The sequence below is a fragment of the Cottoperca gobio genome, chromosome 2 (genome assembly GCF_900634415.1).
Source record: "Cottoperca gobio chromosome 2, fCotGob3.1, whole genome shotgun sequence".
NCBI classification, from domain to species: domain Eukaryota; kingdom Metazoa; phylum Chordata; class Actinopteri; order Perciformes; family Bovichtidae; genus Cottoperca; species Cottoperca gobio.
The window spans coordinates 4,009,848-4,070,795 of record NC_041356.1 but is presented as its reverse complement, the minus strand read 5'-3'; the positions used below and the strand labels follow the sequence as shown (position 1 = coordinate 4,070,795).

At 40.9% G+C, this 60,948-nt stretch overlaps 6 protein-coding genes across 7 annotated transcripts in view; 4 read left to right on the top strand and 2 right to left on the bottom strand.

Moving 5' to 3' along the window:
* Positions 1 to 452: 452 nt before the first annotated feature.
* Positions 453 to 28,798, bottom strand: LOC115017866 (multidrug resistance-associated protein 4-like). Of its 2 annotated transcripts, XM_029446579.1 has the most exons (31): positions 28,530 to 28,798; positions 27,761 to 27,871; positions 23,642 to 23,762; positions 23,103 to 23,327; positions 22,820 to 22,909; positions 20,475 to 20,638; positions 19,786 to 19,911; positions 18,085 to 18,334; positions 17,406 to 17,513; positions 16,748 to 16,837; positions 16,421 to 16,612; positions 13,699 to 13,793; positions 13,443 to 13,529; positions 12,377 to 12,473; positions 11,794 to 11,976; positions 10,842 to 10,979; positions 10,691 to 10,728; positions 10,454 to 10,593; positions 10,210 to 10,356; positions 9,751 to 9,830; positions 6,095 to 6,245; positions 5,877 to 5,996; positions 5,688 to 5,798; positions 5,489 to 5,589; positions 5,018 to 5,209; positions 4,778 to 4,933; positions 1,968 to 2,057; positions 1,705 to 1,877; positions 1,510 to 1,615; positions 1,289 to 1,423; positions 453 to 1,208 (listed from the first exon to the last, which is right to left on the bottom strand). In XM_029446579.1, the coding sequence occupies exons 1-31, from the start codon at positions 28,601 to 28,603 to the stop codon at positions 1,119 to 1,121; spliced, it is 3,981 nt and encodes a 1,326-aa protein (XP_029302439.1). In that variant the 5' UTR covers positions 28,604 to 28,798; the 3' UTR covers positions 453 to 1,118. The 2 variants fall into 2 exon arrangements, with proteins under 2 accessions (XP_029302439.1, XP_029302444.1); XM_029446584.1 differs by lacking the exon at positions 28,530 to 28,798 and having other exon boundaries at positions 27,729 to 27,850.
* A 4,638-nt stretch (positions 28,799 to 33,436) lies between these two features.
* Positions 33,437 to 37,363, top strand: cldn10a (claudin 10a). The gene is made up of 5 exons (XM_029452693.1): positions 33,437 to 33,656; positions 35,368 to 35,529; positions 35,699 to 35,780; positions 35,885 to 35,983; positions 37,234 to 37,363. The coding sequence occupies exons 1-5, from the start codon at positions 33,437 to 33,439 to the stop codon at positions 37,361 to 37,363; spliced, it is 693 nt and encodes a 230-aa protein (XP_029308553.1).
* Positions 37,364 to 42,484: 5,121 nt separating this feature from the next.
* cldn10e (claudin 10e) lies at positions 42,485 to 46,507 on the top strand. Its single transcript, XM_029452682.1, has 6 exons — positions 42,485 to 42,716; positions 42,806 to 42,967; positions 44,152 to 44,233; positions 44,338 to 44,451; positions 46,093 to 46,342; positions 46,382 to 46,507. Exons 1-6 carry the CDS (start codon positions 42,485 to 42,487, stop codon positions 46,505 to 46,507), a joined length of 966 nt encoding a protein of 321 aa, XP_029308542.1.
* Positions 46,508 to 48,650: 2,143 nt separating this feature from the next.
* Positions 48,651 to 51,068, top strand: LOC115021935 (claudin-10-like). Its single transcript, XM_029452673.1, has 6 exons — positions 48,651 to 48,733; positions 49,912 to 50,060; positions 50,230 to 50,391; positions 50,507 to 50,594; positions 50,668 to 50,775; positions 50,948 to 51,068. The coding sequence occupies exons 1-6, from the start codon at positions 48,651 to 48,653 to the stop codon at positions 51,066 to 51,068; spliced, it is 711 nt and encodes a 236-aa protein (XP_029308533.1).
* An 833-nt stretch (positions 51,069 to 51,901) lies between these two features.
* On the top strand, positions 51,902 to 53,456 carry cldn10d (claudin 10d). The gene is made up of 5 exons (XM_029450627.1): positions 51,902 to 52,133; positions 52,579 to 52,740; positions 52,833 to 52,914; positions 53,040 to 53,144; positions 53,270 to 53,456. Exons 1-5 carry the CDS (start codon positions 51,902 to 51,904, stop codon positions 53,454 to 53,456), a joined length of 768 nt encoding a protein of 255 aa, XP_029306487.1.
* A 1,883-nt stretch (positions 53,457 to 55,339) lies between these two features.
* dzip1 (DAZ interacting zinc finger protein 1) overlaps positions 55,340 to 60,948 on the bottom strand; it is an 11,699-nt gene continuing 6,090 nt past the window's right edge. Inside the window, 6 exon segments of the mRNA XM_029450783.1 lie at positions 55,340 to 55,940; positions 56,543 to 56,702; positions 56,798 to 56,919; positions 57,837 to 58,195; positions 59,976 to 60,150; positions 60,441 to 60,645. Coding sequence (XP_029306643.1) covers positions 55,831 to 55,940; positions 56,543 to 56,702; positions 56,798 to 56,919; positions 57,837 to 58,195; positions 59,976 to 60,150; positions 60,441 to 60,645 — 1,131 coding nt within the window. The 3' untranslated portion in view covers positions 55,340 to 55,830.

The following is a 60,948-nucleotide window of genomic DNA, read 5'->3' as shown; positions in this document are numbered from 1 at the left end:
AGAGATACAGAGATAGAGAGAGACAGAGAGAGAGAGAGACAGAAGGAAGAGAGAGAGAGAGGGAGATAGATGAGATAGAGAGAGAGAGAGAGAGAGGAGAGAGAGAGAGAGAGATAGACAGAGAGAGAGACCGAGAGAGACAGTAGAGGAGGATAGACAGAGACATGAGACAGACAGCGACAGAGAGAGACAGAGAGCAGACAGGAGACAGAGAGAGAGAGAGAGAGAGACATACATATAACACACAATATACTAACTACATATACCCACATACCATACATATCACAATATATATATATATATATATACTATACACACACACACACACACTCTATTCAATTTTTAACTGTCTGAGTTCACGGTTACTGAGCCCGTCGGGGGTAATAGATCTGGCTTCATAATCCCTTTGTGTAAATACAGAATTGCATATTTTGATCCAAACGACACCCAGAAACATTTGATGTTTTTATTCCAGCATCAGGACAACAATGAAATTACAAAAGGATTCACAAAGTCACGACACATTTGAAATGGCCAAAAAACTAAAACAATTTAAAATCATTTGAACAGAAATTAATTTGACACACTCGGCCGTGTTCAGATTGCTCGACCCTGTAAACACTTAAATCAGCGGAGTGAATAGGAACGGTATAAAAAGGAAATGTAATGCTAAAGACCTAAACATTTATAGACGAGCACATTTTACATTCACATACAAAAAGGATTTTTAGTGAGATTGCAGAAACGCCGCCGAGTAACCTGTTCCGTGTGGCAATCATCAATCGCGCGCAACAATGCTACCCGTACTCGCAAACGCAAGGCAACTTTGGATAGATCCTACACTGTCGTCGTTAAATTGACGTGAAATAAGGCACTTTGAGTTTCGTAAGGATTACGCGGCCATTTAAAAGCAATTTATCCAAGGCGTCGGTATACTGCGCGGCAATTTGTCGGCATACGATAAATACGAAGCGTGGAAAATAAATAAGATCTTTTTCAACATTTTGTACAGCGGTGATTTCTGAGCTCCGTCAGTGCTCACTCGGCTCTTTGGATCCCCTCTCCGTCGGGCCGGAGGGTGAGTCAGGGCACTTTGTCAAGTCAGAGCGCCCCCGAGCTCACAGAGCCGTCTCGAAGATGACCATGTTACCGTCTGCCGTTTCCGCGTGTCCGTTGGAGACGTCGGGGTGGCTTCTGCTGTCGTACGCCTGAAGAGACATTGTTTGCAAAGTCAGACGACAGCTTTTGACTTTTTTTAAAAACTGCTTCGTCAGAGGGTAAAACTCACCCGTTTGGCCGCCTCTAGCAGAGCTGCGGCCTCCTGCTTGCCGGTCTGCAGCACCATTTTATAAAAGATGCCTTCCGGGTCTTGGAGCAGGGCGTAAGGCGTATCGTAGGCGTGAATTTTCCCTGCGTCTAGAACCTGGAGAGAAAATTAGATTTCAGATAAAAAAAAATACGCTCTTTTGTTTCAGGTTATTTGCGCAGCACCACGACTACAGGACTCACCAGTATCCTGTCGCTGTCCACGATGGTGTTGAGACGATGAGCGATGGTGAACACGGTGCATTCTCTGAACTTGTCCCGGATGGTTTTCTGGATCAGTTCGTCCGTCCTGCGGAGACAAACGGGACAATCGAATCAAACGAGAGAAGCTTCTACGCCTACGCTCGAAAACCTACCGAATAGAGACGCCGGCGGTACCTGGGGTCCACGTTGGCCGTGGCCTCGTCGATGACGAGGATGCGATTCTTCCTCAGGACGGCTCTGGCCAGGCACACCAGCTGCCTCTGGCCCACGCTGAAGTTGGAGCCCGACTCGGCCAGGACCGTCTCCAGCTTCCCGGGCAGCTCCTCAACCGCCGACTTGAGCTGCACCTGCGGGAGCAAGGGGGGGAACGTTGGCCTGATGCCCCCCACGGCGCAAGCTAGGCACTCGCGGCCATAGAGGGCAGATCAGATACTGACCTCCTCCAGAGCATTCCACAGTTCCTCGTCAGAGTGCTGGCTGAAAGGGTCCAGGTTCTTCCTCATGGAGCCTGTAAACAGCACCGGGTCCTGTGGGTGAGTCATCAAATTAGTATCTTCAGCCAGAGCAGTGGCTCCCAAATATTTTTGAGCCCCATGTATACATCTTTAGCTTCCAAACTCCACTGGAATTTATTTTAAACATTGTAATTCATGAAACTGCGACATATTATTTAACAAAAATACCTTTACAGTGGAATTATTCAAAGTCTAACTGCGTAATACTGTGTAACAGCATTTGTGCTTTCAACATATTTTCGAAATGACCTCTCTGGCTTTTAAAACTTAACCAGCTCATTTTGAAGAGTTTGTATGCAGTGCCTATGCTAGTAAGTCGTTTGCAGAAAAACAAATAATCGCCGTCATACTATTTTATTGTCTTGACTTTTGCTTGGGAAGCCGGCACATTTGGTGAAGATTCATCCTCTGCTTTGCGTTTAGCTGGGAGCCCTGTCAAATTTGCATTCATTTGCCACTTTGGGAACCACCGAGCTAGACTGAGAGAATGTTGTGAGGGTGTGGTTTCCCACTGATTGATTGCAGAGTGGTAATTGCTGGCGGCGCAGCTGCGGCCGGCCCTAGGTGACGAGGCGCGCGTGGCTCAAGGCAAACGTTGGACGAAGGAGGAGGAGGAGTCTTGCTGGAGTCTGGCATGAGGAGGCTATTTCTGGCTCACCTGAAAGCACTCTTCCCCCGCTCATGCACAGCCACTGTCTTTCTACAGGTGGTAGGAATTGGACCTACTACTTCTCTGTGACTTCAACATACTCTTCTATGCTCACAAAGCAGGTACCCGAGCTACACGTTGATATCAGGTCAGCGGAAAGTCTTCAGCCGAAATGCAACATTGGTTGAAACCCTGCACGAAAACTTTGCGACCCGGTTCCATGATCTACAGCTGAAAAGGTCACAGATTACGTTCCTCGTCGACCCTTTTAATGCTGAGACGGACTGTTTGAAAGCCCCGCTAGTCCATACCTGTCAACATTGGAATTTCAAAATTAAGGGAATTATTTTGCCGGACTCCGCCCGGCTCTCTGACAGCTCTCAGCCACCAATGTAAACGTGAACACATAAGGGACATTCAGGAAATACATGTTTATTTAAAGTATGTATTACTTGTACAGACATGTTTATAAGATTTATGTATTTTATTTGATGAGTTATTATCATCAATTTATTTGACTATTGATGAATTGTGTGGCTTTTGTTTCCCCCACGAGGACTTCCTTGCGATGTCAGGGTCGGGAAACATGTCGCTACACTGCGACTGAAATCAACGCAGAAGCTTAAGGCTACATTAGTTTTGGCGCAAAGCATCGACATCTTTCCCTCAGCTTTGGTCACTTGGTTTACCTCCAACACAGTTCTTGTCACACATTCACAGTGTATGTTTTGTGCCTCGTGCTTGTGCTTGTGCTTGGACGATTGTTTATGCTGGTGAACATCGCTTATTCCGCCGTGTGCGATGCTAACATCTCATGGCACACTTTACAAAAAGCACGAGTTTGCCCGACTCTGCTTTAATAAATAAGTGAAGGTCTCCTCATTTGGTACTTACATAAAGTTTTAACTTGTTTGGCAGGTACAAATGCGTCTCCATCTATCTCCCGTTCACTGACTCTCATCATATGCTTTCGTCTTCTTCTGTGTTATTGTTCCTGTTTTCTTCTTCTGTGTGTTTACTGGCGGATAACGTTTCTCAGCTAAAGTTAAACATCATACTGCCACCTGCTGTACCGGAGGACACTTTACACTTTTTAATTAGGCCTATTTTTTTTTCTGAAAGGTTAAAAATACGGGATAAGTAACGGGAGAAACGGGAGGGTTGACAGGTATGCGCTAGTCACGGACGAGGCGGTGGCCGAGTTGGAGATGATTGAACTTTGACTTTCCAACGTTGAGGTGATCTATCAGCTTAAAGTTATCCGATGGTACGAACATTCTTTGCTGCAGGAATCTCACAGAACGGAGCATCAATAGTTACATCCGGGAGTTTTTTTAAATGTAAATTTTCCATTCACTGGGCCAAGTAACGTTTTCTCATCCGCTTCATCATGTTGACGAGGCTGCTGTGGCCGCGCCGCGTCGGTGACGTAAAGGGTCAAGGGGGGGGGGCATCAAAGAGCGTGATTAATCCGCGTTCATTTATTTGTTGCGTTATTTTTTCTGTGATTAATTAATCGAAATTAACGCGCTAATTCGACAGCCCTAGTTACGATAGTTGCAGGTTTTGACGGAACCCAAAATACTAAAATCATTGAGTTTTGGGATTTATTCCCACTAGAGCCGTCCCAAGCGATCAGTATCAGCTAAAACAAATTCCACCTTTAGCGAAACCTTTTAAACTCCTTAATGACAGCTGGGCTCTATACCGTGAGCACTGACAGAGTCCCCCCCCCCAATACAAAATGTGTTTGGGATGTCGTAAACTCACTATTGACGCATCCAGGAACACACCCTATTCTTTCCCCCGATGATGCTACACTTTGAAATCAGCAGGAGGAGTGCCGCTGAACGTTGGCCGCTAGCAGCCGGTGGAGCGAAAACCAAGCTCCATTCGGTAAAAGTTCATATAAGGCAAAGGTAAATTATAACAACATCGTTGTGATGTAGTTTTTGACTACAAACTTGAATAAATACAGTTTCCACAGCAATTGAAACACACTAGAGAGAATTACCCATTTAACCAGTACGTGAGATTTATTGTTTTCTTTTAGCACAATAAGCGAAAGTCGGCCGAGGATCACCTGAGGAATGATGGACATCTTCTGGCGCAGGTCGTGGAGGCCGATCTCAGAGCTCAGAATGCCATCGATGTAGATCTTACCTTGAGGCTCCGCAAGGCGGAAGAGAGCCGACACCAGAGAGCTTTTCCCTGCACCGGTCCTGCCTACGATCCCCACCTGCCGCACGGGAAACAAGAGTCCGGTTTAGCGCGGTGTCGAGCGAACACGACTTAAGTTGCACTGAAGATAAACAAATCTTGCCTTCTCTTTCGGTCTGAACGTTGCCGTCACATTCCGCAGCACCGGTGGCCCTTTGGGTCCGTAGGAAAAGTTGACCCGGTCGAAGGTCACCAGGCCTTTGCTGGGCCAATCGGGAGGAGGTCGCTTCTCAGTTTCCCAGGGGGCTTCGCTCTCCAGCTCTGTGTACTCCACCACCCTCTCCACCGACGTCATCTGCAGACGGTAGATGCGGGTCAAAGAAAAACTTGTCGACTAAAGGCGACCGCATTCATTTTGACTCGATGGCTAGGTAAACGCCGTTCCTATGTTATTTTAACTTTAATGGCTGCTTTTAAATTTCCCTGCTTTTCCCTCTAAACAATTTACTCTTGGTGAGTTTTGTTGTCAACATTGTCTAGTATAGTAAATAAATAAAAGAATATAAAGATGAACAATGTGAATAACATTCCATTTTAAGCAAAGTTGAAAATAAAGACAAGGAATATACGTTACCATGTTCTCCACCTCTGCGCTCTGCCTGACCCCCCACTGGAACATGCCCATCAATGTGACAGAGTATGTCAGAGCCAGACCGACGGAGCCGGCGTCCAGCTCTAAACGAGTCCGGGAGAAAAACATTTGGGGTTCTTTTCAGCGTTCTAGTATTTAAACATTTATTCGGTGAATGGAAAAGATAAAAAATCTTCCTTACGGTTTCTGAGCAGCAGGCAGCCAAAGGTGGTGATGGTAACAAAGATGGCGCATATGCCGTCCAGACGGACGGCGAACCAGCGAGAGGTGGTCAGGAACAGGAACCAGGCCTCTGTTCGGGACAAGGAAATACATCATCGACACTGGACCGACGTGGCTCACGGTCAACGTAAAAAGTGCAGAGGATAACCTGAGTGAAGGTCCTGGTGGGCGTCGAAGATTTTCCGGAACCTCTCCTCGGCTCCGAAGGCTCGGATCGTCCACAAGCCCTGGAGAGACGACGACAGGTGGGAGAACACTGGACTCCGAGCTGCGGGAGAGACGAGAAAAGTTTCACCAGTGACCGTCCCGCGTACCGTACGCGATGTAGATTGACGCAAACGCCGTTGCGTTGTGCGCGGCGCTCACTGGTGGACTCGAGGCGCTTGATGTTTCTGGAGGTCCGCAGGAAGTAGCGACGCAGGTAGAGGAAGAAGAGGAGGAGGGGAACAACAGGGATGAGGATCCAGGGGATCACCGACACCGCCACGGCAATCACTCCGAGGATCTGCAGGAACACCTGCAGACAAAAACACGATTACCGTTTGACCTACTGTCGAGGAGGAATTTAGCGGAATAAACTTAATTATCTCCAGCGTACGCCTCGGGGAGTGGGGGTGTGCAGATACGAAATGAATATGAAACATTGATGGCTTCAAAGACACGTGTCAGCATTATAAGCAAATATTATTCAGACAAGACGTGACATGGAAAGAACCAGAATATGAGAGACAGTCAGTCACCGCAGCTGTGAGATCAAAAGTATGATAGAGGCTGCAGCAGTGATTGATGACTCGCCTGCTTCCAACTAGTGAATCCTCTAATAAATGTTCACATCACTTTTACCATTTATTAAAGTTTTATATTTTTATCAAAGTTCTGCTACCGGTTCTATAAAGTCAGACGGTGCACGAGCATAGGACGATAAGATGCGAATTTCGGAGCCGTTTAATTCAATACCAGGACTCAATATCAATATAATGGAGGACTCCAATGCTAACTTTAGTCCCTCCCAAATGAATTATCTTGTTGATAGCGCTGCAGCCTCACTGCGAATAACACTCGACTCTGTCGCTCCTCTAAAGAAGATCATAAAACAGAAAAAGAAAGCTCCATGGCTTAATTTACAAATTCGCAAACTAAAACAAAAGTCGAGAAATCTTGAAAGTAAATGGCGTTCCACTAAATTGGAAGAATCTCGTTTAGTCTGGTTAGATCATCTTAAAACGTATAAGAAGGCTCTCCGTAATGCCAGAGCATCTTATTACTCTTCCTTAATAGAAGAAAATAAGAACAACCCCAGGTTTCTTTTCAGCACTGTAGCCAGGCTGACAGAGAGCCACAGCTCTACAGAGCCTTCTGTTCCTATATCTCTCAGTAGTGACGACTTCATGAGCTTCTTTAACGATAAAATTATAATTATTAGAGACAAAATTAATCTCCTCCTGACCTCAATTGGTAATGACTTAACTTCAACTGTTGGAATTTTAAAAACATCTGTAACTCCTGAAATATATCTAGACTGTTTTACTCCAATCAACCTTAACCAACTAACTTCAACAATCTCATCGTCTAAACCATCAACCTGTCTTTTAGACCCGATTCCAACTAAACTGTTTAAAGAAGTTTTACCCTTAATTAACACCTCGTTATTAAATATGATCAACTTGTCTCTATTATCTGGCTACGTACCAAAATCCTTTAAAGTAGCTGTAATAAAACCACTTCTTAAAAAGCCTAGTCTTGATCCAGAGGTTTTAGCCAACTATAGGCCAATATCTAACCTTCCCTTTCTCGCTAAAATCCTTGAGAAAGCAGTCGCAAAACAGTTGTGACTTTTTACATAATAGTTTATTTGAGGTTTTTCAATCTGGATTTAGAGTTCATCATAGCACAGAGACAGCACTGGTGAAAGTTACCAATGACCTTCTATTGGCATCAGACAAAGGACTTGTCTCTGTTCTTGTCTTGTTAGACCTCAGTGCTGCTTTCGACACTGTTGATCAGGACATTCTACTACAGAGACTGGAACATTGTGTTGGCATAAAAGGAACCGCACTAAGCTGGTTCAAGTCCTATTTATCTGAGCGATCTCAATTTGTACTTGTTAACGATAAATCCTCCATGACAGCAAAAGTCAGTCTTGGAGTTCCGCAGGGTTCTGTACTTGGACCGATTCTATTCACCTTATATATGCTTCCTTTGGGCAATTATATAAGGAACCACTCTATAAACTTTCATTGTTATGCGGATGATACCCAATTATATCTATCAATTAAACCAGATGAAACCAATCAATTGGCTAAACTTCAAGCATGCCTTAAGGACATAAAAACTTGGATGTCTAGCAACTTTTTGATGTTAAACACAGACAAAACTGAAGTTATTATACTTGGCCCTAAATGCCTCCGAAACGCATTTTCTAATGACATAGAAGCTCTGGATGGCATTAATTTGGCCTCCAGCACCACTGTAAGGAATCTTGGCGTCATCTTTGATCAAGATCTGTCGTTTAACTCCCACATAAAACAAATCTCAAGGACTGCCTTCTTTCATCTACGTAACATTGCAAAAATAAGACACATCCTGTCTCAAAATGATGCAGAACAACTAGTCCATGCATTTTTTACTTCAAGGCTGGATTACTGCAACTCATTGTTATCAGGTTGTCCCAAAAAGTCGCTTAAGACTCTTCAGTTGATCCAAAATGCAGCGGCACGTGTATTGACAAGAACAAGGAAACGGGATCATATTATTCCTGTATTAGCTGCTCTGCACTGGCTCCCGGTAAAATACAGAATAGAATTCAAAATCCTTCTCCTGACTTACAAAGCAATTAATGGTCAGGCTCCAGCATATCTTAAAGATCTCATAGTACCTTATAAACCAACTAGAGCATTACGCTCCCAGACTGCAGGGTTACTTGTGGTTCCTAAAGTCTCTAAGAGTACAATGGGAGCCAGAGCCTTCAGCTATCAAGCTCCTCTCCAGTGGAACCAGCTTCCAGTTTGTGTTCGGGAGGCAGACACACTCTCCACATTTAAGAGTAGGCTAAAGACTTTCCTTTTTGATAAAGCTTATAGTTAGGGCTGGCTCAGGTTTGCCCTGGATCAGCCCCTAGTTATGCTGCTATATGCTTAGACTGCCGGGGGACACCTCCCTGCTCTCTTCCTTCTCTTCCTCTCTCCTCCCCTCCCTCTCTTCTTCTCCCTCTCTATCTGTATGCATTTATGTAAATGTATGTTACTAACTCACCATCCGGGGTATCATCCCCGGAGTGTCTGTCTCTCATGTGGCAGGTTGCCACTGATAAAGTTTACGTCAGGATCATGAATCGTGACTGCGCCTGCTGCCCTCGTCCTGCTGGACACCGGGAAGCCTTTTTGACATTTTCCTGGATTCATCCATACTTTCTTTTTTTTTTTCAACACAACATAATTTCTGTCAAATGTTGTATTTGTACTATGTTGTTTATCCTGTACACACGACATCTATTGCACGTCTGTCCGTCCTGGGAGAGGGATCCCTCCTCAGTTGCTCTCCCTGAGGTTTCTTACATTTTTCCCCTTTTAATTTTGGGGTTTCTTTTAGAAAGTTTTTCCTTGTGCGATGCGAGGGTCTAAGGACAGAGGGTGTCGTATCCTGTACAGTCTGTAAAGCACACTGAGACAAATGTATAATTTGTGATATTGGGCTATACAAATAAATTTGATTTAATGCAAATGTCTTTGAATAGACCGACTCGCAAGTTACTGATTATTACTGATGGGGTCGCCGATAATATCTGGTTTCTCTCTTTCTTAACATTTCTCCACTTATTTCTGAGGCAATCTGAGCTGTATTAAAACTAAGAAATGGTTAATAAAGTAAATATCTAATTTCATGATGTTTAGTGCCATAAACAGGTTTTTGTAAATCCAACTGGATGCACTTATAGAGTGCTTACAATCAGACGTGACAGTATTGAAATATTGTAAAAACCTTTACACAATGTTCTTGAACTTAACCAGTCGTTGTCTCCTCACCTGAATGAAATCCACAAAGGTCCACGGCATGTTAGAATCCAGCTGGCCAATGTCCTTTGAAAACCGGTTTAAGACTCTTCCTGAGGGGACACGGGAGAGAATATAGAGAACATGTTATCGGGAAACCACCAGTCTGTAGTCGCTCCCGATGAGCAGGTGCCACCGTGCGTTTTATCATCATTTTTCATTTTTATCGTCATTTCCCCACAAGACATTTAGCAAGCTAATGCTAACTCTTCGGTGTTCTAAAAAAGTTGGGACAACTAAGAGCTACTTTTGGCAACATAAAACGAGCAGTCTTACTTTTCTTGGAAATTGAAAATTACAAAACATTCTTTGGCAATACACTCAACTGAAAGACTCCCAAGAGTAAATGTATCCTTTCCTCACAGGTGATTAACATTAATTTCTTCGACTTACGGCCAAAATACTATATGTGATTATTTTACTTTTGCTCACCGATGGGATTGACGTCAAAGAAGCGCACGGGTGTTCCGAGTATGGCGTTGAACATGCGGTTGTGCAGAGACTGCGCGGACTTCACCAGCACGTTGAACAGCGCCATGTTCCTGATGAAGCCGAAAATAACGGTGGCTGCAGTCAAACCTGGAAAAACAAGCAGCGGAACTTTCTCCGTTACGCCGCTGAAATACAACAACGCGGTGCGGGTTTATGCATTTATATACGTTTGTGTATAAATCACCTCCGTAAATGCCCAGGTAGAAAGTTGTATCCAGCTCTGCGGTGACGTTTCGTCCGTTTTGCTCTGCGGTGACGTTTTGTCCGTTTTGCTCTGCGGTGACGTTTTGGACGACGTCGTTCAGCTTTCCCTGCTCGTCGGCCCTGCTCGGTCAAAAAGAAGAATTTAAACGAGTCAGACAAAAGCAGAGACCTCTGAGGAATACGCCATCTTTCTTTTTTTAGAGATTATCATAGTTACCAGTGAGCCAGCCACCAGTCCTGCATGATGTACGCTACCTAGAAGATTAAAAGAACACACAATAAAAATAAAGTGTTTCTCATTTATTGATTTAGTTGTGGACGTGTGGAAAGTGAATCAACAGTCATTGGTGCCCTCCCTTCTTGCGTACCTGAGCCAGAATGTTGATCAGTATGACCAACAGCAGAACCGTCACGCTGGCTCCGGCCTTCAGGTATTTCACATACAGACTCACTCCAATGTTTCCCTCAGCGCGACTCTCCTCTACAACAGTCTGCACCGTCTCTGCCTGGATGGAGAAACATCACGAGCACGTGACCAACTGACACCGTTCAGGACCGAACATTTTGCCAAATGGAAACGCTCAACGCAAGTGAACCAAAACGGTAAAGTTGACGACCGGACAGCTAAACGACGACATTGTTATTATAAAAATATCGACTGCAACAGTCGCCGTGCACTGCCATAATTTTTTCACGTTCAAAGCTTCTATTGAGTTTTCGAATCTTCATACTTCATCACCCTAAAATTAAAAATCCTCAAAACAAAAACCTATTAGAATAAAGTGATTCATCAGATTAAACGAGAAAGCCTTTTAACTTTGAATGCTTCCAAACTTTCTACAGTCTGTATGAAAGATCTGCATCAGCTTGGCGATTAAGTCATATTTAAGTAATTTACTATAACAGTGTTAGGGCCAAAATCTATATTTTTTATTGTGGTTATATAAATGGTGCCGCTAGTTATGACTCCCTTTGTGGTTGGCAAGCAAACAGGTTTTTGACGCAGTTGAGATGTTTTTGAAAGAATAAACAACAAATATGGATTAAAGCAGAATATTTGGTTAGATAACATGTTATATTGCATCTATCTTTTTAATAGCTCTGGAGTTATGGGAAATGTTTGGATCGCACGAGTCACTAACAACTTCGTCTTCATCTGCAACTGTGCATGTCGATTCGGAATATGAATCGAAGCTTCAGACTATTCTGTACGGAACAAAGAATGACAACCCGTTATAAGAGGATCAGCACCTCCCTCCTCTGGAGGAATGAAGGCAACACAGCAGTTTGTGTGTCAGTGAGGGGCAATGATGAACAAACCGGTAACTGCTCTCCATCTTTGACCGAGTACACAGACGAGGCCTGAGAGTTCTCGGACAGAGTTCTGCTCCTGACGTGGACGTCCTGAGAAGGCTGCTGCTCCTCCTCCTCCTTCAGCAGGGAGGTAAAGTCCACTCCAGACCGCTGTAGCTCTGCATACGTCCCCTTTCCCACCATGTGACCCTGACACACACACACACACACACACACACACACACACACACACACACACACACACACACACACACACACACACACACACACACACACACACACACACACACACACACACTTAGGACACTCTGCACATCTGTGTTTACATCAGCGCTGCAAACACCATCTCATCGTGTACACACACTTTGACAAGTTTATGGTCAATACATGTCATTACGCAAAGACGATGATGCGGACCTCTCGGAACGCCTTCCCGTCAGTGACCTCAACAGGAAGTAATGTGCGTTATGGGTGAATGCACCGTTCTCGGCACATTGCGTTAGAGTAAAACAAATGTGTACTGTCCAGACTCGAGTGTAGATGCTGCACATAGTGTGGGTACATTACTTTACTCTGTACGGGCACTAACCTCCTTGAGGACAATAATCTGGTCGGTCGCCTGCAGGTACTGCAGCTGGTGGGTGACCAGGATACGAGGCTTGTTCTTCAGCAGGCCACAGATGCACCTGATACACGGAGACACGGTGAAGATCGCGTCAGGTTTGAGCACAAACTGTACATCTTATTAAAAACTGACAATAGGTAGATATATTTATCTAGATAGTTTTGGTGCGAGTTGCTCTTTCCAGAAATCATGACCTGGTTACTCGAGACAATCCACAGACCTTGTTGTGAGCAGTTTCATGGAGGAACTATTTTATTTCTACCCAGGTGTAGTTGGGTAGAAAATAAAATAATTCCATTTTATTGGAGAGAAGGCAGACATCTCCAACGCTCGGCAACTCGCACCAAAACTATCTAGATAATTAGCACTACGGGTGAGAGGAAGAATATGCATTTTTGTTTTTGGGGTGAACTGTCCCTTTAACAGAGCGACAACGTTTGTTAGAATTAGAAAGAAAAACAAATCCCGAGGAGATTTATGGTGCAGGTGTGTCCTTTCCTTATCAGTTGTTACACACTGTATTATCCGAGCGGAAGAGTGCAACAGGAAGAGTGGGACCAACTTCAATTGTCTGCCTGACAGTAACAGCACCGCGCCTCTTCCTGGCTCAGCCTCACTTCTGGCCTTTTAAACACCGAAAACCTTTTCTTCATCTTTGTCTGTTCTCACTCGAGATGCTGCAAAGCAACTATGTCCAAAACCAAATGTATTTATCTTTAGCCAAATATGCTATATAAAAAAATGCAAAAATGCTAAAAATGAATTAAAAAGGCTACGTTATTTAACAATGCAGAGGCATTCGCCGCCTCTTTCTGCTCACATCTAACACTAAAGGCTTTCCGCTCAAGCTGCGGAGGGGCTGTGTACCGGAGCACTCCTGTATCTTCCTGTTTGGAAGATCAAATAAATCCCCCATGCTGCGGTGTACCCGCGTGTCTTACCTTAACTTGCCGCTCTAATATGTGCATATGAGAGCATGTAAACAACCACGCTGACTTGACAAACTTCCTGTAAGTCTCCAATCACTCACTGTTCAAAGAGGTGTCTCCCGACCTCGGCATCCACAGCGCTCAAAGGGTCGTCCAGGAGGTAGATGTCTGCATCTTGATACACGGCCCTGAAAACGCACACGATTCTGTTAGCTGGAGCCCAGTGTTTCCTCTAGGTTCACTGCTTTGGGAGGGTGCTGTCTGGGCTAGATGAGCTCTGGGCTAAGTCACACATTCTTTAATGACATCTACTCAAATAAACCCTCATCATCATGTACAGTAAAACCCAGATCTCACCTCGCCAGGTTGACTCGAGCTTTCTGTCCCCCGCTGAGTGTGGCTCCTCTGTCCCCGATCGGTGTCAGGTCTCCGTCTGGGAGCAGCTCCAGGTCCTGCACAAACACGCACAACAATAGAATTAATGTGCAACTCACAGACACCAACACAGAGGAGGGATCTCATCCAGCTCTCCAGTCTCACTCGCTGCACAAATCATTTTCCAGTTCAGAAATGGAACAAATAATTATAAGAGAAAAGAGACTAAATGTTTTACTTGATCTTTACAGAGCAAGAACAACCAGAGGCCGCCTCGCAAAACACTTTTTACTAACGTCTTAGTCACGTTTCAGATTTGGGATTTTACTTATTTTACATACGTGAATACAACCATTATTATTATTATTATTATTATTATTAGTTTAACACTACACAGAAGTTTGGGAAACTTTAACAGATGTTAATCTCTTCAGCACATCACAGGCGTTGACAGACTTCCAGAAAACATTTACACAATTGCGCTAAATATTATCTTCCCTTGTACAAGTATCATCTTATCAAGCATAGAAAAATCAAAAGATTCATATCATTTCAGCCAAATTAAACAGTAATGTGCGACTCAGACGTACAGCACTCTTTACCTACCGTTTCCCCATCATGTAGCAGTTTCGTGTCTGACCCCAACACAGAAAGGCTTCTTCAGCTTTAAGACTACAGCTGAAACTATTTTTATTTTCGCCGTTTGTTATTATCGAAAACTAAATTGGTACCATAAGCCTTCCAAGCAAAGACAAAGGTCAGATCAGAACAATGTATTTTGAAGTGTCATTTCTTTTTTATTTGGATCATTTAGGTTTATGATGTACAATCATAAGCTGATATACTGAGAGAGGAGGGCGGCACCATCTCATATTTTGAGATGTGCAGTTATGTGGTAAAACTCAGGTCGGAGAAGTTTTTCACTGACAAACAAACGAATGTACGGATTGAGCTCAAACTGCGTGCAAGACTTAAAGTTGAGGTAGGCAACTTTGGCAATTAATTAATTAATTTGGCCTCCAGCACCACTGTAAGGAATCTTGGCGTCATCTTTGATCAAGATCTGTCGTTTAACTCCCACATAAAACAAATCTCAAGGACTGCCTTCTTTCATCTACGTAACATTGCAAAAATAAGACACATCCTGTCTCAAAATGATGCAGAAAAACTAGTCCATGCATTTGTTACTTCAAGGCTGGATTACTGCAACTCATTGTTATCAGGTTGTCCCAAAAAGTCGCTTAAGACTCTTCAGTTGATCCAAAATGCAGCGGCACGTGTATTGACAAGAACAAGGAAACGGGATCATATTACTCCTGTATTAGCTGCTCTGCACTGGCTCCCGTTAAAATACAGAATAGAATTCAAAATCCTTCTCCTGACTTACAAAGCAATTAATGGTCAGGCTCCAACATATCTTAAAGATCTCATAGTACCTTATAAACCACTAGAGCATTACGCTCCCAGACTGCAGGGTTACTTGTGGTTCCTAGAGTCTCTAAGAGTACAATGGGAGCCAGAGCCTTCAGCTATCAAGCTCCTCTCCAGTGGAACCAGCTTCCAGTTTGTGTTCGGGAGGCAGACACACTCTCCACATTTAAGAGTAGGCTAAAGACTCAGTTGCTCTCCCTGAGGTTTCTTCCATTTTTCCCCCTTTAATTATGGGGTTTCTTTTAGAAGTTTTTCCTTGTGCTGTGCGAGGGTCTAAGGACAGAGGGTGTCGTAACCTGTACAGTCTGTAAAGCACACTGAGACAAATGTGTAATTTGTGATATTGGGCTATATAAATAAATTTGATTTGAACAAACCAGCAAGCTGGACTTTCAAAGTATTCCAGCACCCCTCCCCCAAAACCCTCGGATGAGAGAGAGCGCCGGCGGGAGGAACCGTATCAGACTACGTTGTGTCTCGTTCACAACCGACTTGCTGTTGTTAGTACTCACAGCTGTCAATGTCATGCGGGCCAAATTAAATGATTGTCAAATCAAATTAGGATTTACTACAATGAAGTGCCTATAGGACCACGTGAAGAGTAACCGTCCACAAGACTGCAGCGAAGCCTCGGCCTGTGTATTAGACCGACATTCAAATACAGTTGGCCTACGGGCCCAAAGGTAACGATGCTGCCCATTCTGTATGGACATCCTGCCTTCATTGAACTGAAATTAAATCATTAAAGAACTATTAAAAGTCTGGGACTGTGTTGAGCCAACATTAATATTGCTGTTGTATTTATTAGTTTCTGAGATTTTACTGTTTTTCCCATTTTCCCCAAACACTCTCTTTAACCACAACCACACACATTAGTCTTTCTGCACGATCTTCTTTTCACTTATGTAATAACTTATGTAATATTTCTCACATCTTCTCTGAGCCTCTGAAACGGTCTGAGGATAGACCTGCCTCCCACCTTGAGATCCTCTGATATGTACAGACTTCTTAAAGTATATGGTAGTATTATTTTCATCCGTTATATCTTTAATCTTGCCAAATCATTAGTTTTTATGGCTGCAATTTACAGTGAATATGCTGCTCTGGATGTGTTGTTGTTGTCGCTGCTATTATTACCTAGTGATTGATTTATTGAGGGTTGTCAATTTTTAACTTGCTCAGTGAGACGGGCTCCTGTTCTGTGAATGTACATTAGATTGTTTAAGAATGTAATAAATGTATCCTTCATCCATCTAAACAAATGTAATCTCACCCTCTTTAGAGCGCAGGCTCGGAGGACTCTCTCATACTTCTGGGAGTTGAGCTCTTTCCCGAACAGGATGTTGCTGCGGATGGTTCCGGGGAACACCCAGGGCTGCTGGGCGGCGTACGTCAGCTGACCTTTGACCTTCAGCACCCCCTTTTCGTAGGGCAGCTCTCCCAAGATGGTGCTCAACAGTGATGACTGGATGCACATGCACAGACAAAGGTAAGACATGAGCTGACAAAACCACCTCAAGTGTTTCCAAATAACCGGCCGTCCTACTACGAGTCACACGTGCAGCCGCTGCCGAAATGATGACGCGAGTACATATCTGACCTTTCCAGCTCCCACTGGTCCAATTACAGCCAACAGCTGATTAGAGTTCAGAGTGAACGAGAGGTTCTGCAGAGATGGAGCATCCAGACTCTGCGGGGGTATAAAACATATTTAAACACTAGCCCTCTACAGAGTGAATCATACGTCAAGCAGTCAAGAATGGCCACTGATACAGATTATGAGGGGCTCGAAAAGACAAACGGAGAGTCTGAAAAATGCTGACTTTCAGACAAAAATGATTGTATTTGCTTCCAAGAACTTGGCAATAGAGAGGGTTAGGTAGGTTACTGACAAGCTACACCAATGTGCGATCTACGTCATGATTCAAATGCGGGGAAGGCCACGTGATTTATCGGTTGCTGTCGTGATGTACAGAGAATTTTAACAGATTTAACAAAAAAGAATTCAAGTTTAAAAGGAAGTATTTCATGCTCTACTCTTATGTTTGATCCAATATTTTGGCTCATTTCTATTAGTATTCCTATGCCAGGAGTCTATGTAACATAATATGTTGATTTTTACATGGAAGTATTTTGTTTGTGTTCCATGAGCAAAACAGCAGGTAGTAAAAGGTTCAAGGAAATTCCTGGATTTGCTTAATCTAGAGAATTGGCTCAGAACGTTCCTCCCGTGTATACGTGCACACAAGCCGTCTGACCTTGTCCCAGTAGCAGACCAGGTCCTGAATCTCCACTGAGGCCTCCTTCCTCTCATCCTGTGGCAGTGCGATGGGGTTTTTGGTGATCTCATCCAGCATCAAGAACTCCTTGACAATAAAAAAACAAAAAAAAAAACAGATTCAGTGCTAAAAGTTATACATAAACCCAGCACCATGTATCCTTAAAATGACTTCCACTAGTGTCTGCATAAGTATAATATGTACCATGCGCACACAGCTGATGAGGAGTTTTAGGGTGAGTCTTTTGCTGCAATATTCAGGTAAGAAGAAAAGGCTATGTACGATAATAACCAATATCACACAATTTAAAACTATTAAACAGCCAAAAACAAGAACAAATTGAGAGCAGGACGAAACCAAGGGACAAGAAAAAAACTCCCTCAGTCCAAATCACAACCAAGTCTTCATTCTGGGACATTTTCCCTCCAAAGTGTCTCTTAAGAGAGGACTCTAAGTAGTATACAAAACAGACATAATCTAATTATTTTTTTATTATTTAGAAGGGAAACAATGACCTTAAACTTGCACCGACGCTGATCTAAAGTCCAAGTAAGCGGTCTGCTGGCTTTTGCATCCATTTTTAAAGTAAAAAAATAAAACCCACTGTTATAAATTCCAATACTAAACCACAAGTTAAGTTTTTTTAAAAGCACCGTACCTGAATCCTGCGGATGCTGACGCGGGTCTCAAATAGCTTCTCGATGGCATTAGGGAAGAAGAGCGTCACGGTGAGTCGCACTGCCGTGTACAGCGCCACCGTCACAAACACGCGGCTGGCTGAGATGGTATTTCCCAGGAGGACGTAGAGGGTGAAGGTGATGAAGAGGATGATCTTGCTGGCGCAGAAGAACGAGGCCATGTTGAGGCCTCGGAGGTAGGAGCTCTTCATGATCTTAGAGATCTCCTTCCTGCGTGGACACAGAGTTCCAACATAACATGGACAGACTTCAAGCTACTCGAGACGAGTTCACACATGTTCACTAATAACTGTCATAGAAATAAATAAATACATCAAATAAGCCTCTCATCATCCACCACATCGCCATGAGGGTACAAAGAATTAAACCAAGAGAACCGCGGTGGAAATAACAAAGCCACGTTGCGTAGGTTGCCATGACAACACAAGGTAACAGGACTCTCACAGCCGTAAACTGTACAGCTCGACCCAACACAAACCCCAAATTGAAAATGAGCCAAATATCCTTCTTCTTTGTCACTTGTACACATTTTACTTGAAGTACTCGTCGCCTTCTTTCAGCACTAAACCTGTTAGTCCAAAATCAGGATGTCGATTTAGGTGTGGCTTCAAATTATTTAAATCACGCACACAAAACACCTGCAACCCGTGCACCACCTGAATCAAGGGCTCCGTGTTGCAAGAAAACAAAAATATCACGTGTCCAAACAGCACCAATAACAATAATGTTTCATGCAGCTTGTAGTGGCTGAATCTAATTGGGAAATGTGCTGCACTACATTAAAGTTAACCACAGCATCTGTCTAGGGCTGGGCATTATGACCATATACTTCTCTAAAACGATATAAAAATGTCTATCGTATACGTTTTTCTTTATCGTTTCAATTGTGATATAGACCAGGCCTATCTATCTATATATATATATTTGGTTTTCTCTATTATTTCCCTTAAGAACTTGCAATTACGTTCTTAAAATGAAAAAAAGACTCAGAATACAAAAGTAGACTTTCATATAGACTATTTATTTATTGAATTAACAGAAAAACAAGCTAAATAAAAACATATGACCAATTTACCCAAATTAATGGCATTTCTAAGGGCCGATGTCAAGACCACAAACTTCATTATAACTTATTTAGCAACACATTTTTAGCTGCAACCAGCAACTCTATACTTCACTCCGGCGGTCGGATGGTCTACAAACCCCCCCCCCCACCCTTTGGCGGCTGCAGTTTTTGCCCAAGAGGCTGAAGGTTGGCGTGGAGGTCAAGTGTTTGTGAGGTTGTGTGCGTGTAAATGCATGAACGTGTGGATGCATGCGCGTACGTGCGCGCCGCTATTGGGAATTTGCGGTTGTTTGCTTTCCTGTACCTTTAATTTAGGATTAGTCAGAAAAGCTTTACTTTATTTACAAAAGTTTATGCGGTGGATGTCGTGTATGGATGTCCACTGTAACATAATATAATCAGTAAACATAACATGGTAGTAAAGACGAGGTAGTCGGTAAGTATGCGCTTTACAGTCTTAATTCCCTGCACCCACAGCTTCCAAGCTCCAAGAGAAAAGCTCCTGAACTCTTAAGATGTCCCACGCCTACTTTGATCCAAAAATACCTTTACTCTGAAGAAAAGGCTGACCGCAAGAATCCTTTCATGTTTTTACCTTCTGACCTCAGAGACCAGAGCGGCGAAGGGTTTCTCCCAGGCGTACATCTTGATGATCCTCATCCCAGACACCACCTCGTTCATTGTGCGGATCCGGTCGTCAGTGAGAACAGCCGTCTTGCTCCTGTAAAGAAAAGGTGAAAATGTAAATTTGTGTAAATACTACAGAGATATTGTTTAACAAAAGCAATGTTGACAACTTTCAAAATGAGTTTGTATGTGATTGCAGAAGTTTGTATTTGGAACTTATTTCTACATCTACTAGATCAATTACAAACAGCTACTTTCACTCAAAGCTATTTAAAGTGAAGTAAAGTGCGACTACAGTTCAGTGAGTAACCAGCTTTTTATTTCTCCATTTGATCTGATTTATTACCTGAACATGCAGCACCAAATTCATTAATGGTCAAAAACAGATCAGGTCAAAGACTTTTGAATTGAAGCTCGACTTTCACACAATACACACTTCTAAAAATTTTTTAAAAAAGAAGGTGTTTGAAGGTTTGTGTCATCCTGTCACCATGTCATTGTTTTCAAAAGCAAAAGTAATGGTTGGAATCTAGAAATGCTGCTTTTGTCTACGCCTGACTATCTTGAGAGGTTAAGATTGATTAAGGTTGAGAGCAGTTCAATTGCAGAGGTAGCAGCTGGAATGTAATATCTGAACGTTGTGAGGTTGTGCTTTACCTGAACTTAGAAAAGAGTCTGCCAAACATGGTTTGCATTGGCATCAGGATCATGAGGACCACCATGCCTGCCAAGCACGATGGACCGATCTCCAACCACAGCAGTCCCACGACCGTCGCTGCCTGGAGGGGCCCCACCCACAGGAAGTGCAGGAAGATGGTCACCTGTTCCAAGAGAATTCCCCATGAACAAGTTGCTACATGATCAGAAAAGCTTGTGAAAACAGGACAAAAAGTACTTCCCAAACAAAGCCGAGTCACACAGCGATCACTCGGGTCTGAGTTTGTTCTGAAGAGCCATGTGGACTAATCTCCAAACCGTTTGTGCAGGAGGGGTGGAGCCTCTCAAAGGGTACTTTAAAAAGACTAATGTAAACAAGCATGAGAGCATGGCATGGTTAAATTAAGGGCCCAATGCCAAGAAACAAGAAGCTCGAGTTATTGCAGCAGGCTCTGATTAAAACAAAACTCAGCCTCAGAGCAGGGAGACATTTCTGTGTTTGTCTGACTGAATAATGACATCAGACGCTGTAACCACACTCAACAACCAACCAATTTATCTTGCAACTATAAATTATACCCAGAACGAAAATGTTTCACAAGTGGTGAGTTACAAAGTTAGGTCAAACATGTATTCCTCGAGTTCCCTTCACCAGACCACATGCACAACATGCTCAGTAATGTAGGATATCTAAAGTGAGTTGATCACAAGCCACAGGGAAAGTGAAGGAGGACGCAGCAGGTGGAGGTGAAGATGGTGTCGATACAGAGGATGTTGCAAGAGAATACTGAGGTAGATGCAGCCAAACACTCTCCAAGTATATCATTGAAAGGAAGGTGAAGGTGCACCCGTAAACTGATTTTGCGAGCAGTCAAATAATAAAACCATAAGCTTATAAACTTTATATTGTTCGAACAGGACCTTCACTAATTTGATGACAGATTTCCAGCAACTTGAGATCTGACGGTCCAATCACAACCATTGATCTAAGAGCTGAGCCATTTTTCGAAAGCAACCACTAGTGCAGGGGTCGGGAATCTATGGCTCTTTCGATAACACGATATGGCTCGCAGACAATTTTGAGCTGACATTTTTAACATGATTAACAAGTAATAAATAATGATTTTAAAGTAAAACATTTAGCAGCGGATTTGTTTTTAGTTCTCCCCTCTCCTTTCCTCCGCCCTGTCTCTGGCTGTAGGTGAAGGTGTGTGCGTAGGGGGCGGAGCCCCGCCCGTCTCGAAACCGAGCAGAGGAGAAACTGCACAAAGCAAGCAGTAGACCGGGGGGGGGGGTCAAACTCAATCACAGAGAGGGCCATCATTAAAAACTGGGACTACGTCGAGGGCCAAACACGGTCCACATGTATTGAACAGGATACACATAAAGTGCAAAAAGATATGGAACATATTTAAGTCAACTGCAAACGGGTTGCTGAGCAGTTTTAAATATCTGAGCTGCAAAGTCGACAAATGCGCTCAGTTGATCAGCAGAATGCTGTCAGGAACACAGCGGTGGAGATGTTTGTCAGTGTTTGGAAACACGTAGTGACCAAAGTTATCTTCTGCATCAGTCTCCCACAGGCAGCTCGGCTTGGAACGCTCTCACTGCATCACACATGTCCGTGATCACACGGCCCTGAAGCTGCAGGTTTAACAGTGAGATGCTTCGTTGTGTCGCACACAAAGGCCAGCTCACATCGTCCCAGAGATCTGTGGTGTGTTTCCCTTTGCTTTCCAAAAACTTCCATTCCATTCACATATTTGGTTACTTCCTCGAATGTATTGTCCCGTGGTTGTACCATGCATTGATTTAATTACCAAAACTGGCGGGCCAGTTATGACAGCCATGATATTTTCTCGCGGGCCGGATATAATTGCCTTGAGTTTGACACTTGCAGTAAACACTGAAACGTGCACATAAATGAGATAAATAACGTAAGCGTTTAGTTTATTTAATAAAAGAGCACATGTTCAATGAAACACTGATACCGCTATTAGTACTCGGAGACGTGTTATTCTTAAAAAATGCACGCATAAAGTTGCATTCAAATCTATTAAATATATGGCTCTCAAGGAAATACATAAAAAAATGTTTGGCTTTTATGGCTCTCCCAGCCAAAAAGGTTCCAGACCCCTGCACTAGGGAACAGCTCGACCTCGCATGCAGATTTGTCTGTTTCCCAGGCAAAGTAAAAACCTTTTATCTTCAAATTCTGATTTCCATTGGGGGCTGAGGAATTAACTGAATGCGTTGGCAAGGTATTTTGTACTGCCTTGACCTTGCAGCGAACAAATAGCAGCCCTCCTGCCGTTTCCTCCCCAACGGCCTTAAATTTCACGTACATCATCAAACTTGTTGACGTCATTGGAGAGGAGGTTGACAATCTGGCCTGTGGTGGTTTTTCCCATGGCTGAACTGCTGAGACGCAGAGCCTAGAAAAAAAAACGAGAGGAATCATCATCAGTGAAGGAGCATCGATCACAAACACCCAACTGCAAGTTATCACACTGGTTGTTTCAGAGCATTTTTTGTTCATCGTTAATGATTTTTCAGTCCCCTGCACGTGCAAGTTGAGCAGCATCGATGACAATCAGGACTTTACGACCGAGTTGTCCTCTTACTGACCTTGCTGTAGATCATGTGACACATGGCCACTCTGATCTTCATGCCGGTCCTCTGCACGTGGTAGAAGTAGAGGTGGTGGAGCAAGGCCAGGAAGAGGGCGCAGATGGACAAGCCGGCCGCGTAGCCGAGAGTATCGTACAGAGCCCTCATGTTTGCTGGGTCGTAGTCCTCAAAGTATCTAATTATCTTGCCCAAGAAAACTGGCTGGATCACTTTGATGACCTCCTGATATGCAGGGAGGGAGATGAAGACAGGTGAGCGTCACGACACACTCATTACAGCGAGACAGGGGACCGTGATATTCACATGGTCTCAAATGAACAAATAACAAACCACAGCATGTTCTGATCAAAATCTGCTCAACAGTGCTGTGCTTTGGCAGAATTGATGTTACATTAGTTTGGGTTAAACGTGCTGCTGACAAACCAATATAGATCTCTGCTGAACATATAAACATGCAGGTTTAATGCTTGTACAGCTTGATTTAGCATGCTTTAAAAAGAAGACATTTTGCATGTAAAGTCATTCAAAACACTCACTTCAATGAGAGTAAAGAATCCCAGCACTGCATATGGTTTCCAGTAGCACTGAATGATGCTTTTGGAGAGTGTAGGCGGCCGCAGCTCTTTGGTAGCCTTCAGGATCTCAAGATCCCAGAATCTGTCATATAAAGATAGCATGTTATGTGAGGGTTCTTTACTGTTAAATTCCATTTGAAGACAATGTGTATCATTCAGTTAATCAACAAGGTTTTAACTGGGAAACTTTTCTACATTTTTTTATATTTAGAAGAAATTCTTTCCAAATGCACTTTGGGCAAAGGTCAAACATCTCAGTCCATTAGGCTAAGGTTCTTCTTGTTCTTCAACACATCCCATGAGAAGTTAGTTCATCTCCCTGCACTTTATAGTATCTGAAATAATAACTTCCTGAAACAGCAGGACACTGTCGTTTTTTTAGAAACATTATTAAAAAACTGTAGAAAATAGTGCATTTGTAGTGATTATTTTCAGCGGCGGATTAATCCATATTTGGCGATGTAGTGAGCAAATCCAGCAGCGGGACGGTGTGTGTGGGATTAAGTCAAAATAAACTACAGTGAGTGTGAAGTTGTCTCCCAGAGCAACAGTGTGGCTCATTGACGTGTTAATATAGTTTTTTAACAACAATGGAGCTCTATGGCAAAGAGGAATAAGATGCATCACATGTTTATAGAATACATTCATTGTTGCTTTGAGTCTTTTCAATGAGAAACATATAAAACAGCAGCAGAAAATCGATCGACAGTCTCCAGAGATAGAAAGACACGACTTATCTGCACATCCAGTTGTGGGACAATGACACAATAAAGTGCCACAAACAATTCACCGGACTCTGTTTTCGTAAAAACCTTTGAACTTTTGGAAAAATGTATTTCATTGTGGTACTGCCAGTGCTCAAGTGGAGAGATTGCATCTAAATTCCTGGACAATGGCAGGACCGTAGCCTCCTTTTTATGTGTAGCAGCTCAAAAGCAATCTTGTTTCAGCACTTTTCAACACTGTGCAAGAATATAAAAAATAAAGAAGCATGACTAACAGAGCTGGGAGGCCTTAAGGTCAGTATTTCATGCTCATTTGACAGCTGATACATTTAGATTTCACTGTCGATTAAACGCACGCCACTAAGATGTTAGAATACAGGTGAAAACCTTGTAATCGCACCATGAAACGACCGAGTAATCAACAGCTGTGTGTAACATTCAAAAAGTCCACATTTCTAGACAAAATTACTTTTCTCTAAATCCGGAAGAGACAAGCAGTGCATCTTTGGCGAGCTTGGAGTTTACGTGGGTTCATGTCTGGAAGAGGAGTGTTTCTGGTGTGGGCGTTTGTGTTTGGAAGCTACACCTAATCTCCACCGTTTGTTCTTCCCGTACGCATCCTGCACGTGTTGTAAAACACAAGGCTTTACAAAACAGACGCACATTTAATCATTAACCTTTCCAGTTGTCTATCATTGTTAAAGTTTAACATTACAACTTGAACTGTGTACAAAGGGTCCTGATAATGTTTGGCTTGACAATTGACTCATTAGGACATCAAAATGTTACAAAATGCAAATGCTTATAAAAAAATATTTCTTTCATGCTACACAATGTAACCAAGCAAAGGTCCCAGTGCAGCGCACACTGAAGCAGTAAATGTTAACAACGTGTTGGAGTTATCTTCATATTTTAGCGTGATAGTGAGTGTGGACTTTAGTTTGTGTGATTTACTACAATACTGTCACTGACCGCAGAGATTCAGAGCCATTGTTCATATATAAAAGTCACCAGGCCTGTTGTTCTGCAGTAAGACTAGATTTAAAGTTCGGTCGGGATGATTACATTACATGTTTACAACTGTGACTGAAGGTTTTTACAATTCAGAAGCTACATGAAGATGCATCGATTCATCTCATTTCAACACGTAAGCCTGGCGTACGTGAAAGAGCAGATTATACACACGTTGACTGTCTCCAATGTGGTAGTTGGATCAGCCTTTCTACCTGCCAGGTCTTTGGATTTTTATCAATATAGTTGTTTTTATAGGAGACAAAATACTTTTCATTGTCACTCGATTGCCTATGCGAGTGCTTCCCATTGGGGATTGGGATTGGGAGATACATCTTAGACCGGATGATTAGAAAGATTTAAAAAGAAAAACAAATTCTGCTACACAAAATGATGCTTGTTTTTTCAGACTTAACTCTCATGTTTGCTTATTTCTCTTGTAAATGGCTGAATAATTATATCTTTTTAAGCCACAAACACTACACATGGCTTTGTTTTTGTCCATGTTGGCCTTTATAACTTAGACATCCTCAGTTATTATGCATTAACGCTCAGAATTACAGATTTAAGATATTTATGTACCGAGCTTTTAAGTGTTGTATTGGCCCAAACGTGTGACGAGGGCTGAAGCACGTCTGGACACGGCCTCAATGTTGTTTTTAGAACAAAAGTTTATAAATAGTCCAGTTTAAAGGTTTCCTTTGGAGCACAAAGGACGCACGTGGGTGCATGTGGGTTATGCAACGCAGATCCCGCCAATGATTTCGCACTGTTGTACTGAGCTACAGGTGGTATTGCGTCAAAAAAAAAAAAAAAGGCAGGGAGGAAGAAGCACGCCTGCCGGTAAACATGGATGTAATCAATGCTGCATTCCAACTTTGTTTGTTTGACCTCAAGGAGACGTGCAATGCATTCGGGCAGCAACACTGAATGTTAACATTACTTTTGTTTATTTACAAGAAAACTCCACTGGGCATCTTCAAGCTTTCAAAATGCCTGAGAAAAGAGAGCATGTGACTGAAGATCTTCAAGTGAGGGACTTTCACTCTGCTGGAGTATTTTAGGTTTTACATTTATCAGAAGAAAGAACAAAAAGGATTAAGAACTTTCCTCTGCTTGAAGTAACTTGTATCTTCTAATTCTCCAAAAAGCGGCTCGTCTCATAATTACAGATATCGGCAATTCTGTTTGGATTAATCAAAAGATCTCTTCAGATATCTGAGGTGACGCCTTGCTTTGCAATTGTGCTGATCAATTAGGTTTTAAGGAGTGAAAGTGGCTGTTCTGACAACAGCTGTTCAAGATATCAACTGAGCATAAAACATCTTTTATCTCCTGAAACGTACAACAAGACTGTTTGATCGCCGCTCTTCTCTGACGTTGGTTTTGATATCTGCAGCAGGAGCTTGTTTGGACACACTGATGATTCAAGATATTTATAAATACCTTCAATTATGAGTCAGAAGGATCCGTTGAGTCTGAGCTCATTTTTAATTAGAAGTACGTCCTCGTCATAGCTTAAACGTCTTTTGACTTGTTACAACTTGTTTAGATATCAAAAATAATCATTAAGATATCTTTCGTCTCGACGACATTAAAGATTTATTTTAACTGTGAGCAGTCAAAAGTGAAGTGGTACCTTGAATTGAAGAGTTCATGTTCCAGAGTTCATGACTTTTAAGACTGTCGATACCATGAATTGAGTTTTGTTCTATACAATGAAAGAATAATGTCATTTACTGAACTACAAGAAAAGTATAAGGCCACCGTTTCCCATTAACTTATTATGTCAGTCAGTTACTTTAATCCCAACGCGCCAGTCACATGCTACATGTTACAATGCAATGAAAACTCTTTTACTGCTCACGGGACAAACTGAAAATCCCTTGTTGGTTAACTTTAAATGCGAACATCTACCAGCCACTGACAGATACAGATTGTAATTCACCAGCAAAGTAAATCATTATTTTGTGTAGCATATGACTGGTGATCATTTCCCACCTAGATAATGATCAATGAAGCAAAAACACGGGATGGGGGCCGGGCAATTGGAAAAAGATTATGAAGTGTAGTAGCGCATGTGATCTTCAAGATGTCTGTACATTGTAATTACATCTGTATATTCGCCTGTTTTATGTTTTTATTTGCTGCCTATTCATTTAATGTTATACTGTATTTGCTGTCAAGACTGAACATTGTATTAATATGTACACGTTTGTCAAATACTGCATATCTGGGATGTGGATCTTGCACAGCTACAGCCGATAAATTGTAAAAGCTACTTGTCATAGTGTGTTGTGGTAATTATTCACATGCTGATGGGTGACTTTGAAGGCCTCTCTACCTCTGCAGATCCTCCCCCAGTTTCTCCGACCTGTCCTCCGTGAGCACTTCGTACATGTCATCTTCCTCCAACTTGCGTTTGTATCCGGTGTGAAACAAAGGGTTGAGCCACCTGAAGGAGAAAGAAACAGGAGGACAATTTGTAGTTTGACAGATGAGCACAGTGCATCCATTCATGATTCTATTCAGATGATCCAATTCTACATGGTAGTGTAAACCATAACATTCACTTCCAGCCATGAACACTTATCTGATACATTAATGGCAGAAAATGTGCCTTTAAGCTGTTAAGTGTGGCAAACTTATACTATCTGATCTGACTTGGAGGTCAACAATACAACATTTAAACTGTGTTAAAAGTTTAAATGGCAGCCAGCTGTGTATTTAGAGGAGACAAACATGTCCAACAGTCCCATAAGACTTAGGTAACCACAGCAAATGGTTCAACAGGAAACTGCCATTACGTAAACACACAAGGAGTTGTCAGGGAGTGTTTCTGACTTACTGTCAATTGTTATCTCAAAGTGGAACAAGTTGTTTACAATCAGCCGTGAAATCACAGGTAACCTTTGTTTTGTTTCGACACTCAAAAGCGACACTTGTGATTCCTGGTTGCTTTCAGTAACTGTTCCTGACACTGTGGAGCGTAACGAAAACGAAACATTGTATATCTGCACTTTCACGGTGTCCCTGTGTGTTCGGCACGTTTTTAAATCCCCCGCTAACAGCAGCTAACCACGTTTATCATCCGGGGCGTTTAGTCGACTTACCAGAATAATATCTTGGACAAAAGGCTGGCCGTCGCCTCCGGGTTAGTCTTGGTTTCTTTACTGACTTGTTCCATGGTAGCCCACTCACACGGTAGTTTCACTTCAACTTTCTGTTCCAGGCTATGCGGCGTAACTTCGGTTCACACTCATATTACATCGCTGACCCGGCACAGCCCGGCGCCAGATGCTGTTAACCTCGGCGCACTCAAGGTGTGTTACGTATTCCTTTAGGTGCACGAGCTAACTGTACTAAAATGACATTAAAAAAAGAAAAGAACCACCGCTCCGGAGACTCATGGATTGGCTGAAAATAATGGTCGCCTCACGCAATAGGCTCCGTTTCCTGCTCTGCCTTCACACGATTGGCTAGAAATATTGACAGCGCATATAATTGGCTGCGTATGAAACTACACAAAATGATGTGCAAGTTCAACAGCAAAACCTGAAAGTACTTTTTGACAAGGGAGAAAGTATATCTATAAGAGTTTAAAAATTAATATAGGGCCGCTGTCAGATACATACGTTTCAATATGACTAATTTTAATTTCAAAAGTGTTTCAAAAGAAAGTTTGTAAATCTGCTCTCATTATATCGTAGTGAACTCCCCATTTTCTTTTAAAAATATACTGTCACGGTGAAATATCAGTTTTCAAAAGGTCCAGTACTTAAAACAGTTAAAGGTGTCCAAGTAATTTCCTGTGTGGTGGGAGGCCTGCGGCAGTCTTATCAGCATGACTTAGCAAAATCTCTCTTTCACACACACACACACACTCACACACAGTGTTTTAGAATTGTACATTCATACAGCCACATTGACTAACTTTATCAAAGGATAACAAAGAAAACATGCATCACTGTTGATAAGGAAATATAGCGTGGCAGTAGTAAAGCGTGCGACTTGAGCAATTTCTAATCATAATTAGTCTGTGGCAAAGGAAATAACTCACTTTTTGTTAGCTTGCTCTCTTTCTATCACTGTGTTTGGTCTCGTACACAAACACACACAGCAAAGTGATGTACACACATGGAGGAGCATATCCTAATTAATAAAGAGCAGGCTATGATGACAGATGCCCACTGACACACTGCAGGTGTTTCCTGCACAGAAATAAAAGACCTGGGAGAGAGTAGGGAAAACCTCCCTCCTCTGCTCCCTTCACCCTCTTTCTCCCATTACAATGTTCAAAGAAAGTTTCAACGAAATCCAGTCACCTGCAACCTATAACCTGTAAACTATAATCCTGACACTGACAATGTAACGATAACAGCTCGGAGCGGCCCTGGCCCTCACACCTCATCCTCCTGTTGATGTTTAGCTAGAACCGACAGGGAAAAGGGCTGAAAGAGAAAAGCCAGCAGGAGATTATTACAAGCAGCTGAACTCAGCCCAATAACATTCTTCTGCAGGGGATCAACACTGCTTTCCCATGCTTCCCCAGTCGTGTGATCTGCCTCATATTCCCCCACATATATCTCAGGTTCTTTTCTTTCTTCAATGAGCACAAAGGAAGAAGTGCTGGCTTTGTTTCATTTTAATCACAGTTTACAAGATTAATGCAGGATGTCTGGTTTGATTCAAGGGAAATTAACAGGGTGATGGTGACTCAGGAGGTAGAGTGTCGTCCGGTGGTTGGAGGGTCGGTGGTTCAATCCCCAACCCCCGCAGTCAACGTAGAAGTGTCCTTGGGAAGATAACCCTGATGATGGTAACGCCTGACTCTGTATCAATGTGGGTGACATGTGTTTGTGAAGCGCTTTGAGTGATTGCAAATATTTACTCTCTAAACTGGTAAAAATGTCATTGTGTGAACAAAGTTTCCAATTCTTCATCAAACATGAATGCAAAACAGTATGGATTTATTATCAAGAAGCTTATTGCTTTAACACCATATGATACTATGAGAAAATGGGTATGGAAGCCCAAAGGGGACACTATTAAAAATAATAATGTAAACTAACATGTAATTCCACAATGGCATTATAATGTGGGGTTATTTGAGGAACATTTTTCACATACTCGTATGGATGTTCTATGACCGTATCAAACTGGAAAAGCTGTTTGACATTTCATTCAAGTCGTACCGAGCTGTACAGTGGACAATATAGAAATGTTAATTCAAATTTTTAATTTTTAATATTTAAATCAAAATGAAAAATGTAATTTTCTATATTAAAATTTTCAAATTTGATTTAATGTATGAATATTGTCCACCCTACGGCAGGTTAAGCCTTTGAAAATAAAATGTAAAATGCTGTTTTCTTTCTAGAAAATTGCTTTTTCATTTTAACTGACTTAAATAATGCTTGCACAAATGGAAAATTAGGCAACATTTTCACATTGTATTTGATTTAGAAAACTTGAATTAGAAACAAACATATTTGGTAACATGACATGCTAACAACATATAATGTATATGATTGAGTTAGAAATTATTCATGATTTAGTAATCAAATTTCTTTTTTATTCTGATTTGTGGCTCATTTTGTGTCATCCTGCCCGGCTGAATGTTCATTTTCTCTAAAAATTTGTTCTCAAGAAAGATATCCTTTAATGTCCTGCACTAACATTTAATGATTTCCCAGATATTGGAAAGGTTAAGATAATGATCTTACCATATTGTGCTCTTAATGGGATGTCATCGACAGGTTAACACAGATAACAACCCATCCCAGCTGCTGCCCTTTCATGAGCAGATTTACAGGATTAGGTTTCCCTATGAGATTGCTCAGCAACAGCGGCCATGGAAACGCCTCAAGGATTCAAATATCTAGAGATTAGCGTAACAAAGTTCTGAGCACCTTCTCATTGTCATTTAACCGACACTAGTAACCGGTTGTATCTTTCCTGTAATGCTGACTGTGGGAACGCTGTCTACCTGTGCCCTTTTTATGACATCATGCAGAAACTGTCCTAGGATCAGGTCAGTGGGCATCTGCGGTGCAATAGTTGCAAATGTTTTGGGGTAATTATTTGCCCTGGAAATAATCTCTCTTTCTCTCCCAACACATATTAAAATCTAATCCTTGTTTGAAAAAGCTCTCCAATAAAAGAGGGTGACCCACTAACACTGCAAAGTACAAGATTAGGAATTTAATTCATTAGTACCCGGCTCGCTGCCTCATTCTGCTCACAGGATTGGTTGTGCTTTCATATTTAACAACATGTTCTATTTTTTACTTGTAAATGTATAACTTTTCAGTGACTTTTTCATTTACTTTCACCTTCATGTTTTTCCTCTGACTCGCCTTCATGTCACTCTTTGAATCCTCAGTGAGCTGAGCCGGGACAAACTGGAAGCCATTAAATGTTGTCATATCATACAGTAATCCAGCCTGCGGTTTTTTTTTTTCGTTTTTTTTCTCTGGTTTGTTTCTGCTCATCTTACTCTTAGTAACAATTGCAGTATTAAATCAAATCATGTTAGCCACAGTAACGTTACAACTCAATCACGAAGTGTTCTGTAAAGACAACAAAGAGCACCAGCACTGGACAGATTATGAACACAGATAACTATAGATTACATTTGTAGAGAACACAAACATACGCTGTAAGAAAAGATGGTAATGTGTGTATGGGGGGGCGAGTGTGAACATTTCTATATGAGATCAGATATTCACAACCAGGAGGTGTGTGGAAAGTAGAGCAACCCTAATAATTAAAAGAAATATAAAAATAAGATTTAGTGGAGGAAAAAAAAAGTAGATATAAATAGGCAGAAGTAAAAACATGTACTTAAGGTTTGTACATAAAGTAGACTACATACAATTCAGGTACTTTACTTGGGTATTTCTGTTTCATACTTTACACTTCGATCTCACTACATTTCAGAGTTGTACTTTTAACTCCACTACATTTATTAAATAGTTCTGGTGACTTTCAGATTAAGATGTTACGAACAAAACATATCTTTATTTGATTTATTATTATAGATTACAGAGACACAAGAGAGTTTAAGCTAATGTTAGGGGCTTTTTAGCAGTTCAGTTACTTTTATGGAGTATGTTCATGTGTGGTATTGCTTTTAACTCATTAAATGGTCTGAATACTTCCTTCGCCACTGCAAATACAGTAGTGCTGTGAGGCTATTTAATATAGTTGTGTTGGAGTTTACTACTTGTGACGACTGTGGCCAAAAGTGACAATATAAGACAATATCAAATGGTGATACAAACGGAAACTTGACGAAAGCTACTGAGAAAAAAACCACGAAACGTCTATCGCCAATGCTAGCAGCTCTGTGAGACTGGCATAATGCTAACGTGCTAATGCTAAGCAGCTCTGTACTATTACTATTGATATATAACAGGCACTGATAGAAGAATGAGGAAATGCCCTTCCAGATACCTTGAAGCATCGTCTCCTTTCTGCCACTTGATGGAGCTATAATGCTGTAAAACCAGTATGGAATGATATTGCTACTGCCTTTATTTAGTGCTGCTGCTACAATGAGCACTGGATGGTTACATTCTGGTGCAGCATTCTGATAAGAAACCAAATTGAAAAACCCAACATCATTCATTCATTCAGTCAATCCTATCTCTGTTCCTCATCTTGTGTTCCTTCTCTGTCAAAGACTTTTCAGATCCTTTCAATTAAAGACTTCCTCCTCCTGCAGATCCCCTTGCAGTCTATGCAGACTGTGTGGAGTGATGACTAGCGTGTGCACCCTCCCACCACCACACACAAACACAATATACAACAACTGATTGTATGTCAGTGAATGCTATGCACTTTAAAGTATTGCTACTACGGCGTAGATGCTTGGCAGGTAGAGGAGAAGCAGAATTCTGCAGAACAGCCAACACTGACGCACCTGTCCCGGGCCGACCCTCCCACCTCCTCTGTGTCACTCCTGAGGGGAAGATCTCCGTCCTGTCCCAGTCGGGACCTCCAAGCCGTAGGAAAAATGGGCAACATGGCAACAGAGATCGTTGCCTTTATCCTGACCATCTCGGGCTGGATCCTGGTGTCGTCCACCCTGCCGATAGACTACTGGAAGGTGTCCTCTGTGGACGGGACGGTCATCACCACAGCTACCTTCTGGTCTAACCTTTGGAAAACATGCGTGACCGATTCCACTGGCGTGTCCAACTGCAAGGACTTTCCCTCAATGCTGGCTCTGGATGGTGAGTTGTAGATGCCTGTGGTTGTAGTTGCTGTAGTAGACTTATATCTTTATATCTTTGTGTGTGTTTCTGTGCATCTGCGACTATCCATCTTACCGCAGCACTGATGCCCAAAACACCTTTTTTGGATGAATGACCACCATTGTAAACAAACGCATTTGGAACTTGATATTTCCTTTTCTGACTCTGGCTTTAGGCCACAACATTTAAAGTTAAAGGGCAGATTTCAGTGACCGAGCTGAGCTGGACTGATTGAGCCTCCTAATGTGTCTGAATGAAGCAATCTGAGAAAGTCATACAGTCATAGAGAGGTCACTTGCCAGTAACAATAAGAAAAAGCATTGCTCCAATTCTTGAGGCAATTTGATACATTCCTGCAGTTTCAAAGATACCACTTATTATCTGTTGTCACTAACTGTTAAGAAAAGAAAACAATTATTTCATAGGCTCTACGCTCTACAGCACAAATGTAAACTCCTTTAACACTCTTTGGCTTTTGGCATGGGTGTGAGTTTTATTTCTTCATTTTTTTCAATATTAAAGTTCAACTTCAGCTCCTATAATAAGTTTATAATAAAGTCTTTAGCCGAAATACAGACACTCAAATATCCCAGACTGAATAATCTGCCTAGCATTTAGTATAGGCTACAGTACAGGAAGAGTTATTTAACATTCTATAAGTGTAACTTTACACTCCAGACTTGTAACTTAACAGTGGCATTATGTAAACAAACTGGCATTTAAAGGTTTACAATTCTGAAAAGTAATTAAGATTTTGTAGTTATGCTCAAGACTAATGTTGGTTAAAAGATTTAATCAGGGAAAGAATAATATTAATATATCATTTTATATTAGAGACATTTTTGTTCTTAAAGGGTATCCGAGCAGTTTTTTTTAAAGGATGCACAAGGGTCAAACACCTGTCCCTTGTTCCTGTGAAATGCTAGATTCTTTTTGGCAGCTTTTGGCAGCAGAAACAAGCTGTGAACACAAGATGTATATATTATCACCTTTAAGTCGATATGACTAACAGGCTATTAGCAAACATTTGCCTATTCACACATCCAGTCGATACATAGCAGCATCAGCAATTATTTTGAGTCGTGTTTTTGTTCACCTGATGAAAGTCTAAAATTGGTTGAAGTAAGTGGAAAAATTGATTATTTCACCTCTTAAGGCTTCTATAAGGATAGTTTGAAAATAAGTTTTCCACTTTCTTACCAAAGGTTAGATGCCACTCTCATGTCTGTATGCAAAATATGAAGCTACAGCTAAGTGATTGTTAGCTTAGCATAGCTTGTGGTTTTAAACGTCCTGTTTTGGTACGGATTAATTGAACAAGATAATGTGTAAATTAGTGAAACTAAAGATGTTTGTTACCTTTGGACTGTAAGGTTATCTGTTTCCCTCAGTGTCCAGTCTTTATGCTAAACTAAGCTAACCAGCTGCTAGCTGTAGCTTCACATTTAGCATACAGACATGAGAGTGTAATCTCATCTAACACTCCGCTACAAAGTGAATACGTGTGTCGAATGTCGAATACTCCTTTAAAATAAGTAGAATACCTCATACTTTCACATCTTCAGGTCTCTAAGACCTGTTAAAATAAGTGAAATTCTCATTTTCCCAAATAGCTTTTTTTCACAAGCTAAAAAGGTCGGGAACCACTAGTTTAAAGCACACTCCCCCCTTCTCTGTCTCTCTCATGAAGTCTATATCCAGGTGTGTCGGGGTCTGATGATCGCTGCCGTATGTCTTGGTTTCTTTGGTGCCATCTTCGCCTTGATAGGAATGAAGTGCACAAAAATAGGAGGCTCGGAGACCACCAAGGCGCGTCTGACGGTCATCTCGGGTTTCCACTTCATTCTCAGCGGTACCTTTCTCTGTGTCTGAATTCATGGGGAATTTAGAAGTTAAACTGCATTTTAGGAAGCTGTTCAACTTTGGACTACATTAGAGTTCAACTGAATCACATGATCGGCTCTTTCTGCTTTGATTTCAGTCCGAATTTGAAGTAGAAATCCTCTTATTTCTCTTCGCAGGCCTCTGCTGCATGACAGCATGCTCCATATATGCTCACAGGATCACAACTGACTTCTTTGACCCCCTCTTTATTGCCCAGAAGTAAGTATTGAGGATTAAAGAAAAACAATTAAATATTTGTTTGACAGCAGATCAAATTCAGATGAAAGGAAGTCCAGTGGTAGATGTCTTCTTTTTCTCCTCAGGTTCGAGTTGGGAGCAGCTCTGTTCATCGGCTGGGCTGGATCTGTGCTGTGTATCCTCGGAGGACTTATCTTCTGTGTCTCCCTGTCTGAAGGCTTCAGGCAAGTTTTTCCAACATACTGGATGCTAACAATGTGATCCCATATCTGTCATCGGCAACAAGGGCTTTGAGGAAATCTGATTTGGACGGACTCTAAACTGCACTTTAGCTTGCTTACTCAATCAGGCAATTTAAATAATTACTTTAACTGCAATGGAGAGACGGTTGGAGTCGAAAACATGCAGTAATCTCTCTCAACATCTTGTCTCATAATCGCTGAACATACAGGGCAGGTTGTATGATCGTCATTTTGATTAGTAATGCGGCCGTCTGCGGCTGAATGTTTCCTTTGTTACAGTCGAGTAATAAGGACCTTTTCCAAGTCAAAGTCACCTTGACTGAGGGCACCTATAGGGAGTAGTTGAATCAGACAAAGAATAATAACTTTCTCTTTTTTTAGAGACATCCATGGTTATCATTTTGTTAACCTGCTTAGCAGAAAGACAGAAAACTAAGAGGAATAGAAAGGAGGGAAGATTTAAAGAAATATTTAGCAGGATTTGCTCTGGTGGCTGATCTAGGACTGCACCGAATGTCTTTTGTTTTTTACATTTGAAGCTACTATTGAGGTTTTCAAATGAAACTAACATAAATTTATGACGCCATCACTATAAAAGATAATAAAATATTTTTTGCTATTGCGGTCGTTAAATGTAATTTATGTTGCCGTTAGAATACTTTAGCCTCCTTTTGTGTGCAGCAAGCAGGAGAGCCAACAGTCTATAGAACGAAAGTCTCAACGCCAACAATTATGGATTCCAGCAGAATATTTGAATAGATAACATGTATTCAATTGTGGAAATGACAACGCTCTGGAGTTATTGGAAATGTTTTGATCACACAAGTCAGAAACAACCCTACGCAGACACCACTGGAATCTAATTCTACAAATAGTATAATACTAATAATATTAGTGCAGCCTCATAACTTTAACTACCACTGTGCAGAAATACCCGCTTTAAACACAATGAATACACATGCCAAAAAATACTCTTATTTTTGTTATATTGTGGATATAGCAACAAGGCAAAGAGGAATCGAAAGAAGGGAATATATAGATTAAGAATTATAAATAAAAAAAACAAGCAAGATCTGATGCTCTTTTACTTTTAGCAGCAACATTTTAGCATTTAAAATTGTGTCTCCTCAATGATCTATTCTACGTCATACACTAAAGGATGCTGCACTACACATACAATATATTTTTGTTACGATGTCTTCATTTCTTATCCTTTTTGTGTCTCTTTGCAGAGCTGAATATTCCTACGCTGGAGCTGCATCATTTGTCACAGCACGCAACAAACACAGCAAGACAGTGAACAGCCTCCACAAGGAACCAGCGGAGCCATCCAGGCAGTTTGGAAGAAACGCCTACGTGTGACACTGGACATGTCGCTCCATGCATTGTGGAATTTAAATCGGATTAGTTTGTGGTCACCAGAAAGTCTTTCACTAGCGACAGCAAAGGACACCCATTCACTTTCATGAACTTCTGTTCCTGGAAAGTGTAATTCATGTGTCAGTTTACATATTGTATTGATTTTAAAGTGGCCAGATCCATCATTAAATATGGCTATGGGACATTTCTGTCAATGAGAGTATGTAAAAGATAAGCTTGAGGTTTTTTTTTTTAGGGCAGGAAATTTGATTTGGCACAAAACACTGTTCAAACTCTCCGGTCACCTTCAACAAGCTGGCCTTTCCTGTCCGTCGCACATGGACTGGAGACATATTAAATCTCTATTTGATCATTTTTGAGTCAAAAGCCAATTAGACTTCAACATTTAAAGGAAATAGAATTTAGAGCATTTTTATATTTCAAACTAAAGGATGTTGAACAGATAGCGAGAACACTTTTTTTGTATGAGCTTATGTTATATGAATATAAACATGATATTTTTGTATTTTTACACAAAAGGTAACATCATTTAAAACAGTTCTGTTTAACCACTACACACATTCTAAGCATGTGGTTTTGGAAGCAACACATTTCTGTAAATGTGACCAAATATTATTTTGATAAGCAACCGAAAAATAAACAAATAGATTACTTTTTAAAAACCTGGGTTGCTTTGATGTAATTGCAGTTAACCTTGTCCTGTTGCTTTAAGGCAATAGAAGACGACTTCTGCTGAGAGTTGCATCACATGAACCTTTCTCGTTTACGCGATTGATCTGACCTCCAAGGGTCACGAGGTCACATCTGACCCCAGACATGGCTATGCAGAGCAGGAGGCCAGGCCGGAGGTTTCCCCTCATATCAGCCATCCATCTCCACCTAGGAATTATTATCAATAGGAACCCCAGGCTATGTTACGCAAAACCTCCTGGCCCAGAGGTTTGAACCAGCTGGCAGAGAGCAGTTGCCCGGTGCTTTCTGGCGCCTTACATCCGTATACAAGTGTCAGGTGTCCTGGCTCTGCACAATGCTCTGATATAATGGCGGTATTGTATTGTCTAATATCTGCGTTACATATAGGGAAGTTAAAACTGCAGATTTAGTGCATCAAACTCCTTCTGGCTTAAATTACTTTCTCGACCAAAAACTTCAAAATATATCACTGCTCACTATAGTTATATCCAAATTAATTCAAAGTTGACTTTGAAATGATGAAGGCACTTGCAAATAACAAGGTAGGACAACATGTAAAACACAGTTTGGAGTTTCATTTTTACCTCTACTAAAGATTTCATTAAACTTATTATTTTCTTTTTACAATTGAAACCAAAAAACTGACAACAAGGAAGATCTTGGGTAGATCATAATGAGAGTAAATACGTACTCTCGAGTAAACTAAAAAGAAATCAGTTTTGATTTGAAATCCGACACTATTAGAACCGTTAAGTCTTAAATAAGTAGAAATCTTTTAAACATAATTTGAAAAAATGTTTCTTCAAAATGCTCAAACATCTAATCATTTCTAAATTGTCTCTGGTCTCTTTAGTGTATTCTGAGGTTGTAACATAAACTTTGCAGTGCCCTTCGATTTCACAGTGCGTTCCTTTTAAAGATCAGCTTACCAAGACAAGTGTTGCTCAGCCATGCTCGCAGCTGTGCTTTGAGCTAAATGCTAATGTCAGCATGCTAACATGCTGAGTCAGCATGCTAACATTTAGCAGGTATAATCATTGACATGTTCATCATCAGTCTGTTTGCATGGTAACTTAAGCCAATTAGCACTTAGCACAAAGTAAAGCTGAGGCTGATGGGAATGTTCTGCAGGTGTTTGGTCACAAATCAATGTTTTGGACGAATTGCAATGTTGACCTGATGATGGAGCTAAAAGAAAAGTGAAGGATCACCAAAGTTATTACAATTCATATTGAGGAAGACATGAATGTCTGCAAATTCTAAATTCTTCTACGCAAAATTGTGTTTTTTGGATTATTCTGTAATCTTTTACAGTTTGCTTGTAACATACACTGTACACACACACACACACACCTGAAACATCCAAGTGTGTAGTAAACAGTTGCCAATAATTTAATAAAAAGAAAATGTGTGAGTGCTTGTCCAAATGTGATTTTTATAGTTGTACATCGTCAGGTTTCTAAAAAGTGTTTAAATAAAACAAAAATATATTGCAAAAACACATTGCTAAGAGTAAAAGTAGGTAAGAAACCACTGACCTATTTATTATTATTACTTATTATTATTTATCCGATGGGAAGTGGTCAGGAAGTGTGAAGGCACGGAGACATTACTACAATCACACCAGCAGAGAGCAGTAATAATGCACATTAATTATAAAACAACAATATTTACATATTTATGAGATCCTCTTAGTTAAAATGCATCCATTTTTTGCCTACTTGGAAAGTGTTAAAGATTTGAGTCAGTGTTTTGGTATTGTCGTTGATTCTGCCTTTTTGAGGAAGATTCAAAATAAGTGTAAAGCAACGAAGCTGTATCAGATTTATTCTCTGTGGTATTGAGCGATGCTACAGAGATAGACCATTTTATTATTAATCTGATTATTTTGTTAGGAGTTAGGGGGTTGTTATGTTCTTGTATGGACTCCTTTATTAAACGTTACTTTATTTCGAAAAGATATATTGCAAATAGAAATGATGAGACTAAAAAATATTTGGAAATGTGGGAATGTTTATTGAAGCTGGTATGAAGTTTGTATTTAATTATAAAGAAAATTCAAAGTAGAATTTTAAATAATTGCTCTTTTTTTTATCATGAGAGACAGACAATGTTTTTCAATAATAAAAATAATGTAATAATAATGTAATAATAATAATAATAATAATAATAATAATAATAATAATAATAATAATAATAATAATAATAATGTACAATAATTTAATTCATTAATTCAAGTATTTTGGTCTGTTTCATGTAGTTTTGGTGTTGTGTGTGTTTGTTTTTTGGTGACTTGGGTCAATTTATTGTTAATAAAATAAATACAAAAAAATACAAAAATATATATATATATAAAAACATTGCACATTTAGTGTTTTACAGATCTGAGGAAACTTCATAACTGCAATAGTTAAAATGGTGTCCTCTGAACTTAACTGTTAAGAGACCATAATAATAACTTGGACCTAATTTCTAATTTGCTTTAAAGCCACATAAGCATTCCTTTGTTCACATCTCTCATTCTCTTTCTTCAGTGTCATGCTAATTAAAGCTAATTAAAGTCACCCTCACCAAACAAATTAAAGCTACCCAGCGGCCCAACGTTTCCAATATCTCCCTACCATTACCAATAACTTTGTCATAATCCGCAAGGACTCAGAAACAAAGAGGAGCTCTTTCATCCCTGCCGAACATTCATCACTCCCCCCAACTCTCATTACCTCAGATTTAACTCTAATTATAACAGCAGAAAGACGTTATGCTGTAATTATGAGACACACAGCACAGGGAGGTCTGGGTAAAATGACTAATAACTAGTAGCTTACAGCCTGAGGCAAAGTCGAGAATGATGCTTCGAGCAGCTTAGGTCATAGTGGAGTTACATATTTCATAAAGGTCACTAGTGCAGAAATGTACTATGTGATATAATTCTACATCTATTGTAAATGCTATATAAATCTAATATGTACACGTGAACTCAGAGATATTTATGATTTGTAATTTCATTTTAAGTGCTCTAGATATTTATGAATTTAAAGGGGCACTCACAAACAGTTATTTAATGTCTTGTGTGGCTTTGAAGGGAGATTTTTAAAGACAAAGTGAAATAAATAAAAAGTTCCAATTCTTTCTTCTGTGTTAGCTGTTCCTGTAGAACATTAATACTTTTGATGACTCATCTTGAAGTCGGGGGCGTACACATAAGTATATCAAATCAAAAGTGATATGGGTCAACGTCCCTCATATAAAACGGCACTCAACCGTTAGCTCGTAGGTTGTAGTGTTTGGATGTCAGTTAGCAAAAACATCAAAAGCTCATTAACAGCTTTGTATCTCGCTGTATTCACAAAGCCACGCCCACTTTTGAGTGATCCAATCACATTTTAAATATTTGATTTAAAGCCCTTTTGAACCAAAGCCCCTTTCACATATTCTGTTTGTAGTATGTGTCACATGACTGGTGCTAAAGATGCTCTCACTCACTGTGATTTAAGAAATAACCTGATGATGTCATCAGAGTCTCAGTTTGGGATTGAGACTTAATTATTTTTTAACAGAAAGATTGTGTTGCCAACTGGACGTTTTGTGTTTGACAGATGTGAGCATTTAGGAGGCAGGGAGGGCCTCATGAAAGATTATTACTATTGAATGGCATTGTGGGAAATGTAGGATCCAGTGGTTTTGGATCTTGATCCAAAAACTAGGGACTAAAAGTCAGGATATCTCAACCTCTGCTGCTTTCATTTAGACCATTCTTCTTTTAAACCCTCGGCCGTGAGTCCCCCAATTTTATGGAAGTGCAATACAACATTGCTGGAATACCCCTTTAATTAGGCATTTATTCATATTCCTTTGTTTCAAAAAGTTTCAAATTATCAGGGTATATCAATACATCACCTTTTTCTTTTTTAAAGAAGGTGATATTACTTAATAAAACTCTGCATTATGATAAATGCTCTGATGCTATTAACAGATTTTCCTGCTTTTAAACAAAGTCTGCACATGAGGGAAAGTCCAATGGGGGATAAAGCTGTTTTGGTAATTGGAGATAAATGCTGAGGTGTACACTCTCAGTCTACATTCAAACTTGACAACCTTCAACTGTGGCCCATGGGAACCTGAGCGACTGTTGTCTCTCACCCACATGTACAGCAATACCTGGATAACAGCAGCACACCCAGTGATTTGTACCTGTGATGCACTCGTCCTCTCCTTTTTCTGACACGAGCAGCTGAGCAGGAGGTCGAATGAAAGTAGACGTTCAGCTCAGGACGTCTGAAGGGACTGCCATGTGAAGACGGAAGAAAAAAGAAAAGCATCAAAATTGGATTGTGGATGAGCGATCAAGGATTAGAAAAAGACCTTGGATCGGAAATCTAGATCGGAGATCAACTCACGAGAAACCTTGAGATGCAGATCCGTGTGGTGCAGATCTGGGGTTTCCTGATGACAGTTTTGGGCTGGATCTTCGTGGCCTGCACCATGGCCATGGAGGGCTGGAAAATCACCTCCATCGGGGGCATGGGGGGCTCCTCCATCATCAAGGTGGCCTGGTACTGGTCCAGCCTGTGGAGATCCTGTTTTACAGACTCAACTGCTGTCAGCAACTGTTACGACTACCCTGTGCTCTGGTCTGTGGAGGGTAGGTGACACATTTCGAACAAAGCCAGTGTCTCCACTGACATCCAGACTCTCATTAATGTCCATTTGTGTGTTACTGTGTGACTGTAGGCCATGTCCAGATAGTGCGAGGCCTGCTGATGTCAGCTCTTTCCCTGGGCATGCTGGGGTTCGTGCTCAGTCTGATGGGTATGGAGTGCACCTTCATCGGGGGAAAAGATCGGTCAAAGTACAAGAAGATCTATGCCGGCGGATTATGCCACATAATCAGCGGTAAATATCTAGTTTAAAAAAAAAAAAAAGGACGGTCAGCAGATGTACAAGCTGTGCATGTAAAGAGTAGAATATGTGTCAGGGTGTTGCCTACATGCTGAATGTAACTTAATTTAACTTCCAGCGCCAATATCAGATCAAACTGTCCACTACTACAATATAGTATACAGCTTTATGTTCAGTGCTAATCAGCATGTTAGCCTCTAAACTAACATGGTCAACATGGTAAATATCATCTTGTTAGCATTGTCTTTGACATGATGTCAGGATTTTAAAGTAACATTTAGCTTAAAGGGATAGTTTGGACTTTTTGAAGTGGGGTTGTATGAAGCCGTTATTTAAACTCTCTTCAAAGCCGACAAAACACTAATTTTACCTTTCAGAACACGTTAGTTGCTGGTCTCCATTATTTAGTTTGTTTTTTGTAATTGTATGACTTTTGGTAAATCCGAACTAAAACTTCAAAACACCAATAACACAAACTAACTAACCGATTGAGGCAGTGGCAGACCTGCTTTTCCGCCTCATCCACAGCAGTGCTTACTGCTAGTACTCCTGACTGTTTCTGCCAAACTAGGGCAAGCTAACCTCTTTCTACTGTATATGAAAATATATATTATTATTATTGTATATATTATACAACCCCACTTCAAAATATCCGATGCCTTTAATGATTTAAAGACTCAAATGCCATAACTTCTGAAAACAAACGCGAAGATTATGTCATTTTTTCATTAAAGGACGGGAAAACAACTAATACATAAATAGTGCAAGATTTCAACACATGATCCCATTTCTGCATTATCATACTGTACATGCATCATTCAAACCACTAGTGTTTTACAATAACAAAACAAAGGGGGCATCTTACCCATAGATCAGTGTTTCCCAAACGTTTTGGTTTGTGACCCTTTTTCACAGGATGTCTACTGTACGTCTACCTGTCATTTCCCCCTAAAATTATCCAGCAATTCAAAATCTCAAAAAACATTTTGAGCAGCATATTTATCTTTTATTTTTTATCTTGGAAAAATGTTGTGACCCCCCTCAGATTTATCTGGTGACCTTTTTTTTGGGTCCCGACCCCCCAGGTTAGGAAACCCTAATGTATTTTTCTATTATTAAAGGCTACATTACATCGTAAACTAATACTTTTTGCTCAACTAAGCATGATTTCTCTTCAGGTTTGCTGTCCACGTGTGGGTATGCAGTTTATGCCCAGTATGTCTCAGTAGAATACTTCAACCCTAACTTTGATGGACTGAAGTAAGTTGACGGACATAAAGGTAGTTATGTAACCTGTTTCATAAAGAATAAAACATATGTATTTAAATATTCTTCTCACAGTCTCTCTGTTTCAACACCGACAGGTATGACCTGGGCACTCCAATGTTCCTCGGCTGGGTGGGCTCGGCCTTTCACTTGACTGGCGGTTTCTTCTACCTGTGGTCAGTGTGCACGCCGCTCTGCGGAAGAGAGGCAACGTGAGTACAGACACGTGTTGTTGTTGTAACATTTCCGTGATTAGATAACTCCTTCCTCAATAAAGACCAGCCTCCAGTGTGCTCAAGTGCAATGAGTCATCCACAATTGCACGAGTCAGTGTTAGCACTGAGCAGGTTAAAGGTGGGACTGTGCAGATGTGCACTGTGGGAACTCTCCCTCCCACCATGTAAGATTAGCCTGAAGCCATTTGTGTAAACAAGCAGGGGGTGAAAGGTGTTTAACAGTTTTCCTGGTTAAAGTCAGTAGAACAACAGCATCAATTACAACAATAGCAGAAGCTTAGAGAGCAGAAATCCACAAAAATGCTGCAGACAACTCTTACAGTGAGGATTTAATGCAAAGTTTCTGAGACATCATGCTGCCCTCGTGTTTCTCCTCTCCTGTTTCCTCATTTCCATCCTATCCCGTTCCTTCTCTCCTCTCCTGTTTCCTTCTCTCTTCTCCTGTTTCCTTCCTCTCCCGTTTCCTTCTCTTCTCTCCTGTTTCCTTCTCTCCTCCCCGTTTCCTTCTATCCTCTCCCATTTCCTCCTCACCTCTCCTGTTTCCTTCTCTCCTCTCCTGTTCTTCCTCCTCTCCCGTTTCCTTCTCTCTCTCCTGTTTCCTTCTCTCCGCTCCCCTTCCATTTCCTCTACCTCTCCTGTTTCCTCCCTCTCCTTTTTCCTCCTCTCCTTTTCCTCCTCTCCTCTCCCGTTTTCCTCTCTCCTCTCCTGTTTTCCTCCTCTCCTGTTTCCTCCTCTCCTGTTTCCTCCTCTCCTCCCGTTCCTCCTCTCCTCTCCCGTTTCCCTACTCTCCTCTCCTGTTTCCTTCTCTCCTCTCCCGTTTCCTTCTCTCCTATCTCCTCTCCTGTTTCCTCCTCTCCTCTCCTGTTTCCTCCTCTCCTCTCCCATTTCCTCCTCTCCTGTTTCCTCCTCTCCCGTTTCCTTCTCTCCTCCCCTGTTTCCTCCTCTCTTCTCCTGTTTCCTCCTCTCCTCTCCCATTTCCCCCTGTCCTCTCTTGTTTCCTCCCCTCTTGTTTCCTAATTTCTTGTTTCCTCCCCTCTTATAATCCTCTACCAGCACCTCTAAACACTCACTTAACTAAACTCTGGAGTCACTGCAAAGAAAGACCTTGTTTTCACCCTCAACTTTTCTACATATTAATTAAACAGGACATACTAATTAGTGAGCTTTAAATGTGCTGGTAGGTGGATTGTGTTACCGTTGGACAGTCATCTAACTGTCAGCAAAAAAGCATATTTCCTATAATATCTACTAAAGGGCTTAAAGTAAACTCCTCTGCTCTCAACTCAGCTTAATGATTGCGTAAGTGTTTTTTTTTCCGATGATACATTTGCTTGGTTCTGGAGAGACATTTTAGCTGTGATGTACGGTAAGTCTTGCATATAGGATGAAATTAAATGTGAAAAATCTTAATATTTAAAAACTGTTTTGGTGCATTGGAGGAACGTACACTCATGGCCTGAGTATTTCTAAAATTGTGGTACAGCTGTGGCTACATGGAGTGATTAAAATGACCACAGCTTCTCATTTATAACAAAAAAAAAAACTTTATGCTGGATTTGAAGTAAGAGGGGATCAGTAGCCCTGTTGTGCTTGACAGTAATGTATTTCTCTCCACAGGGTAATTACCGTCCAGGCTCTACCAGACTCCGAGCAAAACAAGTCCACCACAGCTCTGTCCACAGTGTCCGAGATCACCTCCAAGACCAAAGTGTCCTCCGTGTCCGAGCTGTCGTCCAAGTCGGAGCGCTCAGACCTGTCCGGCATTTCCTCGAGATCAGGACGCACAGACAAGTCAGGCCGGTCATCGAAGACTGGGCGAACCAGCAGGTCCACAGGATCTTCTGGGTCTTCTGGGTCTTCTGGGTCAGCAGGGTCAGCGGGGTCCAGGCCAGGATCAGGGTCGGAGTCCGGCGTCTCATCGAGGTCCAGCGTATCGACTTTGTCCGAGTCGAGGAGCAGCGGCAGCAGCCGGACAGTGTCATCGCTGTCAGGCAGCTCAAGGAGTGAGACCACAGTTCATCAAAAGCTCTAATATTTGAGTAAATGTCATATGGAAATCCTAAACACAGGATATGAAAACTATTTAGATCAGACACTCACCTGCCTCTCAGGGCTTCTGTAGAACGATTATGTGATGGACAAATATTAATAAACGTGACAGATGATCCGATGCTTTTCTATTCAATTTATGAATCTGCTGTGAATGCAAATTCTGTGATGTGTTTTTTGTATTAAACATTGTGTGACAAACCTTTACTGATGTGATTTGTGCGGTCTGTTGTTCATGTCATCGATACTGTGTCACAACTACACACAATATATATATATATATTCATTCTATCAATTAACCAGATGAAACCAATCAATTGGCTAAACTTCAAGCATGCCTTAAGGACATAAAAACTTGGATGTCTAGCAACCTTTTGATGTTAAACACAGACAAAACTGAAGTTATTATACTTGGCCCTAAATGCCTCTGAAACGCATTTTCTAATGACATAGAAGCTCTGGATGGCATTAACTTGGCCTCCAGCACCACTGTAAGGAATCTTGGCGTCATCTTTGATCAAGATTTGTCATTTAACTCCCGAATAAAACAAATCTCAAGGACTGCCTTCTTTCATCTACGTAACATTGCAAAAATAAGACACATCCTGTCTCAAAATGATGCAGAAAAACTAGTCCATGCATTTGTTACTTCAAGGCTGGATTACTGCAACTCATTGTTATCAGGTTGTCCCAAAAAGTCGCTTAAGACTCTTCAGTTGATCCAAAATGCAGCGGCACGTGTATTGACAAGAACAAGGAAACAGGATCATATTACTCCTGTATTAGCTGCTCTGCACTGGCTCCCGGTAAAATACAGAATAGAATTCAAAATCCTTCTCCTGACTTACAAATCAATTAATGGTCAGGCTCCAGCTTATCTTAAAGATCTCATCGTACTTTATAAACCAACTAGAGCATTACGCTCCCAGACTGCAGGGTTACTTGTGGTTCCCAGAGTCTCTAAGAGTACAATGGGAGCCAGAGCCTTCAGCTATCAAGCTCCTCTCCAGTGGAACCAGCTTCCAGTTTGTGTTCGGGAGGCAGACACCCTCTCCACATTTAAGAGTAGGCTAAAGACTTTCCTTTTTGATAAAGCTTATAATTAGGGCTGGCTCAGGTTTGCCCTGGATCAGCCCCTAGTTATGCTGCTATAGGCTTAGACTGCCGGGGGACACCTCCCTGCTCTCTTCCTTCTCTTCCTCTCTCCTCCCCTCCCTCTCTCTTCTTCTCCCTTCTCCCTCTCTATCTGTATGCATTTATGTAAATGTATGTTACTAACTCACCATCCGGGGTATCATCCCCGGAGTGTCTGTCTCTCATGTGGCAGGTTGCCACTGATAAAGTTTACGTCAGGATCATGAATCGTGACAGCGCCTGCTGACCTGGTCCTGCTGGACACCGGGAAGCCTTATTGACATTTTCCTGGATTCATCCATACTTTCTATTTTTTTTTCCAACAGAACATAATTTCTGTCAAATGTTGTATTTGTACTATGTTGTTTATCCTGTACACACGACATCTATTGCACGTCTGTCCGTCCTGGGAGAGGGATCCCTCCTCAGTTGCTCTCCCTGAGGTTTCTTCCATTTTTCCCCCTTTAATTATGGGGTTTCTTTTAGGAAGTTTTTCCTTGTGCGATGCGAGGGTCTAAGGACAGAGGGTGTCGTAACCTGTACAGTCTGTAAAGCACACTGAGACAAATGTATAATTTGTGATATTGGGCTATACAAATACATTTGATTTGATTTGATTTGATTTGATTCAATAAAACAGAGGCTCACATCCCTTTCTAATAGAGCAGGCACCCTTTGTGTAGACATTTAAACAACAGATACTCCACCAGGCGCTCTGGTTGACAGTAAACACTGCTTTGCTGCTCTCCAAACCTTCACACAGATACATAAGCAGCTGCTGTAAGAGGACCGCATCTACAGTTTTAATGCCAAACCCTCAAGGATTTTTATTTGCTTGAATAATTGGTGGACTACTTCCTTTACAAGGTACGGATGCATTAAAGACCTGCACACCTGGCGTTATTGGTTCTACTTTTCATCAGCTACAATGTCATCTCAGTAACTGTATGTACTTAACAAGTGAAGGTTGTTGTATTTACCAGACTGAAGGGATGTGGAGGAGACCGGCTCAGATCCTGGGCCTGCTGCTCTGCATACTGGGCTGGAGCTTTGTGGGCTGCACCCTTGCTATGGACTACTGAAGGTAAGCAAATAAGAGTTGGAAGAAACAAATAGCTGATGCGCTTTGTTATTGTGGGGAGTGTCTCGTCTGAAGAGAAAACTTAAATAACATTTTTTAAAGAATCCTGGAAATGTCATGAAAACTACTAACCTGATAACTATCATCAGAAAGGTGTCATAAAAAGTTTATTTATCTGAATTCTCAAACTATTTTTGTTTCCTAAATAAGAGATGTCCTATGCATGCAATTATTGTTAATTCATTTGCGGATGATAACATTTTATTTTTGTTGTGCTCACAATTTGAAACAACTTTTGGATATAGTGGAAGAAGAATCAAAACTTGGTTTGAGAGTTGAACGGTCTCTGAATTTAAGCATATTTCATCATCTTTGACAACGGTGTAACACATTTACAAAGCAAACTCATGATAAATGATGTTGAAATTTCCAATTTTAGGAGGAATAATAGACACAAATTATGCTAAAAACGTACAAAATCGGTCAAGAGAAAAAACGTCAGTCTATTTCTTAATTGCTGGGATATGCGTTACTTACATTTTTATAAATAAAAATGGCATAAATTCGAGTCTGTTTTTAAATTTTTTGTTTATATAAAGTTTCATCAATTATATTTCATAGTACATTTAAATAACTTTTATTTTTAATTTTGCTTTTGTTATTTTTGGTGAAAACAAAGATATAAGTAGCACTTAAAAAAGTATTTTTTTTACATACAAAAATAAATAGTCATGCACAGTCGCCCGTTTTGGGGAAATAATCCCGATTTATTCCAAGTTATTTTTATTAATAATTTATATTTATCAACAGACTAAAACATTTTTTTAAGTGCAATTAAATGGGTACTAAAAAGATTTTACACATCTGCAAACACAAGGGAGAAGCTTTCCAAAGTTAAAAAAATAACCCTGATGTTTAAAAAATAAATGCAAATTCTTAACAGAAAGTCTGTGTTTGAAAGATGAGGGCGTTTAGAAGGCGGGGAGGGTCTAATGACAGATGTTGTGTAATGGGAAATGTACAATACTAAATCATTAGACTGCCCCTTAAATAATAATTAATATATTATAATTTTTATATAATGTATCTTTGTAGTTGTGGTAATACTATATGCTGATGACCCTCTGCTGCTCATGAGTGCCCAAACTGTTTTTTTCACTGTATGTGTTTTCTCACTGGAGGGTGGCCCAGCTGGGGGGTCAGGGGGGCTCCTCTGTGGTGGTGACAGCTTTGTTCTGGTCTGACCTGTGGAAGGACTGCTATGAAGACTCCACCTCTCTGGTGAACTGTGTCGACTTCCGCGTGCTTTGGACAGTCAAAAGTGGGTACATTGACAAATAATCACTGATTACCTTTGACTTTGAGAATGTAAGTTAGAAGTCGTACAGAATATTTCACCATAAATAAATGAATTCATGTAGCAGATATGTGTGTGTGTGTGTGTGTGTGTGTGTGTGTGTGTGTGTGTGTGTGTGTGTGTCTGTCACCAGCATACATCCAGGCAGTCAGGGGGCTCCTGATGATTGGCCTATGTCTCGGCTTCATTGGCACAGTGCTCACCTTTTTTGGAATGGAGTGCACACACATTGGTGGAGACCAGAGAAGTAACGACAGGATGTTAATAACAGCGTCTGCTTTCCATCTGCTCGGTTGTGAGTACCATTTGTTTGCTTTGACCAAGCCTTAGCTGTTGAGAAAGCAGGAACATCTACTCACCGGTTGGTCTGGTTTTTCCCCCCCATGTGTCATCGGCTTTCCCTCATGCAGGCGTATCAGACGTGGCTGCTTATTGTTTATACATAAACAGAGTGGCTGCAGCCTTTTTACACAGCAAAGCAGATCCATCCAAAGTGAGGTAATGTGTGGCTTCTGAATCCCTCTCATAATTCAGGTAAATGTGAGTTAATGCAAGATATTTAAATCCTCAGATATGAAATTGGAGCCCCCCTGTACCTCGGCCTGGTGGGGAGTTTCCTCAGTCTACTTGGTTGTACAGTTCACTGTGTAACTGCATGCAGAGCTAACCACCCAAAAAGGTGTGTTAACATACAATTTAACTAAATTATTTCACCTTGCTATAAAAATCCTACAGATTTGAAACTACAAGTTGTTATTTCCAAGAGGGCTGAAGTAGGGCTGGGTACATTTACCAAAAACTCACTAATGTATAACGTTACTGTTGTTTGTGACTGGATACTTTCTCTGCAGCAGACATCCCACGGTTCCCTTCATCAGTGAAAGAGGAGAACACATCTGTGGAGCATCAAAAAGGTCTAATGTCCTCAGAAACGCCTCTTCCTACAAGATGGCTTCTGTTTTGCTCGTGTAACACGACAGATGGATGCAACATATAATCAAGCCGTAACCAGGATTTCACAATAGAGGTCCATCAATTCAAAATTTATCTATAATAAATAAATGAATAATTTATTTATTTAATGATCTTATGTTTTCTCTAAGTTAAAAATAATATCATACGAAAAGCAGATTATGCTTTAAAAACACTGTGTGTTGACCAGAAACAATATAGAGAACATGACCGTGGTGTCGTCAGGCATACAATGTCAAGTGTGTGACTACTGTTTTCAAATGTACAATATTATAAGTCTTAAAATAATAGCCTTCCAAATGAGTATATACACAAATAAACAATGAAAAAGGTGTTTTTGGTTCATTTCTTTGTCTGTACATGATTCTTTTGGCAAACAAAAGTAATATATATGTGTTTATGCATCGCCCATAGAACATATAAAACATTGATTTGGCTTATTTATGCTTTATGGTCACTTTTTTGTCACCTTGAACAAATCCAGTTTGTGGCTAAGGGAAGGGTTTCTACAAGCTTTCTACACTTTGAGTTTAAATGAGGTCAAACAATAAGGAAAGGTCCTTGTAGAAAAGAAAAAAAGTCAGATTTTGCCACAATGATGAAGTTAAACGAAACACTGGGGTTAACTACACTGTTAGCAGCATGACGTAATCCTTCACCACTGGGTTCTGGGAACATGAAAGGATGCTTACGAGGCAAAAGCGTAGACAAGATAAGATGACAACACAACACCTCCAGCAATGAAACAGAGGGAGAGCTCAGTCCTGTTTCCCACGGTGAGAAGTTTGGACGTTACTCTACATTCAACACATTCTACAGGTCCAGCACTCACCATGAAGTACAGGACGCTGGTGATGTACATGGAGATCGGCTGTTTCGTGTCCTGCCTGTGTGGCTGGATACTGGTGTGTTCCACTCTTCCCACAGAGTACTGGACTTTCTCCGAGGTGGGCAGCATCGTGCTGACAACCTCCAACTACTACTCCAACCTGTGGAAGGACTGCATCTCAGACACCACGGGGGTGTCCGACTGCAAGGACTACCCTTCCATGCTGGCCCTGCCTGGTAGGATACTCAGAAATCTTTCCTTTCATTTTTTTTAAAGAGGCATGGAAGTTTTTCCAACCTTTCAGTCATTATAATGAGAAAACTCTCTCAAAATATTAATTAATTCATTATTTTGAGAACGTTTCTCCTTATAAAGAGTTACATTACATCCCATTGGTGGAAATTGGCTTCCATAGAGAGGGCTTGAATTTTTAAATACATTATAAAAAAGAAGCATCATTAATATTTAGTTGGAGCCTCTCCTGGACTTTGAAAAACAAAAATCAATAACTTCAAAAATAATATTTCTATAATTTTCATAGAATCACTTAATGAATTTGACCTCACACAGCAGTAATGAATATAAATGAAGTGCTTTAAATGCTCTAATAATACATTTAACACACACTTTTTGTTAATTATTTAAAAACATTTTAAAGCTGGATTTCTGGTCTTCTTTCAGCGTTCCTACACGCATGCAGAGCGCTCGCCGTCTGTGCCGTCATCACGGGTTTCTTTGGAGGCGTCCTCACACTCATAGGGATGAAATGCACTAAAATAGGTGGATCGGAGATTGCCAATGCGAGGGTGACCTTCGCAGGCGGTATAACCTACCTGGTTTCAGGTAAGAAAATATATATTTGATATTGTTGTGAGCATTAACTTGTGTGAGTGTTATGCACTCAGGAGTTTGAAGTAAGCTATATCTCCTGATAGGATTCTGTGGTATGATCACGTACTCATGGTGGGCCAACAGACTTGTAACAGAATTCTTGGATCCAAATTTCAGAGCACAGAAGTGAGTACTTTTGAAGCAGTATGATTATTATATAAGGTCCCTAGAAATAATATTTAGAATTAGAGATAAAGCAGTTCACATAAACAAACTATAACTCTCGATATACCTCAAAACTTGTTGTTCAGATTTGAAATTGGAGCAGCTGTTTTCATTGGCTGGGGAGGCTCCATTCTTCTCCTCTCTGGAGCGACAGTGATGACTTACTTCTCTGGAAAAGAAGGTCTGCCAAGGTAAATATAAAACCTCTCATATTTCACTTGAACAGTTCTATTGCCTTTCTTATCTATATTTATGACCACGGTGACCTGTAGTGTGGACCATATCAAAGCGAAAGCTGTTTGAATTATGTCAACAGATCTCCAGAAAGGCCACGGAGACCGGCTACTTACGCCACCGCCCGGACCAGACGGACCTACATGCTGCCAGCCTCGTCGTCCAGAGTGACTGTGCGGCCGCCGCTGTTCTATGAAGGCAGGAAGAGCCGAGCAACCAGAGCGACAACGAAGACCAGCGGGACCTTCAACAGGGACAGCTTTGTCTAAACCAGAGGGTAACTCTGAGCTGAGAAAGTGACTTAAAAGACTGAATGAGAAGATCAATCCCACTCTAGTGTCTGTAGAGCCAGCATTCGGTTAGCTTAGCTTAGCATAAAGAGTGAAAGCAGGGGGAAAATGCTAGCGTGGCTGTGTCAAAGGGTAACAACATCTGACTACTTGCACCTCTAAAGCCCACTAATAATTAAAACATTATATCTTGTTTGTTTGACTTCAGACAGAGCCAGGCTAGCTGTTTACCCCTATGTCCAGGCTTTATGCTAAGCTACGCTAACCAGCTACAGGCTCCAGCTTTATATTTCACGCACAGACATGTATAGTATCAATCTTCTTGTCTCACTCTCGGCAAGAAAGCGCAATTAAGAGTATTTCCCAAAATGTTGAACTATTTATTAAGGTTTTGCATGGCTGGAAATATGATTTATGTTACTAAGGCAACTGCAAGGACGACCCTTCCATGCTGGCCCTGCCTGTAGGATACTCAGAAAACTTCAAAATATGAATGTCCCTTTAATTGTTTTACTTAAACGAGGGACAGAAGCCCATTTCCATCAGTTAAAGAAGAAATAAGATGAAAAAACATCATGTAGGTCATTATAATGACTAAAGCTCTCAAAAATAAAGACTTAGTATCTTTAAATACTAAAGTGTGGTAATCCACATCCTGTCCGTCAACCCTTTGATTCTTTCCCGCCTTATCTGCCTGCTTGTTTTTTCTGAAACAGGCTGAAAGATTCAGTATAAATGAGAAACATTGTTCAACATTGTTACCTTCATCAGATATGTGTCTTTGGTTGTTGTCACTTCCCTTATATAAATTATTGATCACTATTGTGACTTAGAGATCAACAGAAATACTACTGTATTTAAACCAAATAATCCCAAAACATTAATGTACATATTTTTTGTACTTGATGATTAGCTAAAATATTGAGCTACCCTATTAGGTTTCTTTTCCTGTCTATTTTCTTTGTGGCTTCATACCGTATACAGAGTTGTTCTGCAGCTGAACTTCTTCCGGGTCGCCAGAAGATGGCACTCAAAATCAGACAATGATGAGGTAGCTTAGTAAACTTAGTATCCATGGTGTCTATAAATCCCTGTTTCAACCCCAGATTCCCTTCTGTTGAAGGAAAGATGGCTGAAAATGGTTTGGTAAATGAAGCATGGTGTACTGGAGAAGAGTTGTGCAATATGATGCATTGTCCTCCGCACGAGAGCCAATGATATTTAAGGAGGCCAACGCTGTCAGAGCAGGAAGCCGTTACAGCTGTCACCCCCATAAAAACACAGTAGCTCATATTACAAATGTGTTTCATGGCCGAGTCACAGTCAGACTGAAGCACCGACATTGAGGCTTTTATGTGCGCTGAGAGTTTACCATTTATTAGTCACACTCGTAGGTGGTGGGCAGCGGAGGAAACATTCAAATCATTTATTTATGTAAAAGCAGCCAAACCACACTATAAAAATACACCATTTACTTTAGTAAAGTAAAGTATGAAGGAGTATTGGCATCAAATGTACTTAAAAGTACTAAATATGCAGAATCTTATGGTCATATTTTTGGATCTTTATAATGTATGTATTAACATGCAAGCTGTACTTTAATGTTGTCGCTGTTCGAGGCGCTGCTAATTCAAACTACTTAAGTTCTGTTACGTAGTTTTATCATCTGTTATAAACTGATCACATGTTTTGTATGTTACATCTTGAATCTGAAAAGTAGATATAGCTGTTGTTCTCCCGTAACATTACATTATAAATGATAATGGGACATATTTGTAATACATCAGTTTTGGTTGTTGTGCTTGATTGAAGAAAGAAAAGAGCTTCATGACATGTGCCCCGATTGTTTCATGTTAGACAAGTTTCAAAGAAATCTTTTATTGCTTGTTTAAATATTTTCTATACAAAAATCACATTTCATCATTCACATTTGACACATGAAGGAATTATAAAATTTGATGTACAAAATGTTACATACACTACATACAGCATCTCATCTGGAGTGTTGGTTATATCTCAGTGAATATGCCACACGGGGAAAATAAAAAGTGGGATTAAAAGTGGAAGACTGAAAAGGTCTAAGGCAAGCAAAGAACTGGCACGAGGCGTAAGGTGAGAGTGGAAATGTCAAAGCTGTATTTATCTCTTATCATATCTCTTATTTATCTCTAATATGTGTATTAGATGCTCTTTTCTATACAAATGTCTGAATACAAAGTCCCTTTAAGTATTGCTCTCTCTCTATTATAGCTTCCATAGAATAACAGTATCATATATGGCTATTTGGCATGTAGGTGTCAGAGGAGTTGACTGAGGTCTTTGTGTCTGCTTGGCGTAGAGCTACGTCACCTGATCAGCTGTAGTGTTTATTGTATTTATTGCTAATGTCCTCGGAGTCACTGATGTCACTGAGGGAGCACAGGCTGCTCTTCAGGGTGCTTCCTGTTCCAGCTTCAGTCAGACCTGTCGGACATAAGACAGCCGTATTTACTTTACTGCTTTACAGACAGGACAAAATAATAAATGTTTCCAACAATTTTAAAACCCAGAGAAATCGGTCATTTTAAATCGAGGTGTGTTTGTCTTTGTGGTTGACTGCCAGAAGCGGTCATAATTAGACTTTTTATCCAGGTTTAAGCCACATTTTTTACTACCCTTTTTAGATATGGCTTGTTTTTAACTCTATATTTTAACCAGATGAAGGATTTAAGTCATCAGACGTCACAAGGAACCAAGCTGAGCAAACGTTTTAGTGGCAGCTCGGGTCACAGCTACTCCTGGACATCCGATGTCCACTGAGCGGCATTGGAAGAAACATTGATTTTTAACATGAAACTGCTTTATTCAGTGTTTTTCCAGGTTTTAATTACCAGGTATGTTTGTTTTGGAGAGATGGGACCTCTGCAGATAATTCGGCTCCCAGTAAAAACCTCCTGAACGATGAAAACGGAAGAAATCCTAACTGGGAGAAGCTGACTGCAATGACCAACTCCCATGATCCCTCGCTTCTTCACTCTGTCTTTTGTTATTGTTATAAATTACATAGTTATTTTTCTCGGACTGACCTGATTTGGGAGCCTTTCCTGTGGAGGTTCCCCAGACACTGGTGCTGGGTGAGTCCAGGCTCTTCCTCGTTGGTGCAAAGCCCTGAGCAGGTTTAGACATTTCCAGTCTGTCCTCTAAGGAGGATCCCAGCCACTCACTGCTCTCCTCTAGATCTGTGTACTGTCACCACACACGCATTATTCATACCTTCCAGTACGACACTGCTTCCCACTACATAATAATATCAACATTATACATCATAGAGTGAATCTCACCGTGAGTTCCTGAACCTCATCCTTCCTCTCTGGTAAGATGCTGACGCCCCCTGCTGGTTTCTTTAGCGACCTTTCTGCAAACTGCTTCTCCATTTTTCTGGCCAGGTCATTGATTTTGTTCTCTAAAAGAAACAGACTATTTATCAAATATATTCATGTGTTTTTCATTAAAATTGTTTCCATTTCTAAATAATATCTGATGATCTCTCAGATTTCAGATTTTTATATTCCATATTTACAAAGAGTACAAAACAAAACAATGACAACGTAATTACACCTGGCAGGAATTAAGTCACATAAATTACGTAAAAATATTTTTATAGAAGGCAGATCATTTGCGTTTACCTTTTGGCTTATCTGACTATTCAACAAATAACTAAATTATATGTTTAGTGTAGACGTCCCATAAAGGTCGTCATTACAGGAGATTACAGAGCTTCTGATTCCTATTCCTTTATATCTGTCTGTCATTTAGTTTTTTTTTATAAAATTGGTGCTTTTTCCAATTTAAACTCCGGTTTTGATCCCACGCTGACATTCGTTAAGCTTGTTTTGCTACCTCTCTATGAAATGATCTGAGCTGACAACAGCAGATGTTGTCACTTTGTTGTGTGAGCCTGTGATAAGACAAACCCTCTCTTGTATCTGCTCAACCTGCAAGATACAAGATCGCAAATTTCAAACAGGAATAATAGAACTTCATATGTTCCCTGATAAACCCTGGACAAACCTCTTTAGCTTAGCATCATACATAAAGTTTTGTTTACTTCCTGAATCCTGGAGAACCCGAATAATAAGTCAATCCTGTGGGTCAATCCGAGCTCATACATCTAGGTGCTCATCTCATCATTTGAGACTCATCATGTGTCAAAAGACTTTTTATGACCTTAAAAATGTTGAAGATGACATTGAAGATGTTTAAGAACCCTGACTGCATGTGCATAACCTGTCTGACTAATCAGGACAAACACATTGTAACCCTTTAATGACTGAATAGACTTAATTCTTTTGCTGGTTCGAGCTGGCCGTTTGAACTTACCTTTGCCGACGTTTCTCTTATCCACGTTGCCGTTCTGGTCTTTGAAACTCTGGAGACGTTTTGGGTTAATCTCCTGCAGCTCGCTGACCTCGGACCACTCTTCCTCCTCATCGCTCTCTACCTTTGTGACTGTGGTCTTGGTCACACCACCCACCGACCCCCTGGCCTGCTGGGGGTTGGCGGAGAATGAGTGCCTGGCTGGAGCCTGACTGGCCTGGACTGGACTGGCTTTGCTGGCTCTGATTTGGACCTGGTTTAGTCTGGGCTGTGGTGATTTTCCCCTCTGCTGTTTTGGGGGCTGTTCCTCCTCCATATCTGTGTCCTCCTCAGATTCCTCATCTGAACTGAAAGGAGGGGTCCTCAAGAATCACAGAAACACAATCATTAAACCTTTTTCTTTTTCTTAAAGCTGTATAAAATATTTACTATTTAAGATCTTGTCAGATCTAATTCCTTACCAGCACCTGGCAGCATACGTTTTCTATACAGCTTTTATTAATATCAATTATTATTATTCCCTACTCTCCAGCAGCCTGCTGCACCAGCTTCACACATCAGAGTGTTAACACTTAATGCTACGTATAACTAGTTAGTTTCACACTAAACTCACCACCCTGTTCAGTTGCACCGTTCCTACTAAGGCTATGAATAACTAGGTAGACTTTATTTTTTTTTTATATATTAAAAGTATTGTATGCAATCACATGTGAATGTCCGTATGATCCTCATGATGATTCAACAACTTGTCTATCGCTTCTGTTGTACTCTGATGTGTTTCACTGAGGTGAAGATAAACACATCACATATAGTGACTGCATCTTTGTGATACTCAACAGTTACATGTTTCGGTTACAAATAACCACGTGGTTATACTTCCCCCATCAAGTACATGCAGCATGAAAACACATTGTGTCTACTAGTGCAACTAACGGTTACTGTCCAGCACAACACCGGGAGCCGGGGATGTAAATGTATGAGCAAAAAAACTCACAAATTTACAAGAATAGAAAAAACATAAATATTCTGAGATTACTAAATCATAAATTTGCAGGAAAAACACTTATGATAATATGGCGAATATGGCGACTGTAGGCTAAAATCACAAGTCTTTCCTTATTGCTGAAGCTGATTGCAAAGTATAATTTCAAGTCATCCACTGCAGGCGTCTGTGGAAAATGATTTGCAAAATGTAAATTTGACGCAACCTCAGATGCATCTGCTTTGCACCTTTATCTCAACACTGCCAAATACAAACCTCTTTGTGTTGTGGTGTCCAAACTTCTGACTGGTACCGTATTCGTTATTTTTTCTGAAATGTCTTCACCTTTGCTTTTATTAATTTAGCTATCAAATATGACGGATACAAGGTGGATTAAACACGTTAACTCTTAAACATGTTTGTAGGAATGTGGCTTTCTGAGCAAACCCACGCCAACAGATGATACACCAGCTGATTGACCTGACCTGTACACACCCACAGGTACAAGTTCCTGAGGTCAGGACTTGGACTTTCTGCACATCGTCATCAGGACAGTTCAGTTACTGGAGTAACTAAATCCAAGCTGGCTGAAAGGGGAAGACCCCCGGGTGGATTGTTTCAGAATGTTTCACATTATGTGTTAATGCGATAATGTTTCGCATTGCCATAAATACATAAAACAAGACATTAACAAGGTGCCCTGGGGAGTTATAGGTTATTCTTGCTTTCATTATTTCTCACAAAAACACATTGTGTACATCCTTGAGGTCTAGCAAATGTTTTATGAGTGTGTTTCTTTCCTCATAAAACATTTGTAAAACTGATCTTTTAAATAATTGAATTCATATCTATGATGCTTCCTTCACTGGCTTCGTTTTTACATTACGATGTTTGTCGGCACATTAACTGCACTAAACTGTGAGCAGTGCTGTCTGATTGGACTGACAAAAAACAGCCCAATCAGAGCCTCACTTGGGAAATGAGAGTGAGTGTGTGTGTGTGAGTGTGTGTACAGGTAGAGGTGTCCAAACTTTTGACTGGTACTGTATATAAAACATATTCTCTATCCTACTGTTATTTAATTATCCAGGACACATGCTACTACCAATCTGACATTAATGGAGAACTACAAGAAGTCTTGTTATACACATTTTCTTTACTTGGATGTGAAGTTCCTCAGGGCGGTCTTGGTGTTGGGTGTAGATGTTTTGGGTTGGGTGGTGGTCTTGGTCCTTGGCGCCGGCTGGGGGGTCTTTGGCTGTTTGACTGCAGGTCCAGAGATCACCTGGGGCGCTCTGGAGGGCAGGCTGCTGGATCGAGGCCGGATCTGCAACACTGCACACAGACAAAAACAGATCATATAAACACAATGAGCAGATCAGTCGCTGACAGTGTGTCAGGGCTCAAATCAGCTTAGGTGGCGGCAAAAAAGCTTTCACAGATTAGACAGATAGTGTTGGATGCGGGGAAAACCAACTACAGTCCGCTAATGCTAAAGTGGGTGACAATGAGGGAGTTGAATTTCTCTAAAACACAAAGTAGTACACTGTGGATATAATTGGTGTTTGGGCAGAGTAAGAACTTAGAGAGGATCTCTTGTGCTAAGAGGCTTTATGATGACTCACCTTGAACTGATTGTCTGGATTTGGTCTGTGACTCAGGAGCAGGGTCGCTGCCTCTCCTTGGACCGCCCAGCTTCTGCTCCACTGTGCTGGCGATCTCCTCACGGTGGCGCCAGTAGTGAGGCATCCCCTTTGCAATGCTCTCCCGCTTTGAATGCACCTTGGCCAGGATGGAACTGAGCTCTTTGTCCTTCAGACCACTCTGATCCTGAGAAGAGGTAGAGGAAATTATTGTTATTATCATCAACGTTCACAAAACAGGTCGAGTAAAAGAAGATTGTATGTTGTACATCATGTTTTAACAGTAAGTTTAAAAGTTGTTCTAATGTTCTTAAGGAAAAAAATGTCTGTATCAAAAAAGTGCCATAAAATGATATATTAATATCATTTGTTGAGTCCTGATCAAAACTACCAAATATAAGTTTTCAGAATTTTAACCCTTTAAATGCCAGTGTGTTTTCACAATGACACCGTTGTTATCAAACATGTAATTACTTTGTATAATAGATGT

Bases quoted from the DNA above. Each gene is read 5' to 3' on its own strand.
- LOC115017866 (XM_029446579.1), bottom strand. From the start codon at position 28,603: ATGGAACAAGTCAGTAAAGAAACCAAGACTAACCCGGAGGCGACGGCC. The intron at 11,977-12,376 runs GTTAGTGCCCGT...TGTGTGTGTCAG, and splicing joins AGATTATTGTCCTCAAGGAG to GGTCACATGGTGGGAAAGGG. The intron at 10,357-10,453 runs GTGATTTATACA...TTGTTTTTCCAG, and splicing joins CTACCTGGGCATTTACGGAG to GTTTGACTGCAGCCACCGTT.
- cldn10a (XM_029452693.1), top strand. From the start codon at position 33,437: ATGGGCAACATGGCAACAGAGATCGTTGCCTTTATCCTGACCATCTCG. The intron at 35,530-35,698 runs GTACCTTTCTCT...TTCTCTTCGCAG, and splicing joins TTTCCACTTCATTCTCAGCG to GCCTCTGCTGCATGACAGCA. The intron at 35,781-35,884 runs GTAAGTATTGAG...TTTTCTCCTCAG, and splicing joins CCCCTCTTTATTGCCCAGAA to GTTCGAGTTGGGAGCAGCTC.
- cldn10e (XM_029452682.1), top strand. From the start codon at position 42,485: ATGCAGATCCGTGTGGTGCAGATCTGGGGTTTCCTGATGACAGTTTTG. The intron at 42,968-44,151 runs GTAAATATCTAG...ATTTCTCTTCAG, and splicing joins ATTATGCCACATAATCAGCG to GTTTGCTGTCCACGTGTGGG. The intron at 46,343-46,381 runs GCAGGGTCAGCG...TCAGGGTCGGAG, and splicing joins CTTCTGGGTCTTCTGGGTCA to TCCGGCGTCTCATCGAGGTC.
- LOC115021935 (XM_029452673.1), top strand. From the start codon at position 48,651: ATGTGGAGGAGACCGGCTCAGATCCTGGGCCTGCTGCTCTGCATACTG. The intron at 50,061-50,229 runs GTGGGTACATTG...GTCTGTCACCAG, and splicing joins CGTGCTTTGGACAGTCAAAA to CATACATCCAGGCAGTCAGG. The intron at 50,595-50,667 runs GTAATGTGTGGC...TTAAATCCTCAG, and splicing joins GCAGATCCATCCAAAGTGAG to ATATGAAATTGGAGCCCCCC.
- cldn10d (XM_029450627.1), top strand. From the start codon at position 51,902: ATGAAGTACAGGACGCTGGTGATGTACATGGAGATCGGCTGTTTCGTG. The intron at 52,134-52,578 runs GTAGGATACTCA...GTCTTCTTTCAG, and splicing joins TTCCATGCTGGCCCTGCCTG to CGTTCCTACACGCATGCAGA. The intron at 53,145-53,269 runs GTAAATATAAAA...TTATGTCAACAG, and splicing joins GGAAAAGAAGGTCTGCCAAG to ATCTCCAGAAAGGCCACGGA.